This window comes from Salvelinus alpinus, chromosome 13 (assembly GCF_045679555.1).
Source record: "Salvelinus alpinus chromosome 13, SLU_Salpinus.1, whole genome shotgun sequence".
NCBI lineage: Eukaryota > Metazoa > Chordata > Actinopteri > Salmoniformes > Salmonidae > Salvelinus > Salvelinus alpinus.
Window position 1 is genome coordinate 9,531,506 of NC_092098.1, and position 65,881 is coordinate 9,597,386.

Here is a 65,881-nt window from a genome sequence, read left to right on the forward strand (position 1 = left end):
GGGGCAGCTCTAGCAGTGCAGAAATTTGACAAACTGACTTGTTGGAAAGGTGGCATCCTATGACGGTGCCACGTTGAAAACCACTGAGCACTTCAGTAAGGCCATTCAGTAAGGCCATTATTTTGTATATATAGTGTATATTGAGAACATAGTGTACTACTTCCTCTTGTACAATAAGAGGACGTTTTGCTGGGGAGAGAAGAGAAGAATGTGACCATTTGAAAGCTAAAAAAAGATTGTGAAATGTTTAATGCTAGAAAAGGTTGGAGACCCCTGGTCTAGGGTGTCTGGGATGATGGTGTTGATGTGTGTCATGACCAGCCTGTCAAAGCACTTCATAATTACAGATGTCATTTAGGCAAGTTACCTTGGGGCTCTTGGGAACAGGGACAATGATGGTCAGCTTGGGATTACAGACTGAGACAAGGAGAGATTGAAAATGTCTGAAGACACTTGCCAGCTGGTCTTCGCATGCTTTGAGAATGAGCCCTGGATTTCTGTCCGGTGGCCTTGTTGACTGTTAACCTTTTTTAAATGTTTTGCTCATATCGGCCACGGAGAGCGAGATCACACAGTCATCCGGTAAAACAGGGGCTTTCACGCAAGGCACAGTGTTATATTCCTCGAAGCAAGCATAAAAGCCATTTAGCTCGTTTGGGAGTTCTGCATCACTGGGCAACTCATGGCTGGGTTTCCCTTTGTAATCCGTTAACGTCTGCAAGCCCTGCCACATTCGACGAGCGTCTGAGCTTGTGTAATAGGATTCCACCTTACTCCTATACTGACCTTTTGCATTTTTCGATGTCTCGTCTGATGTCGTTGCGGGATTTCTTGTATGCGCCCATGTCCGTGTCCCGTTCCTTGTAAGGGGTAGCTCTAGCCTTTAGTCCAGCGCGGATATTGCCTGTAATCCATGTTTTTTGGTTTGGATACGTTCGTATCACTGGTACTTCCTGTTTGAACAGGAGAGTAGTCATGGTCAGATTGAGGTAGGATGGCATTTTGCCCACTCTCCCCTATGCACTCACAGCGAATTGCGGAGTGGTAACGTGCTTAACCATGACGCTGCTAAAAAAAACTCTGGGTTTAAAATGGTACAGTTCACGCATATTTAGGAGTTGAGAAATAAATAAAGTAAGAACGGAAAGCTAGGAACTTCCTCTTGAAACTGTTGTTTCCTGTGCAACTGCAAGAATTGTTGGGCATTGACTGCTTGTCAGAATGCAGGTTTCCCTCTGACTCGTACCTTGAATGCGACTCGAGATGAATATTTATCTCATATAGAACACACAAGCAGACAATGTAAATAAACTATTCTACTATGGGGTTGTCCAATTTTTCAAGTCATTATTTGTTACTTTGTTTCCAGAGGAAAAGTAAAAGTGGACAGTTCTGGAGTGGACTGACCAAATTTGAACAACTTTTCTGACGAAGGCCGTGAGGCTGATACGTAAGCTTATTAAAGATCAGTGATACTATCAAGAGCAGTGTGCGGTTTGCTTTTTCCTTCAACGTCCATGGACGTCCCTTGTTAGCCGGTCACTCAGGGGGGGAGGATGCTTGTTACAGTAAATTGAGGGTAGGTGGTAGGTGTCAGTAAGAGCCATGAGATGTGACATTAACTGGGCGAGTGAGAAGAGCGGCAGCGAGAGGGAGAATGAGGGGTCGTCCAGACTTTTGACAGTCTTGCTTTGTCCACCAAATGACAGAAAGAGAGGAAAAACTGTCATGAGCTGAACATAACAGTCAGTGGAAGGTAGGACAGTAGCAGGTGACCCAACTGTGGTTTGTGACTACAATGATTTCCCATTGTAGCCAATTCAATTGCAGTAATTAACAATTTGGTAACAGAATGAGTTTTAATCACGTAATAATTCATAAACAACCTTGATATCAGTAAAAACACAAACTAATTGGTAGGTCTACCTTAATTGTTACTTCTGGGAGCTTTCTTAAGCTTACAGAAGGCAAATAATTTCTCCAAAACTAAATATTAGTGTTGCTATTAGTTGGCAGGAGTTCTTACTTCAACATTATTTAGGGTGTCCAAAAGCAAAAACGCCTATTTTGACCAATGGGTAAAATAATATGTTCATTGTGTAGATAATCCCCTAAAATACTCTCTATGATAATCCTTAAAAAAATTGGAGTTTTTTTCCCTTGTTGGATGGTCAGAATTAGGGTGACTAAATCAATGGAGGCCACAAAAAAAAGTGGTCAAAAATAAGAAAAATTGCACAGCATCGAATTAGCTTGGCTGGATGCTGTGCAAGAACGAAGGCTAGCTGACAGGATTCCCTTTCGAGTTGAACTCGTCATAATTATTCTAAATTTTATTTGTATTTACCTAGGCAAGTCAGTTAAGAACAAATTCTTATTTACAATGACGGCCTACCCCAGACGACGCTGGGCCAATTGTGCGCCGCCCTATGGGACTCCCAATCATGGCTGGATGTGATACAGCCTGGATTCAAACCAGGGACTCTAGTGATGCCTCTTGCACTGAGATGCAGTGCCTTAAACCGCTGCGCCACTCGGGAGCCACAGGACATAATTTTGAGATTGAGACATGACATGTAGTATTTTCATATTTAGTATCCGCTTTTAATATCTATTTCTCACAAAAACAAGCTTATCTCTGAAATGTCAAAGCCTTTCACACTTCATTCTGCTCGTCATGCTAATTTTTCCTTTTGCCACCTGCGGAAATGACCACCACCACATGTACAAGTTGCTACGAGAAAGCTGCACCCCTCTGTCAACAGAGCTCGGTGCTTATTATTGGATGTATTTGATTACGAGTTTTTGGATATAGTGTTAATTAAATATTTTGAGAAAAACCCCACTGAACGATTCAGAAGAATCAAATGTGTCTTGGTGAAACGTATTTAAAAATATATATTTTATAACATAGGGAGGTGAAATTCATCACCAAAGCGCATATTCACCCACTCTGGGCAGAGTGATGAATTTCTAATCCATCTGTTTGCCCAGAAATCAAAGCCTTTGCTTATTCTTAATTTTAAGGTTTGAAACTTTCAGAAATGTATATATATATATATTTTTAATGTTGACTCTTAGCTTTCATTTGACACCCAATTTGACATGCTCAGAACTAGAGATGAAACGGTATGAAAATGTAATTTCACAATTATAGTGACCAAAATTATCACGGTTATCAGTATTATCGCGGTATTGTTAATGTTGTTAACGGTATTGTATATATGCATCTTTGTTCACTAGAGATTGAAATGTAAAAATGTCAGCATATTTACTGTCCGGTTTAAGTAGTGATCTGCGAGGGGAGACAATGTGCCCGCTGGCACTGAACACTCTCTCTGATGGCATGCTGGTTGCTGGGATGCACAAAAGCTTCTTGGCAACCCTGGCAAGATGAGGCAGCTCTGATGCATGGCCCCTCCACCACACCAGGGGATCCTCTTCTGCTGGAATGGTTGGCAGAGACAGGTAGACCTTGATCCCTTGATCCCATGCTTCTACACCTGCATTGCTTGCTGTTTTGGGTTTTAGGCTGGGTTTCTGTACAGCACTTTGAGATATCAGCTGATGTAAGAAGGGCTATATAAATACATTTGATTTGATTTGATTCTTTCACTCTGTCTTCTGGGGTGGTCGGAATCTGACCCTCTTCACCTCTCCGCTGCCTCTTTCTCAGTAACCCAGCCAGGCCTTTCCCCTCCGATGCCGCTGCGGGGGTGTTGGTGGTGCTGCTGGTGCTTTGTGGTTCTTCCCTTTTCTTGTTCAGCTGCCAGCTTCAAGGCCTCCTGGACACAGCTGTCAGTGTCAACTTTTGCAGCCTCAGGCTCATCTAAAAGGCTCCTTTTGAAGCGGGGGTCAATGAAACAAGCCATGTGCATGACTCTCTTTGCCTTCTCTGTGTATCTGTTGTTAAGGTCTTCTCTCATTACCCTTTTCATCTCCTTGGTCAGGGATGGCTCCGTATCGTTTTCCACCAGAACATCACGGGTGATGTGGTCCAGGACAGGCTTGATGGCTGACAGTGTCACTCGTGTCTCTGAGGCAAGTGCATCTGTAAACTTACTCCCTTATGACACTTATGTCGGCATCCTTGGGCATCAGATGCCATGTTCCTCTTTCTCCAGCCAGTGTGTTGCACAGACTGGCTGCTGTTGGCTGAGGAAACGCTCAAGCATCTTGTGTGTAGATCCCCATCGGGTCACCACATCATGGATCAGAGCCTTTTGTGGCATGTTGAGGCCAGCTTACTTTTCTCTCAGTTCTCTCCTCTTCCAGCTCCGTCAGAAGCCTTGGACCAGATGACAGCAGGCCTTAACTGCTGTGTCAACTCTGAATTTTCAGAGCCTTTGAGATGGCCAGGTTCAAATTATGGCCAAAGCACCCAAGCCACAGATCTGGGAACTCTTCAAAAGCCTTGATCATGTTTGTTGCGTTGTCTGTGGTTATGCAGACCAGGTCTTTCTTGTTGATCCCCCACTCTTCCAGCATATTCTCAAAAAATCCTCTGATGATGTGAGCCGAGTGATCTTCTGGAAAGAACTGTAATTCCAGGAAGTTTGATTCCAGTTGCCAGTCTGGGGTGAGGTAATGGATAGTGAAGCTGATGTAGGGTTGACCACCCCCGCTTTTACTGGTCCAGAGATCAGTAGTTGCAGCAAACCATGTGCCTTGAGACAAACTTTTTCCAACATCAGCTTTAACCTGGTTGTTCAGGTCTGGGATTTCAGTCTTGGAAAGTAATGTTTGTGATGGCACTTTGTAGTGAGTCACGGCAACCTTCATCAGCCTCAGAAAGCCAGGCTTCTCAACAATTTGAAACGGCATCATGTCCTTTGCAATGTAATATGAAAGGGCTGCAGTGAGGCCTTGAGCATTTTTTGATGTTGGTGCATAAGCAGCCTGCCTTTTAAATGCTTGCTGGAGTGTCTGTATCCCAGCTGTAGATGAGGAGGGAACAGTAGCATCACTGGGTTTGCCTGCTGCACGCCCACTCTGTAAACAAGGAAATAGCAAATGTATTATTATGATTAACTCACTCACACACACACACACACACACACACACACACACACACACACACACACACACACACACACACACACACACACACACACACACACACACACACACACACACACACACACACACACACACACACACACAATCTTCTGTGTTACATTTGAGTATATGCAATGATCCCATGCACAATTTACATAAATACAAATGAGTCTTAAGAAGACAGTGATAGTAATTGCAATGAGCCCAACAGTTGACATAAATATTGGAGTCTATAGTGTTTCTCCTGTTGGAACACTTTTACAACCAAGTCGACGACTGCCGGATTTTGAATAAACAAAATATGTTGGTTGGGTGACTAAACTACATAACGTGTTATCGTGTGCAATGGGCGAATAGAGTCTGCAGACACACGACGCATACAGCAGCAGAACAACGGGTAGTGTTTTTACAAGAGTAGGTAACACTGAAAGCTTCAGTTTACATGATTGACAAGGTATCAGCAAGTTAGACAGACAAACAATGACATTTTCCCCCATTCCGAAGTCCCCACATCATGCATTGAGCTAAAAGTTAACTTACCTTGCATTCCCTATAAAGTGGTGGGTGTTGGTCATGAAGATGACTCAAGAGATTTGAAGTGTTGTCCCCTTTCGCAGTGATTTTGTTGTTGTTGCATGTTCTGCAGACAGGGTGACCATCTTCAATTAAGTTTCCCTCAGCACTCTTGTAAAACCCAAAATACGACCACACTTCAGATTTGGTCCTCTTAGAAGGCTGAAAAATCTCCAGAGCGCTGTCACTGCCTTCCGCCATGTTTTCACACAAAACAAAACCCACGTTGCAGGCTGCGCCTGCGTCAGGCTGTTGCTAACTTTGGTTGATGCTGGACAGTATTTACAGTGAGTTTTTCAAGCCACGGTAATCAAACACAGTTTTATTGATAATTAATGTTTGAAACGGTAATGCTAACCGTTGGGAATTTTACTGTGGTTTATCGTGATACCGGTAACCGTTTCATCCCTACTCAGAACTTTACATATTGATGCTTATGGGTCCTTTCAGATGGAAATGCCCATATGCTACTGTTTTATTTTCTCAAGATAATAACTGCAGTGGTGTGTGCATCCCACCTCATCCTCACTGGCACTAATTATGTAATCTGCTAGTGCTTGATGAAGTTCCTCTTCATCCATCCCCTGGACCATCGCTGCACTGGAGTGAGGGGTGTAAGCGCTGCGTTAATCGAATCCGGTATCAGGATAAATAAAAAGCAAGGTCTGCTAACTTTCTTTCATTATTTTTAATTAACGCAAGCAATAAATGGCAAATGCAATTTTCGTATATACGGGTTCACTATATCACTGCGCAGGGTAAAACAGAGAACTCTGGAATGTGCGCAAACAAGTTATTATACTATGACAGCCATAGTTCCAACCCGTCCGTTGGCCTATCACAGTAGAGGCTGAGCGTGGTTTAAACTTTGCTCAGCCTATCGCTGGCACTCAGACTGGTCCCAGTCTCTTGGTGCTCTCAGGTGTCCGCATCTGGTCTATGGGTAGATTAGATCTGTCTTGTTCCGCTCCCCAGATGCTACACTCAAACAGTTCCTTTTATGGTATTGTCCAGTGTCCTACCCTCCCTGGTTGGCCTAGAGATATGCACCCCTCCCCTCTCCAGATTGACCACAGCTTTTATAGCATGTCACTCTATATTGCTCAGTCTTTACACACATACACTCACACACAAACAATGCAGATATAACAAAACAATATTCCTCTTCCTACAAGATGGTAACGGGCATAAACATAAATCCTAACAGGGGCAACAATCATTACTTATGTTGCCCCTCGCTTGTTGTTATTGTATCATCAATATCTGATTTAGCTAACAAAGATCGTCATCATTGGCCCTGGACATTTGTGTAACGTTACAGGGTGTAGCTTGTTAGTTAGCCAACGGTCTTCCATATGGACAAGGAAAAATTGTCACGCTTACTTTGGTCAGCCAGGTAGCTACAACGCTAATATGAGCTAGCTAGCGAACGTAATTTAGATGTCTCTGGCACCATCAGTGCCTCTCGACCTTTCATTTCAACTAACCAGTAGCACAACAAAAAATATCAGTAACAACCCGAGTTATTGAAAAGCCTGGAGTTCGTTGCGCAAACCTTGTAATCTTCATAGTTTATGCACCATTTAGTGCAGTTTTTGACTTAGCCATTTTGACTAGCTAGACTCACATGTGCAATGTACAGTGTAGGAATCAAATCTGTTGTGCATTGTCGTAAAAACGCGTGCTCCACAGCTGGCATGTTCGAGGACATCAATGCTGCGCACTGCAGTCAGTGCACATGGCCCAGATCAAAGATGATCTATATTGACAATTTGGTTGGCTGACTTCTCTAACGATGGAAATACATGTACGCAAAGGCGAAAGCCAGGAGGGAGGAAGCGAAATCAGGTGGGAACATTCTAGCCCAAGGCTCTCAAACCCTGTTCCTGGAGAGCTAGGTTTTTGCTCCAACCCTAATTGTAACTAACCTGATTCAGTTTGGACTATAACTTAAGCATTATGAAACTTCTATTTGATCAAATAAGCCTCAGCTATCAAAATAGCAATTCACTTCTATCTTGACCAAATTAGACACTCGCATTGCACCCCCATACAAAAACTTATAATTTCATCTGCTTAAAACTTCTTAGGGCTAGGTGTTGAGCGGGACACCTGCTGATAACATCCAGTGAAATTGGAGAATGCGCAATCCAAATAAATATTCATAATAATATTAAACATTCATGAACATACAAGTTTCTTTAATCATTTAAAAGCTTAACTTCTTGTTAATCTAACTGCGTTGTCAGATTTCAAAATGCGCTGAGGACAGCGCCCCACATTAGCATATTTTTCAACCAGCACAGGCTTCACAAAATCCCAAATCGCGATGAAATAAATCACTTACATTTGAAGATCTTCCTCTGCAATCCCAAGGGTCCCAGTTACAACATGAATGGTCGTTTTGTTCGATAAAATCCTTCTTTATATCCCAAAAAGTCTGTTTAGTTGGCGCCATTGATTTCAGTAATCCACTCGTTCAACATGCAGACAAAGGAGTCCAAAAAGCTACCGCTACACTTCGTCCAAACAAGTCAAAAGATATTCTATTTAATCCTCAGGTACTCTAAAATGTAAATAAACTATAATATTTTACACGGAAAGTAGTATGTTCAATAGGAAAGGAAAATGCGTAAGCGCGCGCCTGAAAGACTGATTTGCTTCAGGTGGTCCCCTAACAAAAACTCCAAATACTTGTTCGTTTTTCAAAAAAGAAGCCTGAAACCTTGAATAAATACTGTTGACATCTAGTGGAAGCCATAGGAATTGCAATCTGGGTGACGCAGTTACAAAGAAACAATAGGTTTCCATAATAAGAGCCTGGGAGCTAAAAAAAAAGATTTCTGGTCGGATTTTCTTCCGATTTTCGCCTGCCATATCAATTCTGTTATAGTCTCAGACATTATTTTAACAGTTTTAGAAACTCAAAGTGTTTTCTATCTAATGCTACCAATTATATGCATATCCTGGCTTCTGGGCCTGAGTAACAGGCAGTTTACTTTGGGCACGTCAGTCAGGCGGAAATTCAATAAACTAGACCCTAGCCCGAAGAAGTTTTAATCTGCACTGACATATTTTTCCAGAATAGACCCTTTCGCTTCTTCTCTTCCTCTCTGCCGAGATCTGATGTAATTGACCCCTTGCCCTGCTCTAACATTCACTTTAGAAAAACTCCTGGCTCTCTAATCATGACCATCCAGTCCATAATGAATGAGTGAGTCTTATCTTCTTGTGATATCTATCTATCTATCTATCTATCTATCTATCTATCTATCTATCTATCTACAGTTGAAGTCGAAGTTTACATACACCTTAGCCAAATACATTTAAACTCAGTTTTTTCACAATTCCTGACTTTTAATCCCAGTAAAAATTCCCTGTTTTAGGTCAGTTAGGATCACCACTTTATTTTAAGAATGTGAAATGTCAGAATAATAGTAGAGAGAATGATTTGTTTCATCTTTTATTTCTTTCATCACATTCCCAGTGGGTCAGAAGTTCACATACACTCAATTAGTATTTGGGAGCATTGCCTTTAAATTAACTTGGGTCAAACGTTTCTACAAGCTTCCCACAATAAGTTGGGTGAATTTTGGCCCATTCCTCCTGACAGAGCTGGTGTAACTGAGTCAGGTTTGCAGGCCTCCTTGCTCGCACACGCTTTTTCAGTTCTGCCCACACAATTTCTATGGGATTGAGGTCAGGGCTTTGTGATGGCAACTCCAATACCTTGACTTTGTTGTCCTTAAGCCATTTTGCCACAACTTTGGAAGTATGCTTGGGGTCATTGTCCACTTGGAAGACCCATTTGTGACCAAGCTTTAACTTCCTGACTTATGTCTTGAGATGTTGTTTCAATATATCCACAACATTTTCCTCCTCATGATGCCATCTATTTCGTGAAGTGCACCAGTCCCTCCTGCAGCAAAGCACCCCCACAACATGATGCTGCCACCACCGTGCTTCACGGTTGGGATGGTGTTCTTCGGCTTGCAAGCATCCCCCTTTTTCCTCCAAACATAACGATTGTCATTATGGCCAAACAGTTCTATTTTTGTTTCATCAGACCAGAGGATATTTCTCCAAAAAGTAAGATCTTTCTCCCCATGTGCAGTTGCAGACCGTAGCAGTGGCTTCTTCCTTGCTGAGCAGCCTTTCAGGTTATGTCAATATAGGACTCGTTTTACTGTGGATATAGATGCCACAGTATAGATATAGATACCTGTGTCCTCCAGCATCTTCACAAGATCCTTTGCTGTTGTTCTGGGATTGATTTGCACTTTTCACACCAAATTACGTTCATCTCTAGGAGACAGCGTCTCCTTCCTGAGCGGTATGACAGCTGCGTGGTCCCATGGTGTTCATGCTTGCGTATTATTGTTTGTACAGATGAACATGGCACCTTCAGGCGTTTGGAAATTGCTCCCAAGGATGAACCAGACTTGTGGAGTTCTACAATTTTTTTCTGGGGTTGTCACGATCGCCATAATAACATTAGGACCAAAGCGCAGCGTGAAATCGGTTCGTCATTTTATTTAAAGTGAACCGCACAAAAAACAATAAAGAATACACGAAACGTGACATTCTGGAGTGCTCACAGGTAACAACACAAAAACAAGATCCCACAAAACATAGTGGGGAAATGGCTGCTTAAATATGATCCCCAATCAGAGACAACGATAAACAGCTGCCTCTGATTGGGAACCATACCAGGCCAACATAGAGAATAAAAAGGCTATCTATGGTCAGGGCGTGACAGAGGTCTTGGCTGATTTCTTTTGATTTTCCTATGATGTCAAGCAAAGAGGCACTGAGTTTGAAGGTAGGCCTTGAAATACATCCACGGGTACACCTCCAATTGACTCAAATGATGTCAATAAGCCTATCAGAAGCTTCTAAAGCCATGACATAATTTTCTGTAATTTTCCAAGCTGTTTAAAGGCACAGTCAACTTAGGGTATGTAAACTTCTGACCCACTGGAATTGTGATACACTGAATTATAAGTGAAATAATCTGTCTGTAAACAATTGTTGGAAAAATTACTTGTGTCATGCACAAATTAGATGTCCTAACCGACTTGCCAAAACTATAGTTTGTTAACAAGAAATTTGTGGAGTGGTTGAAAAACGAGTTTTAATGACTCCGACCTAAGTGTAGGTAAACTTCCGACTTCAACTGTAAGTATTCAGACCTTTTGCTATGAGACTCCAAATTGAGCTCAGGTGCATCCTGTTTCCATCCTTAAAATGTTTCTCAGTCCACCTGTGGTAAATTCAATTGATTTGACATGATTTGGAAAGGCATACACTTGTCTGTATAAAGTCCCACAGTTGACAGTGCATTTCAGAGCAAAAACCAAACCATGAGGTCAAAGGAATTGCTACAGCATTGATGGTCCCCAAGAACACAGTGGCCTCCACAATTCTTAAATGGAAGAAGTTTTGGAACCACCAAGACTCTTCCGAGAGCTGGTCGCCCAGCCAAACTGAGCAATCGGGGTTGAAGGGTCTTGGTCAGGGTGGTTACCAAGAACCCGATGGTCAATCTGACAGAGCTCCAGAGTTCCTCTGTGGAGATGGAAGAACCTTCCAGAAGGACAGCCATCTCTGCAGCACTTCACCAATCAGTCCTTTATGGTAGAGCAGCCAGATAGCCTGCTTGGAGTTTGGCAAAAGGCACCTAAAGGACTCAGACCATGAGAAGCAAGATTCTCTGGTCTGATGAAACCAAGATTGAAAACTTTGGCCTGAATGCCAAGCGTTACATCTGGAGGAAACCTGGCACCATCCCTACGATGAAGCATGGTGGTGGCAGCATCATGCTGTGGGGATGTTTTTCAGACTGGGAGACTAGTCAGGATCGAGTGAAAGATGAACGGACAAGTCTCTAAATGTCGTTGAGTGGCCCAGCCAGAGCCTGGACTTGAACCCAATCTAACATCTCTTTAGAGACCTAAAAATAGCTGTCCAGCGACACTCCCCATCCAACCTGACAAAGCTTGAGAGGATCTGCTTGGGAGAATGGGCATGTGAAAATGTGAATGTCTCAACCTAATGTCAACCTAATGTCTCAATTTCTCAACCTATTTTTGCTTTGTCATTATGGGGTATTGTTTGTAGATTGAGGGGGAAAAAATAAGGCCGTAACGTAACAAAATGTGGAAAAAGTGGGGTCTGAATACTTTCCGAATGCACCGTATGTCTGATCTACTAGGCAAATCCTTTAATGAAATAAAAACACACAACATTACTTTCTGTGAAGTACAGGAAAGTACTAGTTTTTTTATTCCTTCATAATCAAACTTCACAAACAGCGTGAACTTGTACAATACCTCAGAGAGTGAAAATTACAAAAAAAGTGCTGGTAACATTTACAAAAAATCATCCTTACTTAGCAACAATCAGTTTATTCTTCCACACTTTTTTTAGTATTTTGTATTAAGGCTTAATACTTCTGTATAAAGTATATGCAAGATAAGTCTTCACAGTTTTTCGAAAAAAGTCACAATATTATGTAACATAATGAAGCTTTACGGCAATTTTTCTTTATAATAACAAATACACATCACTGGTAAATATACGTGAAATACAGGGCTTACTGTAAAATGGCAGGTAATGATACTGTTTGCTGAAATAACTTGCTTTCACACATTGATAGGAAAAGTTTGACATAACATTGTGATAACTGAAGGAGGAAGAAAGAAAAAAATTATAAGCTTAAACACTCGGGAGATCGCCTCCTAACTTTGGCACATCCCTTTAAACATTTTCACAAAATATATAAGGTTTATTTTGGAAATCATATGCACGGAAGAATAGCAAAACTGGCATATAGTGAAAACATGCTGTGTAGTAAGGTGCTAAATCAGAGATATTACATAACCAGCCTTTTCCACTCAGACTGACATGAATAAGGTGCATTTGTAAGACTCAAAGCATGTAGGTATTTATTTCTCTTAGATTTCAACTGTCTAAAATAACTTAGAAACACAAACTTTAAAAAACAATCAAAATAAAGTTGACCAAGTCTCGAAGTAGCCTCTTGTACTCATGCATCCCCATGGATTGAGAGAAATGGTTGAATATCTCTTACTACACTAATGCAGCTCTTCAGCTATGGCATATGAAAATAAAAAGGAGAGCTGTATTTGATTTGTTATGTCATTTGCTTGTCTTTTAGAGTATGGATATTCCACAGGGGTTATTTCATGTGGAACATGCGTCTGAGAAATTAGAAGAGTAATGAATGAGATGGAATCAAAAAGTGAACGCAGTACAAAGCTGATATATATTCGGGGTATTCACTAAGCTGCACTAGTTAACAGATGGGAGCACTAGCCCTAGAACTTACCAATTTCACCCTCATGCATACTGTACGGTTAAAGTGATGCAACAAGCTTGCTTAAATAGCCTACATCACAAAAGCAATTTGGTTTTAGTGCAAACACTATTGGCTGGCTTCAGCTTCTCAATAATAACAAGCTCACCAAGGAGATTACAAGAAGGCACATACTTATGCTTCATATTTAGACAAACTGCAACACCTTTCAATAACACCACAAAGCAGTTATAACAGGAAAGCTACTATTCCCAGATACCAAAAATTATAATTATCATGATTGCTATCATAAATGATTGATGGTTCATAATTATCAATAGAGAACATTTCGATTTCAACAATGTTCCACCCCACTACTCTTGATGTCTATTTCCTTATGGATAATTATGAATTATAATATATTTGGGTGGACTTTGATTCTTTGGATGACTAAACTGATGTTAAAATTGACGAGGAAAGATGCATTTCCCATCCATCAGTGTTTTTCTACAGAAATGTTGTAGTCTTTTTTTCCATTTTCAAAAATGTTTTCAATAATGTCCCAGAAAAATGTACTCCGACCTGACCTCAGATCTTTACATATGAGTGTTTTAAAACAGAAAAATGAGTAAATCAGTGAAGAAATTGAATGTTTTAACATGGAGGAAGTTTAATGTGTTATGTTGGCATCATTTGAAAGAAAATATTGTCTACATAACATAAACCTTTATTACCCTTTGTTTCTGTTACCACCATCTTTTTCTGATGAGGACATTTTACAATGAGTGCATGTTTATGGGACATCTTGTGACTCTCAACTCCTTCCTGTCCCTCACTTAGGGCTTGTAAGAGCAATTTCATTTAGTCCAAAACAATTACAAGAGGAAACAGAACGTCTGATTGGTCAAACATGTCAACTCTAAACAACAATATGTGCGTGTCCAAGTTCATAATGTGTCTCAAAGACAACAGGTTTCCATTCTGTACCTTTAAACAAAAATCATGAAAAAAAACAAAAACTTTTCAAATATAACCTTTTACACAGCATTACACCTGTACACAGACGGCGTTTTTATTTCAAATACTGTGGCTTGAAGTATGTGTCAAATGTTCTGTGTTGTATTGCTTTCCATCAACAAAGACCAAAATATGTTTAGTGCAAATCTCTTTTCTGGTTTGATAAGTGGTAGTTGACTCTGCAAAAGACTTTAACATTAAGACAACATATACTGAGTGGTTTAGTTTGATTATTGAATTGCTATTAAGTGGTATCCCTTTTGATATTTTAGCATATACTTATTAGAACAGTCTTTCGTTAGAACAGCGAATTTTGAAATTGTTATTGTATAATAATGACGGACAGATTTTATAAGCCTGACAAAATGCAACAATTTAGCAGATATATTCAGCACCTTATTGAACTAAATGAAAATGGTGCAAATATAATTAGCAATTTCCATTAAAAAATGTTGTCACTATTCCTTCTCCAGCAGTGTGGACATGCGCCATCTGTCAGGTAATGGGTGAGATAAGGCTTTATTCTGTGCAGTCGGTTCATGTCTCTCATATAACAGCTCTCAACTTGGAAATGTTGGAAAACTCAGTCCAGTGTTTGACAAGTCAAAGTATAAAACTTCCTTGTACATATATAAAAATTTAAAATAAAACGTTATCACCTATTTCAAAACAGCAGTCATACAATTCAAACAAGGTTGTTTCATAACAGTAATAAAAATAAAAACCAACTTGGAGCACACATAAAAGAAAAGAAAACTGACAAAACAACATTACTGCAGCATATAAGTCAGGGTTGCTTACTTGTGATGTTAACTACCTGTACTACAACAGCTCCACTTCTGCCAAGTTCATTATTTTAATATATATAAGGAGTATTTGATCAGGAAGATAATGAAATCGCAAGCCAAAGCAGGCAACAAAACCTAAACAAAATATTCTTAACTAAATACATGTGTATATATAAATGCACCTCATATTTCACTGCAGGTGCATTTTTTTCTCTCAAAAAGCTTAACTGATTAAAAACCTAAGCTTTCTGTAACATACAGCTAGCTACACTTCGAGAGCACACTGAATTTCTGATTTATCACTGAGGGGATCTTACAATGTCCAAGGGAGACACTGACTTTATGACACTACTACACTAAAGAAGCATGACACAAATTACTAATCATATTTCAAACATCCAGCTTGAAAAAAGCTTCAAAAGGCCATACCTCATCAATAAGTGAAATATTAACAACAACAAAATCCAAGGGGTTACATTCTTCTTTGATATGAACAATTAATATTACAGAAAATATATCATGTAGTAATCGACATCATGTATGCCACCAACTGATAAGAAATTTGGTCCACATCTACAAGATGTTAATACAACTCAATTAATGTGAATATTATTACACTGTTTTGTTGTTTTGCAGTAATTATTCATCAAATGTCTGCTGGCTATTGGGTTTAATGCTCTCTGGGAAGAATGTATCTGTAGCAGGCTCTAGGGTAGCCATCAAAATGTAATAATATCGTATTGTGGGATAAAAGAAAAAGGCCCTTAAATCTGATTTAGGCCTCTTTGCGTTACTTGAATTGGTTGTTATGGGCAGCGGCAAGTTTAATCTTCCTAATCTTTTACTCAATGGCATCAACACATTGCAAAACCAATAAACAAATATGTGCAAAAGCAACTAGCATCTTGGTCCATCTCAAAGTATGAAAAAACAGTATAAATTCGGTATGGATCTTCCACTATATGTTTGAAAAAACATTTTGAGACATGTGTCTTTTGAATATTAGTCAGGCAAATAGATAAATTGTGCATGGCACTTCAGTTTAGTATCAGTTTTCCACCAATCCAGTGCATTTTGTTTATCAGAGAATAAAAGCTTTGAAATCAACAATACGGCAGGAAGAAATCAACTACTGAAAACTGGAATAGCAGACGAACGAATCAAACAAAGACAAACAGATGAATCAAACCAAATGCGCGTATTGGAAAGGCCTAAATCAATTAGCTGAGAGTATGTAGAAAAAATAACTAATAGATATTGAGTATTACTTTTAAGCAGAGGAACAATGCAACATTTAAAATCTTATTCATGTAATAACATGCTATAGTTTTACACCCCAGCTACTACGTGTCAGATTTATTTTTTCTGTTTTGCTGAATTTCTTTAGAAAAGCTATTTTGGTCTACAGTAGGCACATCAACACAACTATTCAACTAGTCTACCGATCGTGATCAGAGTATAAAAAGCAGTAACGCATTTTCACAAGCACCCTGTCTTTAGTATCAAAATAAAATAGAACAGTAGCCATCTAGCCAGATTTGAACACGTACAAATGTACAGGAACGTACATCTTGGTAGTCTTTGTTATCGCTTACACAACAGATTATGTTATTTCTGCTTGAAACTCAAGACACTGTGATATTCTTATGATTCTTTGGTGTTTACGGCAACAACAACAAAAACATGTCATCCAACATGTTCGATAACCCCCTAATGGTTTTCTTGGATCCATATCACAGCAGACAAAAATAATGACAACTACCGCCACCTTCAACAACAACACAAAGCAACGTATTGTCATGGAAGTTCTGCATGTTCAAACTAATTATATATGATTGCATGCTGATTGAGACCAAAAGTATGGGGGGGGGGGAGGGGAACACAGCCGAAAGTGGACAGAAAAGTGTTAACCGAACCTATTAGGTGAAAGAGGGACCAACTTAGAAAAACATATGGGTAATACAGTGCAGTGCATGTTACTTAATCTTACCATAGACATAAACTATCTTTTGGACATGTTAGAAGTTCAAGAGACCTGCCGAAAGCCCCAAGACATCCAAGGGTGCTAAGCAAGCTACTGTTGAGGCTCTTTCATTCAGCACCTTTCAAACGCCACAGCTTCTGGATGACTCAGTATTCTCTATAACTAAAAGACAACATTTACCGGGGGGGGGGGTTGAGATATTGCATATGAAACCCAATCAGATAGGCACCAGAGCACGCCATGGTCCAGGAGAGCACGCCATGGTAGCAAGCAGACCATTGTCGTGTACGCAGGGGCATATTCTGCCCTAGGTTTAGAAGCTATAGCAAATACAATGATGGAATCATCAATGCAAGAGGTGCTAAGCAGTGCTTTTCTGAGACTGACCTGTAATCATCTACATTTGAGCTAGCCAGTGACATTTAAATGAACAGCAATACGAGTGGGATTTATTGCAGATACTCAACATAAACCAACTTAGAGGGGAAAATGTCCCAGGACAGAATAACCAGCAGACCAGCAAATAGTGAAAACAAAGTCAATGATCTGGTGTCCTAGTAAGGCTGTTGGGGGTCACGTCATCTGTTACAACATAGTCACGTAAAGTGATGCCAGACTAGTTAGGAATGTTCTGGACAATACAGGAATGTCAATATTTCAAATATGCGGCGGGGTATTGGGTTTGGATAATACATAACATGAACTTTTCCCTATCAATTCAAGTCAGAGATACACAAACAAAAAAAAGATGACGATTGATCTCCAAATCATATTCTAGGGAGTAACACTCTCATACAACGATAGTAAAGAGAAGAACGCTGAAGAGAGGCTAATAATGGGACAGCTGTCTGATTCTGGTTTATAAGGACACTTTGAATTACAGTCAACACTCGGACAAAGGCTTGCTACTCTTCGCGTAAAACTTGTTTGCACTTCTAACCTGGTATTGCTGTGGTGTTGTAGACTGGAGTAGCTGAATCAAATGTAGTACTGCATCTGTGTCACTGATCATGCACAGAAATGCAGGTGCACGTGTAGCTATGTGCAGGGACAGAGAAGCATAATTGATTGCGAGGTCAGAAACAGATTTCGGACTGCCTATCATCGCCCGAACCAGCACAAAGACACAAGTATACACGCAATCCATCAATATGAACTACAGGCAGGGAACAAACACACGGTATGTGCTCAACTGACTGGGATGTCTGAAGTGAGATCGTAATCACTGAATTCTGAGAGAACAGCTAGGCTATGTCGAAGGACAACATTTGATTGTGGTTGGCATTTTGCATCAAAACAAAATGTGAAAAGGGTTTTAGTGACTACTATTTTGTTTTTTAGAAGAGCAAAACAAAAAACAAACAAATGTATTTATGGACGTTCAGTATGGCGGAAGAATGATAGCTAAAGCTGATAAGCCAAAAGTCATGACAATTTAGGTGTGCTTACAGACCTGGGCAAACTCTTTGAGATTACATCGTTTTAGACAAACAGAACAATTCTGTGTGTGTGTAATGGCAAATATGAAGATAGGGACCAGCTACTATATGATATTATTGTACATGCTTACTCATTGTTTTAATGAAGAGTTGGGTGGGCTATGACCCTTACTGTATTACAGTAACTCCAGTTGTTTATCAGAGCGGTTTTCTCTTCTTGTATTAGTTACAAAACTATGTATGACAGCAGGAAATAAAAACACAAATCTATCTTTATATAAATAGAAGATTTGAGGCGGATAAAGATCTTTTAAAAAGGCTTTCTTAGGACGCACTGTGTTAAGACTATGACCAACATTGTTGTTATAGTAGTATAAATATTGTTATCATTTGTGTATAGATTATCATGTGTATATACTGTATATATTTGGAAAATGTACTGTAGGAGAGCAAAACTACTTTATGAAGATTTCGTATAGCACTGTACAAATAGGCACTTGATAGATAGGCACACTCCTTATATCCCTCAAAGCACATTCATTTAGCTGCAGTTCTGTCTGTATCTCAAAAAGTCTATATTATACGTGTTGTTGATGAAGAGGTGTATGTACTGTATATCCATTAGATTCAACTGATACCATGTAGTTGGAATCGATCTATATAATGTGTGCCAGCAGGTTTACTGTCAGGGTAACTGTTCGTTACTGTCTGAGTTACTATGCAAGATACTATGGAAGCGCATGAAATGAATGTGAGGACACTGATGTAAGCTGTTCGACAAATAGCATGAGTATTTCTAAGCCTTCTAGAATTAGAACTACACTCAGGAAAAAAGGGCTCCAAAAGGGTTCTTCGGCTGTCCCCATAGGAGAACGCTTTGAAGAACCCTTTTTGGTTCCAGGCAGAACCCTTTTGGGTTCCATATAGAACCCTCAGTAGAAAGGGCTCTACCTGCAACCCAATAGGGTTCTACCTGGAACCAAAAAGGGTTCTTCAAATGGTTCTTCTATGTGGACAGCTGACAAACTCTTTTTGGTTCTACATAGCACCTTTTTTCCTAAGCGTGTATATCGATTACATCACTACTTTTGTTCTTATATTTTCCCCAAAGATCTCTCATTTGAAAAGAGGTTTGTGTCCACCCAGAAGATACGCGCTTCTGCCAAGCTGTGACGTCTTCAATGGCTGTCTATCCTTGGCCCACTATCTAAAAACGAATGACAAATACACCGGTACACAATGGTTGCAAGAAAAAAGGGCAAAGTAAAGCCCTGAAACACACAAGCACACAGATGATTCAAACACTGCAAAACTGATCCTGTGTGTCCACACTTAAGTGAAAACGTGAAATATAAGAAAATGACCGTTAAAACTCCAAACGAAAAGCTATAGGCTTAATTCTACGTAACTCTATACCTGTGAATATATTGTATAGTTGAAAAATACATTGTTATAGCAATCTTACAAACATAAATTGGACAATTATGACAGGGGTGTATTTCAGGGTTGCATTGCATGTTTTCACAACTTTCTGACTATTCATTGAACACAATAATGGGACATCAGCCACTGGTACAATAAGTGAATGAAACAAAAAGAGAGCTGTTATAAGTAAGGCCAGGGAGAGGGAAAAATGGCGCTGTTGGAAAAAAATCCTAGGTAGTTCTTAAGCCATGTCAATGTATAGTATCATAAGATGATACTAATGCTAAACTTCTGCTTGTAAGTCAAGTTTGCCTTAAAACACACGTATGAGTGAGGTCAACCGTCTATGGGTAACCAACAGGCCTATACCTCAGTACTGTCAATGTCATGTCATTTTTCCATTGAACCTCTCATAAGCCGTGTGATAATATGGATGATTTATAACCCAAATCCACTCTCGAAACGCTGTCTCTCAGAAACCAACATCTACATCGCTATTGTCTTTTTAAACAACCTGTGACCACGAGAAAATGACACACTTTAGACAAACATCGACAGTCAACAGTGCATTTGATTCATGTATTACATAAACATCATTTAGGCTGACTGTAAGAGACTGCAAAGTGGTCAAAATAATCACTTGATAATCTTGATAATCACAAAATAGTGCTAGATTATCTCGCTGATAATGCATTTGGAAGCAGCTATTGTCTGGTCTTGGTTTCATTATAAATACGTGATGGCTCCATGGCTATCAGAGTGCATTCATTATTCTGTTTTGTGAAACTGAAGGATGGACTTGCTTTCACGGTGCATGGTACACACTGTGTTTACTGGGGCTAATTTGGTGACTGGACTGCTCTGCCTAGCTGGTTGACCATTTCTATATTATTCCATAGAGCAGACAATCACCAGGGCTGTAACTACATAGAAGAAGGGAAAAAATTAAAAGGTGGAACTCCGTCGGGGTCTCAATTGACTGTTGAGAGTTAGAATAGTAGAATATACAAGGTGCAATTTCAAAACTTAGTTGTGCATCAGTAGTTTTCCTGTTGTTATATGTCACTCACTGACAGTCACTCAATTAGCACATGGCAGTAACACATTTTTAGATTGGTAAATTAGTCTAGTTAGTCTAGCCAGCTATCTAAACTTGTAGTGATCGTGGCTGAATTACCGACTGGGCAAGCAGGCCACTCCAGGGGGATTCCAATTGATTTTGTTAGTCACTCTCACTCAGATATCATTCACGTGGAATAAGTCATGGCAAAATGTGGAGAATGGCAGGAAATTAGCTGTAAAACTGCAAAAACAATTTTTCTGTAAAACAAACTAATTTGTTTACTTTTCGTTAATGAAATACTTTTTTCTGCCAACATATCCCACTGTACGTATTCAATTATAGTTTTTAATCCCAGTTCTGAATTCATGTGTAGCGGCTAATTGTATCGCTAGTAGGCTATGTGTTTGGAGATGGACTGAGGTGAATGAAGCTACAGCAACCAGTGTGATAATGGCTGGGGTCACGTTTGCTGTTCTCCAAATAGCATTTTAGAGTTTTTAAACTGTATCGAAATGCAGTAAATGAGCTTCAACTTTCTTAAAACAGTCCGGACCTCACTAAAACTAAGACCCTGGTTTACGGGCCCTGAACACTACCACCAACACCAACACCAACAACAACTGTATGCCAGAGCAATAACATGTGATCAAAATAGATCTTAGCAGTCCCTTACATACTATAGCCATCTGTTAAGGACTTTGCCTCATCAAACCTATGACTACAGAGAGTCCTCCAAGAATAGAGACACATGAACATCGCATGCAGCCATTCAGTGTTCCTTGTCTTAGTGTAGCAATTGAAGCTATAGAGTAGAAGCATGTTTAGGCTTATGATCCCCCTAGAGACCTCTGCAGCAGAGGATAACAAACTGCCGGCCAATCACAAGTCACATACACTCACCTACGTATTTATATGGACAGTGAAGCTAAAACGTTTAATATTGTCTTATGAAGCGCCAGTACAGAATATCACCTTTTATTTGAAGGTATTTTCATACAGTACATATCTGTTTTACTGTTTAGAAACTAAAGCACTTTATGTATCTAGTCCCCCCATTTGAAGTATTGGACAAATTCACTTAAAGTGAATACTTATTGTGCCATTTTGGAGTCACTTTTATTGTAAATGAGAAAATAATATGTTTCTGAACACTTTTACATTAATGTACCAAGTTACAGATGCACAAAGATCCCCCGAAACATGCTATCCTCTCACCATTACCAATAACAGGGAGGTTACCATTTGGGGGGGGGGGGCATGATATTTATGTCTCTGTAACTTTATCACACATCATTATTGACGATTCATTCATAATTATCCATAATCACGGTAGCATCCACCTTAATGTATAATCGTTCAGAAATATGATATTCTAATTTACAATGAAAGTGACTCCAAAATACACTACACATTATTTACCATTCATTTCTAGTGGGCATAGCATAATAGCACGACCAATATAAACTGCAAATGCATCCAACAAGTTGTTAGTCACAAGCTTGATGAACTCATTGCGTGCTAGGAATATGGGACCAAATACAAAACTTTTGACTAAATGTAATACACTATAAGGGAATTTGTCCAAATACTTCTAATACCTTCAAATGGGGGGACTACATACATAACGTGCTTTCATTTCTAAACGGTAAAACAGATATGTATGAAAATACGCTGGGGTATAGACACATTAAACACGTAGATTCACTGTTCCACAAAACACGTAGGAGAGTGTATATTGTTTCCTTCGCTTGACAACCACATGCTATTCAGTGACCAGATGGAAACTCTACGACATAATATGAAGACCCCTCTCTGATGCATGCAGTAGGTCCGTTGTTTCTGATATGAGGATATCCTAACGTTGTGATCTATGTTAATAACAGTCCTCATCACTTCCTTGTTTTTCCCATTTGAAAGAGACAAAGATAGAACACAGTGAAGCTGGCAGGAGAGTTTTCTCAGGTTGCCTTTTCAAATAGCAACCAGCTGAAGGAAGGTAACTAAAGCACTAGGCATAAAATGCCATATACTTCTTCCAATAGGGGCAATGTATTTACCAGTATCAATATTTGATCAATAGATGTTGTTGTAAATGTGCATCACAAATGTGTTTGTTAGCCCATGAGGGTTAGCAAAAGCTGCTTCTCATAGTACCTGCACTGCATATTGCAAAGGAAGCCCTACAGTTCAGGTATTACACATCCACTTGGGACAACAACAGTTTGATTATACAACACACACAAACACTCACACAGACATACAAAACACAAGAGACACACAGTTGTGAAACAATTTACAAATAGCAAATAAGCTTCGTACAATCTCCCACCCACCCTCTTATTCCCAAAGAAATGTCTAAAACACGCCTATGATTTATGTGTATCATTTATGTCCACGCACACTATATAAAAAAAAGTTTGTTTTTGGGGGGGATATCATTTGGCATGAATGCTTTTGTATGACAATTCAGCATCTGTTCTAATGTATGCAGTGCAATAACTGCTGTTCGAAGGGTTTAACTCCTGAAAAGAATACATTAAAAGGGTAAAAACAGAGAGAAGCTCACGCGATGGTTCGGATTTGAATAAAAAATAAATGCTTGCGCAAACACAGCACAAGTAAGTACATATAATAGCAAGCAATAACAAAAGCCAAGAAACGTTGAATTACCTTATCGAAAAATAGAACAAAGCTATTCTAACACGTGAATTCTACAACCAAACATTCGATAAAAAATGATTATTATTCTCTAAAACTAAAATATCTCTGGTAACAGTAGTGCACTTATCGGTTTAAGCAGTGCAACATATATGCAAGAAAATAATGCAGTCCTCTTATCAAGCTTTTAAGAAATCTTTTTTTCCTTTAGAAAATGAAAATCATAGAATTTAATTTCTTAAGTATAACAATTCAATATTAAGCACAGGCATTTGAAGAAAATTTGCAATGCAGCACTTTGTTTTTATCTACAACATATTGTTTTCAGACTGTACTGTAATTGTGGTTAGTTACGATCTCATCATTGTAACTAAAAAAAGTGTCTACTCAAAGAAATGAGCAAAAACGTTAGATTGCAGTTGCAGGCAGACGTGTCTGTCTTATTTTGGATAAAATGCAAGGACAACAAGACAAATATCAGAGCAGAGCCTTTGAGTGACGTGACACTTGAACGGCATCCCCGCTCCCTACTCCCAAATCTATTCTGTACACACTTGTGTCTAGGTATCCGGTGAAAACAGGAATGTATCTTATTGTCTGGAAAGTCCATCTGCAAATTGTGGTATATTATGAAGTAGGCTAATTATTGGCCCGGGTATATGTTATCATGCTTTATTTTGCCTCGTGTCTCTCTTGTCTGCATGTCATGTCCGAACATGACATGCCATTTGGGCCACCAGGTGGAGCTAAGATTTCAGGTATAGTGCATTTTATTTTCTCCACCTGCTCAAATAGCTGGGTCATGTCCTTAGGAACAGGGTAGACAAGAGTTTTAGGTCATAGGATGATATTTCTGTCCAATGCAAGTTCACAGAATCATTCTCAATTCACCGGTAATCCATTTGACGGCTGTCTTAAACTTCCTTGGTAAATCATTCCATTATCAAATAATATATATATATTTTTTGAATCATTTGAACGATAATAGTAATAATGAAGAATCATGTTGTAATCTACAGCTGATAACAATCTGGTGCAAGTTGTGGGAGCAGCAATCATGATAAGTCTGGTGGCATACTCAAGCCTGCCACAACTGCACATGTCAAATCCTCTTCATAGAACTAAACAATAATTTAGAAACGGATTAAGTCAAGAAGAACTTTCTTCTGTCTTCTGTTAATAAGTTATAGCCTTAACAGTCTTCTAAGATATTAGTGGCAGTGTATGCAAACGAAATAAACTCCTAACAATATTACTTATTTTTTGTTGCTCAAATACTGTCTTATCAACAACCCTAATTTCGTCAACTTAACCTGAACCATCAAAATGCATGGACAATAAAACATTAACCAAATAACCATTCCTATACCCACTCACAGGAAGTTCAGTACAATTAGTCAAATCAACTTGTACCTCCACAACAGCTGCATGTTAATCCCTCGATACCATAATAATAAATAAAAACCCAGTGTCAAATGAATTACTCAACTTTTCTTATCCGACATAAGAAGGCAAACTTGTGACCGACAATATTTTTTAAGAGGGAATCTTTAGCCCAAGCCAGATATTTTTTTTTGTTTATTTGAAAATTATACCACAGTAAGCTTGGACGCCTATAGTGCCCAAAACGGTCAATATGGGATCACATTTACCATGTTAGAAATTCCATGGCAATGTTTGCACACGCGCACACACACACAAGCAGTCACGCACACATACAAATACACAAGCACAAGCACACACATACACACATGAACACATACACTCATACAAACATATATCTATACTGTATATAGGTGTGTAAGTTTGAATATGTGTATGTGTGTGTTTCTTTCGTAGGCCTTTCGGTAGTGTTCAACACATAAATCAGTATTTTAGGAAAGCATACATTTAGAGGCCTGTAGTAAGGATCCATCCAGTGGATCAATATCAAACTACAAAGCCTTAAGGCCACCATCTTGTTTTTCTTTTAGAATAACAACAAAAAAAACTCCTTTCTGGGAAACTTAATGTGCCAGTGTCTATACTCATTACTCTTCATGCCCCAAAATAAAAAAATCTAGTGCCATTTTTATTTTTCATTCTTTTTTTAAAGAAGTGCATCTATTTGTACTTATCCATCAGAGACGTGCATTCGCATGTGGTCATTGAAGTGCTCAATTTGGTCGAACTTGGCAGGGCAGACGGAGCACACATAGGTGGTCCCTTCTTGGCAGCTTGCCTCCGCAGCCACACCCACTCCTGTTCCGACCCCACCCCCTATTCCGGCGCCTCCGCTGACGGGCATGGCGAGGGCCACCACTCCGGCGCCGGGTTCGGGCACGGCCATGGGAATGGAGACGGGGCCACCGGCGCCTGCTGCCCCGGACAGCCCTGTGATGGCGCCCCCTGTGCTGTGCAGAGCCATGTGTCTCTCCAGCAGGGTCTTGTGAGAGAACTTCTTCTTGCAGATGTAGCACTCATAGGACTTCTCTCCACGGTGCAGCCGCATGTGGACGTTGAGGGAGCTCTTTTGGGTGAAGCGTTTGTTGCAGATGCTGCACTGGTAGGCACGCACCCCTGTGTGTGTGACCATGTGTTTGATTAGGTAATCCTTCAGGGAGAACGAGCGCCAGCAGATGCTGCACTGATGTGGTTTCTCACCTGAATATACACAGAAGTCACAGTCATTAGGAGGAGAAATGGGAGACAGGAAAACACAAAACCGTGCTAAACAACGAAGGACACCGACAGCGCAACTCAATTCTTCCAATGTAGCCTTGAAAATGTAATTTTGCAAATGAACGAGGACTGTGCCCGTCACAAAACAAGTTAAACCCAATGCCCTAACAAAGTTTGACCTCACTGCCAAGCAGCCATTGTTGATCGGCACACTCGTCCTCCATCTGTTTATGAATAAGTATCTCGGCTTGAATATATTTTTGAAACTATTTAAAATAACATCATTCTGCTCTTAACTGGAATATAAAGAGCCCGATTATGAATTCTGGTAGAATTAGAACCCATTCCAACGTCCTGCTCAGTGGTAGTTGCCATCCCTCTTTTTGACCTTTTTAATATTTATGCACCAACCCCCACCCAGTGATAAAACTCTAAATTACAAATAGTAATCAATGTGTCATATTTTACAGGACTAGCTTCATTGGCAACCATACAAGACCTGAAATATCACTCACTGTATTAATCAAATACAGAATATCAGTTATGATGCAGGCTGCCAAAGTTCATTTTTCAATGTGACAGAGCCTTAGAACTAATTTGTACCGCTCAGCTGAATCAAAATCAGGGATTGACATTAAGGTAGCCTAAAACTGATATTTCTGGTTCCTCCCCATTGTTTAAGTGAAGACAATTGATGGCATTTCTGTGTGTAAACAACTAGGGCCATAAAATGCCAGAAATGTTCTGTCTTTCACTTAAACAATGGGCAGGAACCAAAAAGATAATATTTAAGCTACTGGAATTATTTGCAGTTTGGTTGTTTTCAGTTGTTTTAAATCTACCTGACCAATGGGGAAACCACAGAGCAGGCTCAACTTGCCCGACTGCCATGAATTCAATAAGGGGAGAAACCAGAAAGTTAACTTGCCCGACTGCCATGAATTCAATGAGGGGAGAAACCAGAAAGTTAACCTGCCCGGCCAGTAGGGGAACCCTTGATGTCAATCCCTAAAATTAATACTTCTTTCATGCACAGAAAACCTATGTAATTTTCCTTATGCCAGTAAAATATTTGTTTGCTATTAGCCATCCATCAAGAAATAGCCTATATATTTCAAGCCACTAAACAAAATAAACATTTATCCATGGCTACATTTTAACTTAAAGAACCATTCATTGTGTTTGTGTATTTTATTTGCAAATGTACAGGGAAATTATTTGAACCACAAACCACTCATGGCAATATACTAGTGTTACATGCAAAATGGTAAGAGGAGCCAGTGTACTCACCAGTGTGCACAAACATGTGTTTGACATAGTTCTGTTTAGCAGTAAAGGTTTTAGTGCATAGAGTGCACTCATAGGGCTTCTTCTCCCCCTGTCCCATCTGGGCCGCCTGTTGCTGTTCCCGCGCTGCCTGCTGCTGTACCATCAACTGCTGAGAGAATGGGGGCATACTAGGGGGCGGCACGGCCACAAACTGGGGCTGTTGGCCTCCCATGGACTGTGGCAGGCTGAAGAGGAAGGGTTTGTTGTTGCTGGCCGACTGTGTGGCAAAGAGGTTGGGCAGGTAGGAGTTGCTGGCCGTGCCCATTACCTGGGTGTTGCTGGTCATGGTGAGCGGCATCCTCAGGTTGCTGGTAAGGGATTCGGCCTGACGCATATAGAGTGGGGCACTTGGCAGGGACTGGGCCATGATTGGGTTGGGCAGGGGCTGCAACATATTACTGTCGCTAGTGCCGTGGGATGTGCCCCTGTCCTCCATCTCATGCATCTGCTCTGGGGAGGAGTCATTGACATCGATCTGCACTGGGGTCCCCTCGCACTGTTGCCCCTCTCCAACCCCTTCCCTCCCAAAGCCAAGCAGGTACTGCTGCTGATCCACGGAGTCTGGCTCAGTACCAATGGAGGAGCTTACCCCTGAGTCAAAGCTTTCACCCTTCGGCTCACTCTCCACACCCTCAACGTGGTCTGTATCTCCTGTGCACTCATCCATACCATAGCTGCTGTACTCGTCCTCTGCCTCCTGCTTTATGTGAACGCCTCCTGTCTGTATGCGTACCGGTCGGGGCTGCTTGCGGCAGTGGGTGGTCTCAGGAGTGGATAGAAAGCGTTCCATCTGCTGTGATCTCTCATGGATGCGGGTGATCCACGGCGGGTCCTGGTCATGCTGGTCCTTCTGCGTGCCCAGGGCTGGGTCGTAGCTTGTTGTCATACTGGTTACGTAGTGGGAGCGCTCACGGGTTCCATTCTGCAGTGAAAGGCCGGAGTAGGAGTAATGCGATGTGTACGCTCGCTCTAGGCTCTGCTGGGACGTGGCCTGCATGTACACTGACTCTGCATCGCTGCTGGGCCCAGAGGTGCCTGACTCCGGTGTGCCCCGGGGAGTCTCCTGCCCAGAGTCCCCTGGGTTGACAGGGAACCCCCCTGGCCCGGCCAGGCCCACATTCTGGGACACGATGCGGGTGCACTCATCGATGACCGTTTTGATCTGCAGGATGCTGGCAGCAGTGAGGATCTGGAGAGCTTCCGATTGGGAAACCCGCAGGACCCCGCTGTACATGAAGTCTATCAGCTTCTGGATGGACTGCACCGAGACCACCGAGGGGACCTCAATGTCACTGTAGCCCAGGAGCAGCTTGTCCTGAAAGAAGGGGCTCCCAGCGGCCAGCACGCAGCGGTGGGCTCGCAGCATGCTTCCATGGATCCGAACAGTCACGTCACAGAAGTGCCCGCGGTTGCGCTGCTCATTGAGGGTCCCAAGTACAGAATTGCTGAAGTTGTGGAGATTGATGTTATGAATGCGCTCGGTCATCCCCTTGCAACTGATGTCACCTGGAACAAGAAGAAGAAAACACCAAACGTTTTAAATGATGACTCAATTTTTAGGAATGTGGGCCACATGATGAGCAACAATCTAATAAAAAAAAAATGTGAAATTGATTATCAAATACATTTTGAGAAGCAACACAGCTGCACTGTTGTAGGGACATAATCACGATATTTAGCACAGATATGCCCAATTTAATCCACTTCAACATATGACCTTTCCCATCCACCCCATGTGCTTTCCTCACATTTCGGTGATCATCTTCTTTTATGTTATTTCATGGTATGTTGGCATTTGATATTGAAACAATCATATCATTCGAGGTAAACTAGCTGGTTAGTAGTTGGATGAATGTCTGCACAAAACAGCACGACAAAGGATCTGTAGGGCAATAGCGAGAACGAAACAACCAAGATGGTTCCCATCCAATTAGTTTTGTTCCTATCTTACAAGTCTGGTGATATATTTTCTATGAGACTCCAAACGCCCAGTAGGTGGTGGTGTGGGTTTAGACTATAAAGCCTCGTTTATCAGCCTTCAGCGTGCACTGTGAAGTGGTTCCTAACTACCCTACTCTCCGAATTTCAGGACGTTACACAGCTAGGCTTAAGCAGTGTTTAAGTTTGTATTTGCGCCCATCTCCTTGGCTAAAATGTAGAAGTCAAACTCACGAATGGAGTAGTGACTGCCCTTAACAGAAATTGTACATAATAAACTACAAATCTACAAAATGGCTCAGCTATAGGCTTCCTAATATTTCACGCGTTACAGTATTGCTCTCAATTCATGCATTGTTAAAGCTCTTCTTAGATATCTACATGTTGAATTAACAAATTGCTACAAAACAATATACGACTTACTTGTTGAATGTTTTACTTTTATCACGGACATTTGTAGATCAGTTTAACAAGACTGGATATGACAATGACAATCAATGGCATCCAATAGCTTTGTCACTCCACACATGGACGCTAGATTCATTGAATGGTTTAAACAGGGTGTTCTACTATTTTACCATTACATCTCATCTCAATATAACATCATCGATTTTCTGAACCTCATCTGTATCAAATCACTAAATATTATTTAGCATTAGTCCTCCAGCAAACAGCCTCATTATACTATCCTCAACAACAACAAAAATGAATGGCTTCTCTGTAAGACTGAACACCTGTTAATACAATCTGTATACGTTTTACATATTTTCATTCATCCACATAACCCACACCCGGAGCGCAAGGGTTTTTAAAACCACTGCTATAATACAGCGCCTCTCCCTTTACTCACTGGGTACATACTGTACATCACACACACACACACGTTTATTCATATAGCACCTGACCCCTCTTCACTACCATCACCCTTGTAATTATCATATGCTTCGCAGTAAAACTACAATGAAATTAGGCTACTTTACTATGCAACCATGGTGACAGAAAAAAAACCACCTCCCCTTGATGTTAAACACGATCATCAAGATCTATCTAGATAATGTATATTCATGGCCACGCCTTGCTTTTAGGTCAACAAAAAGGAGAGCTCTCAAGTGATTACCTTTGACCACCTGTCAGTGAATGATGAAAGCCTTGTATCTAGGTGACTATTTACTATAAGGTATTATCGAAGACATTCTATCAAAACCAAGGGAAGGACTAATGAATACCATTTATTGTTATTAATTCCTGGGGAACCAAATTATCGTAAATATATATAAATAAATGAAACAGAAAAAAAACGAATTCAAAGAATGAGAACAAACCAAATCACATCCAATAGGATTACTATAATCAGAAACAGAAAATGTTAATGATTGCAACATGCAGGACAGATTTGGTATGTATGAATAAAACCATATTCAATGTCTGTTTAATAAATGCGAAACACACCCATACTGCTAGTGTAGCCTAACTATGAGGGGCACTGACCGACTGACCACAGAAATATACTCACACAGTCAGATGACGCTTGGTTGGGAAGATGTGTGTGAGGCTGGTGATGAGGCACGGGACACACTGCTACAGGTTCCTGGTGGAGGTGGCTGAGAGAAGACCAGTGCTAGGCAATACCTTCCGTCCTCTCTGCTGCCTCTATCATAGGTCGCTCTGCCACAGTGGTCTCTTCAATACCACCCTATAGGGGGAACAAGAAACAATTCAGAAATCAACATGCTCAATCTGAGAAAGAAGTGTCTGACCTTGATACGTAGAGACCGACTCAAGCGACTGTACTCGTAACTTACAAAAGGCAACTGGGAAACTTTGAAGTGGTGACGTGGATGCAAGGCAATGTATATGTTCTAATTCCCAACGTAAAGAGTGAGTGGACCTTCTAGACTAATACTCTAGTGGACAGTTAACCGCCAACTATACGTCAAGGTTGGAAATCACGTGGCCAAATCTCTTTTCAGTCGTTATCCAAACCACTGGTCAGTGAACCACACACAGCCAAAGGAGACCCATCCACCTTTCGGTCTGATGTACCCACAATTATATTATATCTCCTCATATCATATTTGTCAGTTCTGAATAAAATGTCAAAGGCTATAGACATGCCGTTATGCTCACAGTCTGATCGTTATCAGAAAAGCATTTAGAGACCAGAAATGTCTACAACCTGCCTCGAGCGGACCTACAGAGGACACGGGAGCTTGAATCAATTTAATAAAAGGTTGCAACAATCGCAAAAGGATTGCTCGCCAATATAAAAGTCTCCAACTGGATTGTGTGTGTGTGTGTGTGTGTGTGTGTGTGTGTGTGTGTGTGTGTGTGTGTGTGTGTGTGTGTGTGTGTGTGTGTGTGTGTGTGTGTGTGTGTGTGCGTGTGCGTATACCAAGGCCGTACTGAACGTGATTTCAAATCCCTGTTTTTCCCAGTCCCTATGTCTTGAGCGTAAAAATCGTCTCTCTAGGTTTCAATACTCATTACCAAGTTCCAAACTGCCTCTGGAAGCAATGTCAGAACAAGAATTGTTCATCGGGAGCTTCATGAAATGGGTTTCCATGCGCAATGCCAAGCGTCGGCTGGAGTGGTGTAAAGCTCGCCGCTATTGGACTCAGTGGAAACGCGTTCTCTGGAGTGATGAATCATGCTTCACCATCTGGCAGTCCGACGGACGAATCTGGGTTTGGCGGTTGCCAGGAGAAAGCTACCTGCCCCAATGCATAGTGCCAACTGTAACGAGGAATAATTTGGGCTAGTAAAGGGAAATCTTAATGCTACAGCATACAATGACATTCTAGATGATTCTGTGCTTTCAACTTTGTGGCAACAGTTTGGGGAAGGCCCTTTCCTGTTTCAGCATGACAATGCCCCCTGTGGCACAAAGCGAGGTCCATACAGAAATGGTTTGTCGAGATCGGCGTGGAAGAACTTGACTGGCCTGCACAGAGCCCTGACCTCAACCTCATCGAACACCTTTGGGATGAATTGGAACACTGACTGCGAGCCAGGCCTAATCACCCAACATCAATGCTCAACCTCACTAATGCTCGTGGCTGAATCGAAGCAAGTCACCTTAGCAAAGTTCCAACATCTAATGGAAAGCCTTCCCAGAAAGGTGGAGGCTGTTATAGCAGCAAAGGGGGGAACCAAATCCATATGAATGCCCATGATTTTGGAATAAGATGTTCGACAAGCAGGTGTCTACATACTTTTGGTGATGCAGTATATATATATATATATAGTTGAAGTCGGAAGTTTACATACACTTAGGTTGGAGTCATTAAAACTCGTTTTTTAACCACTCCACAAATTTCTTGTTAACAAACTATAGTTTTGGCAAGTCGGTTAGGATATCTACTTTGTGCATGACACAAGTCATTTTTCCAACAATTGTTTACAGACAGATTATTTAACTTAACTTATTTAATTGTATCACAATTCCAGTGGGTCAGAAGTTTACATACACTAAGTTGACTGTGCCTTTAAACACCTTGGAAAATTCCAGAAAATTATGTCATGGCTTTAGAAGCTTCTGATAGGCTAAATGACATAATTTGAGTCAATTGGAGGTGTACGTATGGATGTATTTCAAGGCCTACCTTCGAACTCAGTGCTTCTTTGCTTGACATCATGGGAAAATCAAAACAAATCGGCCAAGACCTCAGAAAACAAATTGTAGACCTCCACAAGTCTGGTTCATCCTTGGGAGCAATTTCCAAACGCCCGAAGGTACCACATTCATCTGTACAAACAATAGTACGCAAGTATAAACACCATGGGAGCACGCAGCCGTCCTACCGCTCAGGAAGGAGACACGCTATGTCTCATAGAAATGAACGTACTTTGGTGCGAAAAGTGCAAATCAATCCCAGAACAACAGTAAAAGACCTTGTGAAGATGCTGGAGGAAACCGGTTAAAAAGTATCTATATCCACAGTATAACGAGTCCTATATCGACATTACCTGAAAGGCCGCTCAGCAAGGAAGAAGCCACTGCTCCAAAACCGCCATAAAAAAGCCAGACTACAGTTTGCAACTGCACATTGGGACAAAGATCGTACTTTTTGGAGAAATGTCCTCTGGTCTGATGAAACAAAAATAGAACTGTTTAGCCATAATGACCATCGTTATGCTTGGAGGAAAAGGGGGGAGGCTTGCAAGCCGAAGAACACCATCCCAACCCTGAAGCACGTTGGTGGCAGCATCATGTTGTGGGGGTGCTTTGCTGCAGGAGGGACTGGTGCACTTCACAAAATAGATGGCTTCATGAGGAAGAAAAATGTTGTGGTTATATTGAAGCAACATCTCAAGATATCAGTCAGGAAGTTAAAGTTTGGTCGCAAATGGGTCTTCCAAATGGACAATGACCCCAAGCATACTTCCAAAGTTGTGGCAAAATGGCTTAAGGACAACAAAGTCGAAGTACTGGAGTGGCCATCACAAAGCCCTGACCTCAATCCTATAGAAAATATGTGGGCAGAACTGAAAAAACATGTGCGAGCAAGGAGGCCTACAAACCTGACTCAGTTACACCAGCTCTGTTAGGATGAATGGGCCAAAATTCACCCAACTTATTGTGGGAAGCTTGTGGTAGGCTATCCGAAACGTTTGACCCAAGTTAAACAATTTAAAGGCAATGCTACCAAATACTAATTGAGTATATGTAAACTTCTGACCCACTGGGAATGTGATGAAAGAAATAAAAGCTGAAATAAAACACTCTCAACTATTTTTCTGACATTTCACATTCTTAAAATAAAGTGGTGATCCTAACTGACCTAAAACAGGGAATTTTTACTAGGATTAAATGTCAGGAATTATGAAAAAGCGAGTTTAAATGTATTTGGCTAAGGTGTATGTAAACTTCCGACTTCAACTGTAAATATAAAAAATGGTGTTACTATGGCGTACCATATTAGGAGCTTATGATCAGTAGCACATGACAAAACTTTAGGACGGTAAGGGTGCTCACGAACGGCTAGATGTTCTTTACCATTCCGCCATCAGATTTGCCACCAAATGCTCCTTATAGGACACATCACTGCACTCTATACTCCTCTGTAACCTGGTCATCTCTGTATACTCGTCGCAAGACTCACTGGTTGATGCTTATTTATAAAACCCTCTTAGGCTTCACTCCCCCATATCTGAGATATTTACTGCAGCCCTCATCATCCACCCGTTCTGCCAGTCACATTCTGTTAAAGGTCCCCAAAGCACACACATCCCTGGGTCACTCCTCTTTTCAGTTCGCTGCAGCTAGCGACTGGAACAAGCTGCAACAAACACTCAAACTGGACACTTTTATCTCAATCTCTTCATTCAAAGACTCAATCATGGACACTCTTACTGACAGTTGTGGCTGCTTTGTGCGATGTATTGTTGTCTCTACCTTCTTGCCCTCTGTGCTGTTGTCTGTGCCCAATAATGTTTGTACCATGTTTTGTGCTGCTACCATGTTGTTGTCACATTGTGTTGCTACCATGCTGTGTTTTCATGTGTTACTGCCATGCTATGATGTTGTCTTAGGTCTCTCTTCATGTAGTGTTGTGTTGTCTCTCTTGTCGTGATGTGTGTTTAGTTCTATATTTTCTTTTATTGTTATTTTATTTTTAATCCCAGCCCCCGTCCCCGCAGGAGGCCTTTTGCCTTCTGGTAGGGCATCATTGTAAATAATAATTTGTTCTCAACTGACTTGCCTAGTTAAATAAAGGTTAAATAAAAATAAACAGTCAAATCATATATACCCTAACACATAAGGCATTCATGGAGAAACACAAAAAGGCATTCAGCTACACCCTGCATGTGATTCTCAGGTTTACAGAGACGCTAAGCTATACAAGTATACAGTGGGGTACGGAATTATTGACACCCTTGATAAAGATGAGCAAAAATGACTGTATGAAATAAATAATTGAAATACTGTTTGCAACGCAAAACATTTTGGGAAATTATATTATTTTATACTAATACAATTGCTCAGAAATACATTTTGTTTAACCCTTTACACTCGTCTCTGTATAGGAGTTGAAAATGGCATGGGCACTGATAAATGCCTAGATTGGTACAGTAACATGCTATACATAACGTCCGAGCTCAGGCTCTGTGCTTCACAGCTCCGTATGGGTTTTGACTGACAGACGCTCTAAACTTGAGCATTGCGCGCGACGAGAAATTCCCCCCATCCCTCCCTCTAATTGGGCAACTGTCGCAAATTTTTTGGGCTGACCGAGTGAGGGAAATTCTGTTAATCAAGAGGACTCGATGTATGTTTGAAAGATTAGACGTTGAGGATTAAAAAGGAAATACTGCTTTGATGTCAGACAAGGAAGTCCAAATGTGCACTTCACATTTCCATATCATAAACTCATGTCATATACAGTGTCCATGTTTATGATCACTATGTTTGATGTACCGTTACAAGACGACATGTTATTATACCCTGGGTTATTCTGAACAGAATTAGCCTATGTTTGTCTATTGTGATGAACATTTGCAGCGACACACGCACTTGAATGGACTCGTAACTCCTTTCTATGCGCACCTATATCTGTTCCCCTGAATTGCCTTGTGAAAGCTTAAGACCGCAATATTGTGTTTTATAATGGACCGTTTTTTGGGATTGTGTAAACAACAACAGTAAATAGTGTGAACGCGGAGATGCAGGGTTGTGTTCCAAACAGCTGCAAGCGTGCTTGCTCTAGTTCCTCAACGGCACAGCTAGGAGAGCTCAAAAAAAGCACCTTATAGTTGAAGACTCTTTTTTGAGATTACTTAGGAAATCTGCACACTTTGGAGAGGTGTGTGGCCACTTGGAGACGCCAGTTAGTCCTCTCACTCAAACTCTTGTAATTATTTTGTCTTGTGTTGCACCTACACCACATGTTTCAGGAATGTTCTTACCATGTTACTGAATGTATCCAGAGTATTTTCAGATTTCGTTATCAACAAATCTGGCGAAAAGTACAGGAAATGTCAAATGCACATAAAATCAACAGTGTAATGTTTGGATTCAGTCTTGTGTCAGGTGACCTGTTGTGTCCTCATCTTTGGTCTAATCATTTCCATAATCTCCAAACTGTTCCCTTTCAATTGCTACCATGGTTATACCTTTTATATTTATTATGTAAGAAACATTTAAATTTAGCCCTATCCATATAGGCCAATTCCCATAAGTTAACCAGAAATGACACCTTTTTAAAGGGAAAAAAGGTAAGTGTCAAAATTATTGACACCTCTGTTTTCCATACCTTTCAATAGCTCACCGTGCGAGGATAACGACACTGAGCCTTTTTCTAAAAGAGGACACATTGGTCACATGGAGTGGGATCGTAGACAATTCCTCCATACAGAATTTTTCTAGATCCTTGATATCCTTCGTCTGCGTTTATGGATTGCCCTCTTCAATTCAAACCAAAGGCTTTTAATGGGTTTCAAGTCTGGAGACTAAAATGGCAATTGCGAAATGCCGATTTTGTGGCCAATTAAGCATTTCTTTGTGGATCCACTTGTAGCCAAGTTTCAGCCTCCTGGCAGAGGCAACCAGGTTTTTGGCTAAAATGTCCTGGTACTGGGTAAAGTTCATGATGCCATTGACCTGAAAAAGGGCGCCAGGACCAGTGGAAACAAAATAGCCCTGTAACATCAAAGATCCACCACCATATTTTACAGTAGGTATGGGGTTCTTTTCTGCTCATACATTCTCATTTGGACGCCAAACCCACCACTGGTGTTAGCGGCCAAAGAGCTTTATTTTCATGTCATCTGACCAAAGCACTGGTTCCAATCCAAGTGCCAACTCCAGGGATGTACATTTGTTGGGTGACATGAAGAAGAAAAAATATGACCCCTACCGTTTAGAGACATTGTTACTTGTTAAACAAAATATTTATCTGAGCAATTGTATTAGTAGAAAAACATTTGAGCATACAATATAGCTCAGTATTTTATTTATTTATTTTATAACAGTCATTTCTGCTCATCTTTACCAAGGGTGTCAATCATTTTGGATCATACTCTATGTGTACGACCACAAACTGTAAGGGTCCAACTACGGCCAGTTTATGCATCCTCAGGTTTTTACTGTTCACAGAATGGAGGAAATGTCCATATGTCAAACTCAAAATAAACCTAATCATATCATGAAGTTTTCTGAAGGATACATAAATACTCATATTTAGTTTGAACACGTTCTGTTGTGATTTTCTTGTTTAGATGCTGTGACTGATATACGTATAGTACAACACAAACAAATGTATTCTCATCAACTCAGCCAAATGTGTCCATGTCTTCCCATTCAAAAAATGTAATACAATTTCTGTCCATATGTGTCCTTCATCTATTACAATCTATTTTGCTGAATGGTCTTCATGAATAGGATCATACAGTATATAGTAGGAATATTATGTTAAGCACTGAGGCTTGATTAAACCCTTACATTTCAGTAGAGGGGTATCTGGGTAACCAACAACAGTTTTAATATTCTAAGGAGCCAACAATCCTTACATTTATTTGACTGGGAAAATGTACTGGCATCAAGTTACACAACTTGTATTAACTTCCGTTCATGACTGCAACAGACAAAGAAGACATAACATGTGACGGCAATGAATACAGAATTGTCTCCATAAATACTTTATGTAATTTATCTTTTCATCAGATTTTATTTTCTGCTTTTGGTTATCTTACCCAGTCTGCTCTGAGCTGAGATATTTATTTTTCTAAAAAGGGCTTTATTTATCCTTGCATACTTTCCATTGTATTAGTAGGCCTATGCCCCTGGCAGACCAGCCAGATGAACATAATTAAACACTGATTTGTAGATGCACAGCAGCAGTCAAAGACAACCTTCGGAAAAACAATCAAATTGACATAAACCAAGAGAACACAATGTAATGCCCGACTAGTTAAACGAAAAAAGGGTTCAAAAAGGCTTCTTCGCGTGTCCCCATAGGAGAACCCATTTTGGTTACAGATAGAACTCTTTTGCGTTCCATGTAGAACCTTCTGTGTAAAGGGTTCTACAAGGAAACCAAAAGGGTTGTACCTGGAACCAAATAGGGTTCTCCAAAAGGTTATCCTGTTATCCTATGGGGACAGCCGAAGAACCCTTTTAGATCCTAGATAACACTTTTTTTTTTTTACAGAAGAGAGTCATTGTTTATAATTTCTATTGTAGAAGGCATGGTTTGGAGTAGGAATGTCAGTGTGATGTTTGAAAGAAATAGAGAGATAATAAGCTTCATTAATCTTAATTTCCTTGAAAATATGACATGATACATGTGGACCTCATTAACCTGTTTCCTAACAACCAAATACCTGTGGTGGTGACACTACAGAAGATTGACATACAGCATCACCCCTCTAAGACAATAGCTGTGTGCCACGACATGAATAATGTTTATCTCCATTGTCTTACTGAATTATAGTTTGCGGCACAGTAAATAAAGCTGTGAGTATGTGTTGTTTGTTTTCTATGTTGGACAAAATGGCACCATGGTTCCATAACAAGCCATTGCTTTGTACTAAATCACAGGGTTTTAGGTCAAACAGCTCAAAGGAAACAAGCTTGGATAGCCTCGCCAACTAAGCCATCAAGAAATTACATCATAATTCAATTGCTCACAGACACATTATGGCCATTTTTTTGTGTTAAAATCACAGCTAAGATGTTGATGATTCTCTCATGGTAGCCATATTATTTTGATATAGGGACTTTGCAAAATACCTTCCAATGAAGCCATGAACCAAGTCTGTAGCCATGAACCAAGTCTGAAGCCATGAACCAAGTCTGAAGCCATGAACCAAGTCTGAAGCCATGAACCAAGTCTGAAGCCATGAACCAAGTCTGAAGCCATGAACCAAGTCTGTAGCCATGAACCAAGTCTGAAGCCATGAACCAAGTCTGAAGCCATGAACCAAGTCTGAAGCCATGAACCAAGTCTGAAGCCATGAACCAAGTCTGAAGCCATGAACCAAGTCTGTAGCCATGAACCAAGTCTGAAGCCATGAACCAAGTCTGAAGCCATGAACCAAGTCTGAAGCCATGAACCAAGTCTGAAGCCATGAACCAAGTCTGAAGCCATGAACCAAGTCTGAAGCCATGAACCAAGCCTGAAGCCATGAACCAAGTCTGAAGCCATGAACCAAGCCTGAAGCCATGAACCAAGCCTGAAGCCATAAACCAAGCCTGAAGCCATGAACCAAGTCTGAAGCCATGAACCAAGCCTGAAGCCATAAACCAAGCCTGAAGCCATGAACCAAGTCTGAAGCCATGAACCAAGCCTGAAGCCATGAACCAAGTCTGTAGCCATGAACCAAGTCTGAAGCCATGAACCAAGTCTGAAGCCATGAACCAAGTCTGAAGCCATGAACCAAGCCTGAAGCCATAAACCAAGTCTGAAGCCATGAACCAAGCCTGAAGCCATGAACCAAGCCTGAAGCCATGAACCAAGTCTGAAGCCATGAACCAAGTCTGAAGCCATGAACCAAGTCTGAAGCCATGAACCAAGTCTGAAGCCATGAACCAAGTCTGAAGCCATGAACCAAGCCTGAAGCCATGAACCAAGCCTGAAGCCATGAACCAAACCTGAAGCCATGAACCTAGCCTGAAGCCATTAGCCAAGTCTGAAGCCATTGCTATGCAGCTGAAAAGATGTTGAGTGATGCATGGCAACAGCTGAAACACACCAATACCAATAGGACATCCTCAATTGTCTAGTGACCCCTAATAATCCATACAATCACAATAAGGTCCCAGCAGCTACACTTGCGGACCCCTGATGAAGCACACTTGCCAGGACAGTAGTCACTCTTTGACTTCTCTATTGCCTATCCAGTATGCCCATTGCCCAACACTGACTAAACGTCAGACCTTCCTATTCCTACTATCAGGTAATTTGTGGTAAATATCTCCATATGAATTTGAATTCAAGTACAATAGTACATTCTATATTAAGGAGTGTCATAAAATGTACATATCATCATGCACGCATGCAAGCGCACACACGGTATGCACTCACTCTCTCACTCACTCACATTTGAAAGCACATAAAGGGGCCTTTTTCTATTCTTACCATAGTGCTTTGGAAAAGTGACAAAGTGCTGAAATCATGAGGGAAATTACACTAGTTTACAATAAGCCAGCCAATGCAGGTGTAATAGTGTGGTCAGGGTCATTCTATGATGACCTGATGACAAAGGCCCCTGCATGGCTAGATTTAGACAACACGAGCATATACATTTCCTCCCTGGCTTCAGTTGCAATCTAGACATGTAAAGCCACCTGCCTGAGGGGTGAAGTGAGGTGAATACGGGCAACAAAGGCTTCAGCTGCTCAGACTGTCACTCACAACAGTGATTCCATTTTAGCTGTGACACAGTGGGTGAGCAGCAGCCAGCTCCTACCTGCAGTGAATGCTAATCAGTCCAGGGGTCTGTATCTCTGCCTCCTTCCCTCCTCCCTCCCCTGTCTTGGACGAAAGGGGCTGATGATCCTTCAAAATTAATTAGATCCTTTTTGGAGGCAGCCATTTTCTTTCACTCATTATGCCTCTGCCAAAATCTGTAGCTTTTTTATTTTCATCCCCGTTCAGGGGGAATCCAACTATACTTGCGAAATATTATGTTCTTAAAAACAAAAGTGCATTTATTTGTCTGATATCGATCTTCCCCACAGCTCTCCCTTTCTCTCTCTATCTCTCTCCCTGCACTGCACTGTGTTTCCCTCTGTAGTTAGCTGTCAATAAGTCCCCAGAGGTCAGTTCGTCTGCTAGAAATCAGACACAATGCTATAGACTGCCAGTGCCATGCCCTGCTGCCACAACAAAGACCACAGGAAGAAAAAAAAAGGTGGAGAAATGGGAAGAGAGCAGCATCACCAGTCTGACTTCAGGATAATCAGAGCTGCTTTAATTAGTTGGCAACCTCATGACGAATACTGTGCTGAATTTGGAAATCAGTTTCATCTAGGGGGGAAATGAAAAGGTGGGGGTGGGGGATGGGGTTGAGGACAGAGATGAGAGGCGGGTTTGTGAAAGGAGACGATGTCAGCCATGTGAATAATATACATCTTGAATATGCAAATGTGACTTCAATACACACAACAAGCGTATATTTTCTCCTTGATACATGTGAGCCTACAGGGGGGCGGGGCGAGGGATTTTCATGGAAATGAACCAACCCATTTGCTTCCTTGGGCGTTGAATAATCTGGGATGTGTATTGTGTTGTGCATACTGTGCCATTCAGAAGAATATTCCCACCTATTCTGATTTTATTTACTGCTAATAGCTATTATCCATTAATGCAGCACGTAGTGTTTTAATTATTTTTGTTGTTGCACCTGAGTACTATCAATCTGGTTCAACCATTTCATCACCATGTAATTCATACTGCCGTGCCGAAAATAAAGCCTAAGAAAATGGGTCCGCTTTCAACAATTGTATGGTATTTGCACACTGACGAAATTGCTAAAAAAAATTATGTTTTACACCAGATGAAATAATTATAAACACAAATGTCACGAGTGGAAAACTTCATTCAAACCTCATTTGTTTCCTGTAACGGTATTGTTGATGTTAACTAAGGTATGGTCTGACAGACATCAAACCCATTAGCAGCTGCCCTACTGTTTCATCAAGGCATTTCTATAATTTCACACAATTTTCTAAATTGTTTGACTAACGTGAATAACCAAATACACATAGGTCACATCTATTCATTCACAGCAAGGAGCTACATTGCACATAAATTCACCAAAATGTATACTAAATCTGGATACGGCATAAATAAACAGAAGGTAAATGGAACAATAGTGCAAATGACACTCTGATCTGAATACATTATTGGCCAATTGATTGTTCAGTTCTCTCCCAACAACATTCTGTTGGGTAATTAAATTAATGAGCAATATACAGTACTACATCTCATATTACAGTTGAGTGGTTTAAAATCAAACCCTTGTGCTATTAAGTATAAACATAAAAATTACCTGATAACATGTTTAATGCGCCCAAAATGCACAAACACTCTTTAGTAGAATGACTGGAAGCTCAATCTCAGGTTTTAATAGATTTATCCTTTGTTCTGCTTATGAACTTTGTTGGCAGAAAATCCATCACGTTTGAAAATCAACATGAACAAAACACCTACACACTGCTACAAATATCTAAAAATCCCCCTCCCAAAAAAAGGTCACATTGTCATGACGAGATGTGCTGAGTTGTCTACAATCCTTACTAGCTTTTTCTCATTTTCAAAACATGTGTCGGACTTAACGAAGCCAAAACATACATGTTTCCAAAAAGGTACAGTAATTGGTATGTGCCAATAGCACAGGTCATTTAAGTCAAAGCAATGCCACCACTCAACACATCAGAATGAGTTCATCAATGATAAATAACATGATAAACATTGCCCTGTTCTAATCTAAGTTCTCTCCATTCTTAATGTTTTGGGGTCATTTGAGTTTTTGCCAACAATGTATAAGCTTCAAAAATGGTTTCAAATGATCAAATGATCAGTCCTTGTATCCATATCTATGAATTTGACAGTGGTTACATTTCAGGGTAATTACTAATTGCGGTTCCAGTAAAATTACAGCAAAATGTTAGGTTAGGAACACTGTTGCCATACCATCTCAGAATTGTTATGAAAGCACTACTACTGAAAGTTATGCAACAATCTATAACAAATACATTAGAGGGGATGTTGCGTTAAAAGCTCCCATTTGGTTGTGACATAACTGTAGCCTGCATTGCTTTAAAAAAAATCTCCAGAATGAGCTGGAAATATAATGGGAACATTTTAGGTAGAATGATCGGGGCGGCAGGTAGCCTAGTGGTTAGAGCGTTGGGCCAGTAATTGCAAAGGTTGCTAGATCGAATCCCTCGAGCTGACAAGGTAAAAATCTGTCGTTCTGCCCCTCAAGAAGGCAGTTAAGCCGCTGTTCCTAGGCCGTCATTGAAAATAAGAAGTTGTTCTTAACTGACTTGCCTAGTTAAATAAAGGTGAAATAAAAAATGATTGAATGGACTACAGCTTACATTGTGTGACCAAGTGCTTATTTGCAAGTAGCCTACACACAGCGTGCTGTAGTCTGTTCAACCATTGTACAGTTTTTATTTTTATTTGAAACATGACAAAATAAGGTTCTGTATATTTGCATTCTTCTGTAAACATTTTGTGAATCTTCTACTGAGACTTGATGAGTTATGCAAGTATGCAAGGTAGCCAAATAGGGTGTAAACCAATAGAGTCCACTCATTAGCATTAGCCGTAATGGGAAAAACGGTTGCATTGTGGTATACCAGGAGATCAGTAGCTGGGCAGGGGTTGGTGGGTGAGCTCATAGAGCTAGTCCTTCAATCAAACATTGCCAAAGATGTAGATTGGCACCCATATGCTTTGCTAAGGCATTTTTTCCTTGTTCTTTTTCTTTCGATGGCACTATTGCATCTATCAGGACATATTTTCCTATGGGAAATGCTAACAGTCCTGCGTCTTAGTAACTCTTAGTAACTCTACACACACAAGACTTTTCTTGAGATTACGAGAAATTTATTACGTGACCAGAACATGACAGTTTCCCGTGATCTTGAGATAACAAAAGTAAAGACTAGGGCTACTTGAAAACATGCAATGACATAACAATTCATCAAAGTTTGAGGCAATTATTCCATAATGAGTGACGCAAGCATAAGCCTGTCTAACTACAAAAAAAATTGGCTGAACAACTTGTTCACTTAATTCATTGCATGTCAAGAACTCCCAGCCAACACCCCTTCTACTTAATATTCCTAGCATGATTTACTTTGCATTCATGAGGTTTATCATAAATACTTGCAGATGTAGGATTTAAATTTGATCACCCTGTTGCGGGAGAACAATTCAAAACTTGGATTTGAGGTTTAAAAAGGCTTCTAAAGAAATTTCAGACTGGATTTTCCCTCATGAAAAATGTATCAACGCCTACAAAAATGTCCATTAATTATAACATAATAATAATAATAATAATTCACATTTCCTGTTGCTGCAGGATTATTTTAAACTGGCTCAAAATCCTACATCTGTACAAATGACCCAAGTATCTTGAATATCTCAACATTAATCAAGACAGGAACTCAAAACAAAGTTGAGGCTTAACCATAAATTATTCTCAAACCATTGATCAATTCCATCTTGAGGTAGCCTACAAACAGTACTTGTAAAAGCAGTCAATATCAGGATGCTGTTTGAATCTCAGGCTTGGTTGCCTTTTGATATGCATTTCAGTGGGTTTCGTGTTTCACAAAGCCATTCAGAAAACAAACCATTTGACCACTCATGTGACCGTCTTTAAAATGCTTTAACCCTGAAGCAGATATTTGCACAATTGCAGTCTCATTATTTTGGCACAGCAGGTGTCCATGGCAACTGCCAAATTTGGAAGAAGAAAAAAAGGAAGAAAAATATTTAATTCAAGAGAAACAGTATAAACACTTGACCTATAGGATGTAATAAGGAATCTCTGAATAAAACAGTCATAGATTTTACATACAAAGCGTTCTGTCATTGCTTTACACCATACCACACTCCAAAGCCAAACCCAACACAGACTTCTGAAGAAGGGTATGTTGTTTAAAAGATACAGTCATATTGTATCTTGTTAGCTCTTATAACCTTTGACCTCTCTATAATAGTTATGCTGGCAGACTCATCTTACTTCGGTGCCAATGGCCTGCTGGCCAGCTTCTCATCCAGCTACTGTAACTAGCTACAAAAGCTTACACATTGCATCAGAGATAGAGAACATTTCAAACACACTCTCACACACACACAAACACTTACACAAAGTATTTATAAAGGATGTGTCATTCAGGAAACAAGGGATTGTTTGTTGTTAATCCAGAAGGGGTAGACGCAAACTGCCAACCTGAAAATATAAGGTCTTTATAAACTTGACCCATAGATTAATAACGGTGTTGCAAGGTGAACTAGTTAAGAAAGCCAGCCATTTCACAAGAATGAAGCAACGAGCCAGAAGCTCGCTGTTGTTTTTTCTGTTTGAGAAAATAATAGCAACGTGATTTAGGCTAATAGCAAGAGTGAACTGCGATGACTACGGTGGTGTATTAAAAGTTTAGTAATCATTAAACCATAAACCATTTGGCATTGTCTCAATATTTCCAATTTATAATGACAGAGGGACTCTTAAAAAATGAAATAAGAGCCATGTCAGCTAATCGTGATAACAAATATTTTGTTGTTGCTCAACAGAGACTTTGTCAAGAAAAGTGCGACAACCAAATCATGAAATAGGTAAACGCCTGCTATTGTCTTCACAAGATGGCATAAAATATATTTCTAAAATCAATACATTTCATGACAATACGTTTGAGCGAACTACATCCTCTTTGACTTCATAATTTAGGCTAGGACAAAACAATCATTTGCACAACTACTGGCTAATGTGTAAGGCTGTTGCAGACACAGATAATCAGAGGACAAATAAAAAAACCTTGACCAGCAATGTTGCTCAAATGTACAAGTCATTCTACCAAATATTTAATTTGCCAAAAATGTAATTGCGATACCTTGATAATTGTCCTTTAGAATGTAAAGTGGCCTGCAGTAGACCACCAAAGCTTGCATGAACATAGGTTACAGTCATGTATTATCTCACACAGTATAACAATTGAACAGAGCTTAAACAACACATGAGACAACTAGTTTTACTATGCTTGACATGCAAGCTGCTGCAACATGTAAAAGCAAGTAGAGAGCAGAAATTCTTACAAATTCTTGAAAGAAGAATAACAATGTGTCTGGATCACTAGGTCATATCCCCATTGTGACCTGTTTTCTCTTACCCCTACAAGAAAGCACACTTGTCATAATCTCTCTAAAAAGGTTCGCTACCTAGATGTTAAATACTCTGAATCAGTCAGCACACTTTCTAAAAATAATACTGAGAAGCTAGCTTATATAAAGAGTATATTATGAGTATCATTTCACAATCCTGATCCATTTCATGCAAGCGTTCGGCTAGAGAAAGAATGCAAAAGCAAGAGTGTCTGTTTCTTCAGTGGATATTCATAAAGCAAAAATAGATTTGTTTGTGCATAAACCAAAATAATTTCATAAAAGAAGTAGGGCCGAACTGTTTTCATCGGTAAAGCAAAACATCTAAAGATATGACTGCCAGCTATTTCCTAAAATATAATTGCTACCCTATTAATAAAAAGTAACAAGGTGTGGAAAGTCCAAATAGCATTTACTTTGTGGGTCAACTCTGGTTTTATAACACAAATGCTGTTGTGCAGATTATACGTCTCAGGTTTTTCCATTGCACACCAATGTCCCTGTGCGTTTTTTAATGGGATATAGTCCGTCTTACAGTTTTGTCTACAAGTGTTGTTCACTAGCATGGGGTCTAAAAGGCTTTTCAGGAGGTCTAGGTGTAAACAAGCAGAATATAGGTCTAAACTTACTATGGAATAATCCACACATTTTCCTGAAGAAACCATTTTATTTATTTCCTAAAACCATCTTCAGAAACGTTCCCTTTTGAATACACAGTGATCTCACCATGACTTGTAGAAAACCATATGGCTGGCGGGGTTAGCTGAGGACACACATGCACCTTGGCAAACATACAACTTCCCTATTAGAATCCAAGATACATTTCTCACATCAGTGAAATGCCCGAGCCCTCGTGGATGTGTTTAAAGAGTAAGACGGAGAAAAAAGGCATTACATGACCCTGTCTTTTGCCTAAATCAAATCATTTTTTAAGGAATTCAAGAACAGCACAGCAAGAACGTACAGACACTACCGTAAAGGCTAAAAGAGATTCTAAAACAATAAACTACTGTAGGTTACAAAGTCCTTAGATCAATGGCAATCTACCATAAAGTTCACTAAATATGTGTTAACGCTACATGTTCTACTCCATCATAACCCCACGAAGGTATTTTCTTTTGAGTGTGCTGAGAAAATGCATGGTTTGAATAATAATGGCTTTGTTTCCCTTTATTTAACTCAAACATTGTCTAATAAATCCCAATACATAAACATGGTAACAATATTCTTTTCCAGTGTGCCCCTTGGCTGCGGTGTGGGTTTGAATGTAATTCAGCCTTATTATCTGACGATCAAGCTGATTCACTATACATTGTAAGAAGTAGTCATGTCAGATCTGGCACAGAAAACTGACTTACATTGTACTGTCAAAGACATAAGCCGAGGCAAGAGAGATAATATAGGCCTACTGCTTGACACCATATAGAAAATCCTTTCAACAAAGTCTCCTGTTGGACTTTTGGTTCTTTTTTTTATAACTGCAATCTAAACATTGGAAAGGGAGTGGCAATCTATTCACACAGTTCATGACTATTAGAGGTAGGCATATAAGCATACACTGTGTACCTTTGTGCTAAAACATAGCCCTGGTGAACCAGTTGGGTTTGCCATCTCAAGCATTATTTGAGTTATATGCATATTTCACAAGTCAGAAGTGACTGTCACTGGGCAAGAATGTTAACACTATCCAGTGATCTGCTCAGATAGCGTGCTCTCCAACTTGCGAGTCAGCTGCCAGAGTTTGGTAGTTTTCAAGCTTATCACTATTGTGAAGTTTGATAGTTTATCAAATAAAACAATATAGCCTAGTGATCAATATCATTGTGGTTTGACCCTGTACATTTTTTGGGTAATAAAATGTGTTAACAACTCTTCTTCATCTGATAATAGGGTAACTTAAGGTTACTTGCGTAACCCTAGTTCTCTGTAGTACAATCCCTGTTAAGTGGGTTCTCTTAATTATTTGTTTTCGACATCTCATTCGTGAGATTCTCCTACGTAGCTTGAAGAACCAATGGAATACAGTGCATTAGGGGAAATATTCAGACCCCTTGACTTTTTCCACATTTTGTTATGTTACAGCCTTATTCTAAAATGGATGAAATTGTTTTCCCCCCTCGTCAATCTACACACAATACCCCATAATGACAAAGGAAAAACAGGTTTTTATACATTTTTACAAATGTATAAACAATTATAAACAGAAATATCACATTTAGTAAGTATTCGTACCCTTTAATCAGTACTTTGTTGAAGCACCTTAGGCAGCGATAACAGCCTCAAGTCTTCTTGGGTATGACGCAACGAGCTTGGCACAACTGTATTTGTGGAGTTTCTCCCATTCTTCTCTGCTGATCCTCCCAAGCTCTATCAGGTTGGATGGGGAGCGTCGATGCACAGCTATTTTCAGGTCTCTCCAGAGATGTTCGATTGGGTTCAAGTCCGGGCTCTGGCTGGGCCACTCAAGGATATTCAGAGACTTGTCCCGAAGGCAAGTTGTCTTGGCTGTGTGCTTGCGGTCGTTGTCATGTTGGAAGGTTAACATTCTCCCCCAGTCTGAGGTCCTGAGCGCTCTGGAGCAGGTTTTCATCAAGGATCTCTCTGTACTTTGCTCCGTTCATCTTTCCCTCGATCCTGACTAGTCTCCCAGTCCCTGCCTCTGAGAAGTGGTTTCTGTCTGGCCACTCTACCATAAAGGCCTGATTGGTGGAGTGCTGCAGAGATGGGAGAACCTTCCAGAAGGACAACCATCTCCACAGAGGAACTCTTAAGCTCTGTCAGAGTGACCATATGGTTCTTGGTCACCTCCCTGACCAAAGCCCTTCTCTACCGATTGCTCAGTTTGGACGGGCGGCCAGCTCTAGGAAGAGTCTTAGTGGTTCCAAACTGCTTCCATTTAAGAATGATAGAGACCACTGTGTTCTTGGGGACCTTCAACGCTGCAGAACTCTTTTGGTACCCTTCCCCAGATCTGTGCCTCGACAGAATCCTGTCTCGGAGCTCTACGGAAAATTCCCTCTACCTCATGGCTTGGTTTTTGCTCTAACATTCACTGTCAACTGTGGGACCTTATATAGACAAGTGTGTACCTTTCCAAATCATGTCCAATCAATTGAATGTACCACAGGTGGACTCCAGTCAACTTGCAGAAACATCTCAAGGATGATCAATGGAAACAGGATGCAGCTGAGATCAATTTTGAGTGTCATAGCAAAGAGTCTGAATACTTATGTACAGTGGGGAGAACAAGTATTTGATACACTGCCGATTTTGCAGGTTTTCCTACTTACAAAGCATATAGAGGTCTGTAATTTTTATCATAGGTACACTTCAACTGTGAGAGACGGAATCTAAAACAAAAATCCAGAAAATCACATTGTATGATTTTTAAGTAATTAATTAGCATTTTATTGCATGACATAAGTATTTGATACATCAGAAAAGCAGAACTTAATATTTGGTACAGAAACCTTTGTTTGCAATTACAGAGATCATACGTTTCCTGTAGTTCTTGACCAGGTTTGTACACACTGCAGCAGGGATTTTGGCCCACTCCTCCATACAGACCTTCTCCAGATCCTTCAGGTTTCGGGGCTGTCGCTGGGCAATACGGACTTTCAGCTCCCTCCAAAGATTTTCTATTGGGTTCAGGTCTGGAGACTGGCTAGGCCACTCCGGGACCTTGAGATGCTTCTTACGGAGCCACTCCTTAGTTGCCCTGGCTGTGTGTTTCGGGTCGTTGTCATGCTGGAAGACCCAGCCATGACCCATCTTCAATGCTCTTACTTAGGGAAGGAGGTTGTTGGCCAAGATCTCGCGATACATGGCCCCATCCATCCTCCCCTCAATACGGTGCAGTCGTCCTGTCCCCTTTGCAGAAAAGCATCCCCAAAGAATGATGTTTCCACCTCCATGCTTCACGGTTGGGATGGTGTTCTTGGGGTTGTACTCATCCTTCTTCTTCCTCCAAACACGGCGAGTGGAGTTTAGACCAAAAAACTCAATTTTTGTCTCATCAGACCACATGACCTTCTCCCATTCCTCCTCTGGATAATCCAGATGGTCATTGGCAAACTTCAGACGGTCCTGGACATGCGCTGGCTTGAGCAGAGGGACCTTGCGTGCACTGCAGGATTTTAATCCATGACGGCGTAGTGTGTTACTATTGGTTTTCTTTGAGACTGTGGTCCCAGCTCTCTTCAGGTCATTGACCAGGTCCTGCCGTGTAGTTCTGGGCTGATCCCTCACCTTCCTCATGATCATTGATGCCCCACGAGGTGAGATCTTGCATGGAGCCCCAGACCGAGGGTGATTGACCGTCATCTTGAACTTCTTCCATTTTCTAATAATTGCGCCAACAGTTGTTGCCTTCTCACCAAGCTGCTTGCCTATTGTCCTGTAGCCCATCCCAGCCTTGTGCAGGTCTACAATTTGATCCCTGATGTCCTTACACAGCTCTCTGGTCTTGGCCATTGTGGAGAGGTTGGAGTCTGTTTGATTGAGTGTGTGGACAGGTGTCTTTTATACAGGTAACGAGTTCAAACAGGTGCAGTTAATACAGGTAATGAGTGGAGAACAGGAGGGCTTCTTAAAGAAAAACGAACAGGTCTGTGAGAGCCGGAATTCTTACTGGTTGGTAGGTGATCAAATACTTATGTCATGCAATAAAATGCAAATTAATTACTTAAAAATCATACAATGTGATTTTCTGGATTTTTGTTTTAGATTCCGTCTCTCACAGTTGAAGTGTACCTATGATAAAAATTACAGACCTCTACATGCTTTGTAAGTAGGAAAACCTGCAAAATCGGCAGTGTATCAAATACTTGTTCTCCCCACTGTAAATAAGGTATTTCTGTATTTGATTTTTATAAATTTGCAAACATTTATAAAAGCCTGGTTTCACTTTGTAATTATGGGGTATTGTGTGCAGATTGATGAGGGAGAGAAAAAGTGTATCCATTTTAGAATAAGGCTGTAATATAACAAAATGTGGAAAAGTCAAGGGGTCTGAATACTTTCCGAATGCACTGTTTGTCTGTGAGAGAGTGGCGAATGAGTGAGACCCTCCCCTCATACTAAAGAGCCTGCCCTCTGATCATTCTCAAGCATGCCGAACTTCCTCACAGTCTTGCGAGTATGGGGAATGTGGTAAGATTAGGGTTGCAAAGGGTCAGAAACTTTCCAGAATTTTTTTCCATGGGAGGTTAAGCCCGGGAGTTTTTCTTAAATTTGTCAAAAAAGTTAGCTTATAACAGTGAATCCTTTTTGGGGATACACATAAGGCAATTCTAGGTCTTGTGGCATATTTTGGTTAAACTTTCCCCAATTCAATGGAATTGCAACCCTCTGCATGCACAGTCCATTCTTCCATCACATGTACAGCTGATTCTCAAGATATTGCACACTAATGAGATGCTATTGAGCCCACACTACTACACTGTCTGAGCCAAGGACTGCATGTTTTCTGGTAAGTTTTGATTACAATACTGGGTGGGGTGAATATATTTTATATGACATACATGATTTTTTGTTAACTAGTAAATAGTAGCCTACAGCAAAGTGTGTTAAAATTATTTCAAACTTGTTAGCAATTTCTGCTAGTTAGTTTTGGCTACCATGTGGGTTTTTAGCCTGCTAACTGAGGAGTGTTAATTCACCTGTTTCCATACATGTTTCATTTTAAAACATTTATCTTACAAAGGAGTTGTTTAATCTAACTGCTTAACTATTTATCTGTATATACATGGAATTGTACTTGTAGGTTTCTTACTCTTTACAGGAAAATGTGTGGAGACATTTCACTGCAGCTAATGTAGATGGAAAAGCTGTGTACATTTGCAAATACTGTGCCAAATGTGACGAATGGAACAAAGATGCAGAATCATCTGGCCAAGTGCATAAAGTTCCCTCAGCGCTCACAACCTCTGATAAAAGTCCCTCTACTTCTATTCGAGGGGAAAATTATGAATCAGACACCTTATCAATAGCAACAGCTCATGGTCCTCCTGGAATCATACGTTTTTGTTGATTCAATGGAGGAACGTAGTCAGAGAAATGCTGAGGAATGTCTTGCTCGAGCTGTGTATGCAACTGGTTCACCTCTGATGCTCACACGCAATGTGTATTGGAAGAGATTTCTGAATGTTCTTCACCCAGCATACATCCCTCCAACCAGACATGCTTTATCTACTCATTTGCTGGATGCAGAGTTCAACAGAGTTCAAGTGAAGGTCAAGCAAATCATAGAGAAAGCAGACTGTATTGCAATCATCTCTGATGGGTGGTTGAATGTTCGTGGGCAAGAATAATTAACTAAATCTCCACCTTTCAACTAGTATTCTACAAGCACAGACACAAGGGACAACAGACACACCGGTCTCTACATTGCAGATGAGCTGAAGGCAGTCATCAATGACCTTGGACCACAGAAGGTATTTGCACTGGTGACAGACAATGCTGTGAACATGAAGGCTGCTTGGTCTAAAGTTGAGGAGTCCTACCCTCACATCACACCCATTGGTTGTGCTGCTCATGCATTGAATCTGCTCCTCAAGGACATCATGGCACTGAAAACAATGGATACACTCTACAAGAGAGCCAAGGAAATGGTTAGGTATGTGAAGAGTCATCAAGTTATAGCAGCAATCTACCTCACCAAGCAAAGTGAGAAGAATAAGAGCACCACATTGACGCTGCCAACAACACCCATTGGGGTGGTGTTGTCATCATGTGTGACAGTCTCCTGGAGGGGAAGGAGTCTCTCCCAAGAAATGGCCATTTCACAGTCTGCCGATATGGACAGCCCCATCAAGAGGATCCTCCTGGATGATATATTTTGGGAGAGAGTGGTAAGCAGCCTGAAACTCCTGAAACCTATAGCAGTATCCATTGCACGGATTGAGGGAGACAATGCCATCCTGTCTGATGTTCAGAGTCTGCTTGTAGATGGTGGCCATCCGGGCAAATTTGAGGCTTTTTGAGCCTGACAACGAGCTATCCTCAACAAGGTTGAAAAGTGACAGTGAGATGAGGCCTCAGAGTCTGATGTTCAAGAGGTGGATATTGAGGAGGTCCAGAGAGAAGACATGGAAGCCTGAGAGGGAGACAGCCAAAGCTTTAGTTTCTTGACTATCATTTTACAGATGTATGTTGAAAATGTTTTTGGGAAATGCGATGGATCATTGGGGATCATTCAATATTCCCTTTCTTCTGTTGTTCAGTGAAATCATCCCACGGGAAGAGTCAACTAATTTAATTAAAGTTCAATTCGTAACTAAATTGTTTTTTTTATTTCTATTGGAAGGATTTAACCATTTGCAATTATGTCTACTTATGATAAGGTAAAAGGTTTATATTTCTGTCTCCATATGATATGGTAAACATATCCAATGCAAAAAACATCTACATTTAAATTGTATTAATTTGCATATATTTCCATTAATTCCCATGTATTCCCGTTAATTCCCACGGAAAGTTTCCACCTCTGAATATTCCCCAAAATGTGCAATCCTAGGTGAGATAATATCAAAGAACCGGGAATACGGTGCATTTTGTTACGTTACAGTCTTCTGATTTCTTTTTTAAACGCATTAATGTACACACAATTCCACCATAATGACAAAGTGAAAACAGGTTTTTAGACATTTTTGCAAATGTATAAAAATAAAAAAAATCCCTGCAGGTAGCCTAGTGGTTAGAGCGTTGGACTAGTAACCGAAAGATTGCAAGATTGAATCCCCGAGCTGACAAGGTAAAAATCTGTTGTGCTGCCCCTGAACAAGGCAGTTAGCCCACTGTTCTGTCTCCACAGGAGGCCTTTTGCCTTCTGGTAGGCCTTCATTGAAAATAAGAATTTGTTCTTAACTGACATGCCTAGTTAAATAAAGGTTAAATAAAGGTAAAATAAAATCTACATAAGTATTCAGACCCTTTGCTATAAGACTCGAAATTGAGCTCAGGTGCATCCTGTTTCCATTGATCATCCTTGAGATGTTTATACAACTTGATTGGAGTCCACCTGTGGTAAATTCAATTGATTGGACATGATTTGGAAAGGCACAAACCTATCTATATACTGTAAGGTCCCACAGTTGACAGTACATGTCAGAGCAGAAACCAAGCAATGAGGTCAAAGGAATTGTCCGTAGAGCACCGAGACAGGATTGTGTCAAGGCACAGACCTGGGGAAGGGTACCAAAATGGAATAAGTGGAATAAGTTTGGAACCACCAAGCCTCTTCCTATAGCTGGCCGCCTGGCCAAACTGAGCAATCGGGGGAAAAGAGCCTTGGTCAAGGAGGTGAACAAGAACCCGATGGTACAGAAAAGTACGAAGTACAGAGAGATCCTTGATGAAAACCTGCTCCAGAGTGCTCAGGACCTTAGACTGGGACAAAGGTTCACCATCCAACAGGACAACGACCCTAAGCACACAGCCAAGACAACGCAGGAGTGGCGTTCGTGACATGTCTCAGACTGTCCTTGAGTGGCCCAGCCAGAGCCGGACTTGAACCCGATCCAACATCTCTGGAGAGACCTTAAAATAGCTGTGCAGCGATGCTTCCCATCCAACCTGACAGAGCTTGTAAGGATCAGCAGAAAATAATGGGAGAAACTCCCCAAATACAGGTGTGGGCTAGTAGCCTAGCTAGTTAACACAGTGCTGGTCGGAGAAGCTAATTATAAAACAACGTGAACATAGCTAGTGTTCACCAAGTGGGCTAGTAGCCTAGCTAATTAGCACAAAGTTAGCCAAAGGAAGCTAGCGCTATGTTCATCTTGCGACGAACAAAAGCATGGCTCTCGACTGATAAGCAGGACGGTCGATCTAGTCACAGCCGGTAGTGGGTTAAACTAAACAAGAGACCGAACTAGTAATTCTACCATTGCAGGTATAAAACCTAGTCGGTAGGATAGCTAGCCTTGTGGTGCGATAGTCAGGTTAGCTATGCCTTGCAGCTAAGCTAGTCAAGACTCCGTAGCTAGCCGTGTGACACTAGCTAGAACAGGAGATGAAGGAAGAAAAGCGGTGAAGCTAATTCTTACCCAAAGTAGAAAGTATCCTTCCAGGAAAGTCACCCAGGACAAAATATGAGATCTGATAACCCTGTGCTTGTTGGTGCAACCTTGACTCCACACCGGTGAACAGTTAAGCAGGAAAACAGATCAAGTTGTGCTGAAGAAAACTAAGTAGAAGTCTTCTGTGAGGAAGATAGGTGAGAATGATCAGAGGTCAGGCGAGTGGCTCTTTAATATCAGGGGAGGGGCTCCTTCATTCGCCACTCGACCTGTCTGTCTCCGACAGACATGTATGATTGGTTCTTTGATTTACTTAGGAAATTCTGGTGAATCCCACGAATGAGATGTCAAAACGAATAATTAAAAGAGAACCCACCTCTTAGCAGTGATTGTAGTACACTTAGCAATGGAAGGCGCACTGCACTCTACCCCTCCTCAACTTTCTTTCCATGGCCTCAATACTTCCTTGGCCTACTAGGCATATGTCCTTGGCAGTAGTCGATGAATGGTTTCTAATGCCTAGGTCGCTACAATACGCAAAGTAAGGTTGAAGTATGTTAAACAGCAAATACTAAACTATGAATTTCCAAATAATTACAACTCATATAAATAATCCACAAACTCATACGTAGCAGTGTGGCCACATTTCTGCATGTAGGCTCGGCCTTAAATGGACACTTTGAGATTTTGGCAATGATGAACTCGTGGATACCATTTTTATGTCTCTGTGTCCAGTATGAAGGAAGCTAGAGTTGTTTAGCGAACCAATGCTAACTAGCGTTAGCACAATGACTGGACGTCTATGGGTATCTGCTAGCTCTAACTTCCTTAATACTGGACACAGAGCCATACAAATTGTATCAATGAGTTCATCTGACTCCGGGGAAGTAGATAAAGAGCCTCATTGACAAAATCCCGAAGTATCCCTTTCAAAGCTGTAAGAGAAATCTGTCACACAATTTGGGCACAATAGCACTATTAAGCTTAAAACATGTTACATATATGCTCAGACAATTACTACTGAATATCTTATGCTTGCCCCCCCCCCCCCCCCCCCCGTTCATATACAAAAAGGCTTTAAAACGGAAATAAGTATAAAGTAGACTAGAAGACATGACATGGTAATGTGAACTCTTCATCACATTTTCAGGATATGTTTCAGGGCTAAAAGGAGCTATTAGCAGCAGGACATCTTACAGCATGCTCCTGAAAAGCCTATAATGGGCTTTCAAAAAATGCACAATATTGTAATCTGTGCCCTAGATACCACACCAATATATGTTTCTGAGTATAGCCTAATACTAAAATATCATTACATAATGTGCCGGGGAGCATTAGTTTGCCACTTACTGATTTATTCAGCAAATGAGAACAACACAGCTGTTGCTTAGCTAATTTACAGTTTTCTACGTCTTCAGTTTAAAAGCTTGCTGTGTTGAAGAGAACGGGAGGCCCCAGCATTCTGTGGAGAGGATGCATTTACAAATGTCTCAATATGTCAATATTTTAGTGACCATTTGCCAGAGAGCTGACAGCTGGGCTTGCTAACACTGTAGAACATACTACAGTATTTGCACAGGGGGCAGCTTTGATTGAACAGCAGGCCTAAGTTGGTTGGAAGCTGGAACTACAAAAACTGAGAGGCTGAAACCATTCTACTATGTGCTTGAGCAAAAGAGGACAGGAAGCAATATTAAAACGGCAAATACAACTTCTTCCTCTGGCTTTGTAATAGTTACAATTCTTTAAAAAATGTATATCTAATCAAGATGTGGTACCCATTGCATGATTATGGAATTAGCCACACAAAGCAATCCCTTGAGAGCCGAAGGGTATACCATTACATTTTCATCAAACTTTTGTTCTGTGAGCATAAATAGGCACATGGCTTACCTTTCAATTTAAACTGGACACCTCCAAAAACCTCCCCACCTTGCAATGACATCACAGATCACATTTGATGTCCTGGCAGTGTCTTCGTGAGCCAATCCAGACGTATCGCTATGGACAAAGTACTGAATCAATTATCATGAATCGAAACTTGACATTTTGCATTTAAAATATTTGTTTTGTGATTGCTCATATGAAGAGTTATTGTAAGACATAGTTAACAAACAAACTCCTTCAACTCTGCTAGCACCTCTGAATTGTAGCCTGAATAACCAGTGAGGTTTTTCTTCACAACCTGAAAATGTGTTGTAATAGTTGTAAGTTCTATGTAACGATGTGCATGTAGTTACACTGTTATTGGGATTACAATGAAAATGTGACAATTATGGACAACTGGGCCTGTTTACTATGTGGTGTGGTTGAATTAATGAACTCTGTAAGAAAATTGAATTGAACTGAAACCGAAGAGCAGTAAAGGCTGTTGGATGCCAAAATCTCTCTAAAGAGTAGGCCTAAATGTCCAACCAACAGGCTTGAATTGCAATACTTCATGTGTGATACTGCACTCATTACAATAATTATAATTTCATCCATCATAGCATAGGCCCACTCTGCATACAGCCTCAATCACTACAATGGTGGATGTGTTAAATAAAAACTCTCCATATCAAACCAGAATACTTAACATAAAACTGCATATCTCAATCTCATCACCAAAAGGGAAATGGATATCAAAAATTGGAGGGAACATACTTGTAGGCTGTAAACTTTATAATGTACATTTCAGTTATGAGTTTGATCTTAGCTCAAGATGTGTACTGATCAGTAAACGTAGGCTACTTGTCAACAGGCAAGTATGGATTCTTCAATGCGTGTTTGCTGTCCTACAGTTCAACACTATTCTTCATTATGTCTACAGCCTATGATTCACATGATCATTTAGGATATAAGACGCACAACTCCACACACTCATGTCAGCAGCAGCCAGTGCACGCACATGTGTTTAAAAACGTGTGGCTGGTTATCCATTACAAGTCAGAGTGCCAAGCAAAGTTTCTGTTGTGGAGTTACCGGTATATGCCAGCTATATATAGTAAGCCTATTCTATATAGGGCAGATAAGCCTCAACAGTAGTCTATGACCATTAGAAGACTGTTATAAGGGGGTGAATGGGAAACAAGCCACACCGAAACAGTTATATTTAAAAATGTCATTATCCGAAAAGGACATTGTGAACCATCTCTGACTGATTTCACCCATAAATCTATTCAACCTGCAACATTTGTAACAATGTTTCATTCTAATAGACTATATAGGCTGTGGCTACTCCTAACCTTGTTGACCAAGTCTGGTGCTGACATCCAACATGCGGTGCAGAGGCAATAGTCTCAGCAACTTTGAGAGATGGATAGGACGTTTTGCCCCACTGATCAACTGTCAAATCAACCGTCAATAAAATTGTTAAAACTAATGAAACTGTTTGAAGTTGGAGAAACCAACATCTTGGTGAGCCAATTCACTGCTTCAAGCACCCCTGTGCCGTCATTTATCAAACGAACCGGACTGTCTCCCATAGGACTATAGGCCTATGCCTAATGATATCATATTTCTATATTACAATATTTTTTTAAACGGTCTCTCTTCTAATTTCCTATACGGTCATGTACGTTAATATAGATGGAATTGCGCAACAAAGATCGTGACAATAAAAGAGGGCATTCATTTTGTAAAACATGGCACCAAAATCCAGAGCAGATGGACAGTTTTTATTCTATCCGTGAAACTAAATCCGCAGTGTCTTTCATACTTTTCGCCTGGGATATTGACTGAATATGTAGGCTACCTTTCTGTGTCAGGCAGATGTTAATGTATAATTTAATTTGACAAACGTCTGACACCTTGCATCCTAATTTAAATGTAGGTACAGCATGTGCCAAACTAAAATATTTGAGGGCTTTATTGCAATTTTACTTATATTTCGCCCATTGTTCGTTCCAACAAGTGTTGACTTGGTAGGGGGTTGGACACATTTGGACTAGTCCGAGAAAACCGCCAACAGACGGAGATACAACATAGTGGTTTTAAATTGTATGCCTGCTCCTTCTCATTCCCAAATTATTGACCCTTATATATCTGTTTATTCCGCTTTACGCACCACACCGCATGCACTAAACTCCAGATGTTTCATGTAAATTATTCTTATGTTGTCTAATTTGTGTTATACATGGAGCCCCATTCATAATAACGTGACAGTCCGAAGTAGAACAGTCAACACAATTAATTTCTCTGTCCAGAATAGGAAGGAGTAAAACTAAGGAAATAAGCATTGATGTTGAGAATAATGACAGATGGGCAACCTAGGACGTCATGAAAGTGAGCAGAGCGTCTTTTTTGTCGGGTGTAACGTAAACTGACTATTGTAAATCCATACTATCTGTAATCAATAGACCCCACAATATCATATATCATTCTGCATTTACGTTCTAATTCAATTAGGCTCTGGAATGCTGTAAGGAAAAAAAGTTTACTGATTCTGCGTTAATCTGGTTGGGAAATCCAGAAATGGAGGCAATGGAACTAAGCGTACAATTGTCTGTATGTTTTAAGCTTCACTTACTATTAAGTTTAGTATATATCATATATAGGGAATAACTGTAATATATTCTTATAAATAGCCTAACAGAGACAGTTTTAACACCAGACCCTTCCCTCACTTTTCCTATTTCTTACCTGCTGTCCTAAGCTTGTTCTCCAATGGCGACAGCGATTCACAGCTTCCCCGGTTTTTCCCCGGCAAGGCTTCGAATTGTTTAATATTTTCCCTTACTTTATTTCATTTCTCACTTCCATCTTCTTTCATCTCATCAATAAACACACGCTGCAGCCTACCTTCATAAAGGACTTCAACGAGTTCAAGTGTGCCCTCCCATTTTTTAACTATACGTTGAATATTTTGGACAGGCACGCCTTTTCACTTACGATTGGAACAGAGCCTCTCTTGAGCGATGTAGGTTGGAACATAAATCGGTCAGCGTGGTTTAGCCCCAATCATTGAGCCGTACACCCTCTCTACGGAGTGCAGTGGGCCGGTGAAACTGTCTCCATGGCATTGTGGCTCCGAAATAGTAAATGTTCCTCTTACCCAGACAGGGTTGTTTGATCCAATATGAACAACCGAAGGCCGTAGTTTTAATGAAATTCCACTCTCTGTGTCTTGAAATGTTCATCCATGCAAGAATGTACGTCTTCGCAGAATGTTATTTAAGGAAATAATTTTAATTCAGGTCACCGAGGGTTAATTTCGTCTTACACGCTTTTAATTTTAAAAATATATATATATAATTATATAGGCCTATATTGGAATCATGACGCTTGGTTTATAATGTAAAGAGAATAACTCTAGTTTCAATATTCCATTGATCAAAAGGGCAGTCAATTGAAGAATTATGTCTATCATGTGTCTGTACTTTGCATTGGACAAAGTCGTTGTCAGTAACTGCTACCGATTGGTTTGCAGCTTCATATTGGATGACGTAGCTGCCTATCATTTTTAGTACCAACAAGCTAGATTGGCTGCCGTGTCTTTGACTTTCTACGCATTTCTATTTTCTCATTTATTTATTTTTTAATGTCCCTAGCTGACCTCAAGCCAAGATTTTAAAAAAAAAATGCTGACGGTTTAGCTGGCCAATCAGATTGAGTAATGCAATATTAAATTGTTTTGTTCTCCAATGCGTTCACATATATGTTCTGACTGGCATGAAATAAAGCAATAGTGGATCGTGCAAGTCCCCACACCCCCCTCCGGCCTTCATTCCCCCTCCCTGTCTAGACAGTGACAGGTGTGTGTGTTTGTGTGCGCGAGCGCGCTTGTCTGATGTCTAGACTTAAATAATCAGCCTTAATTAAAGCTGAAGTTAATGTTTATTGTATATTCTAAACATCATGGGCTATTCGTTGCCGGCAACACCATGAGATGTCGAACATATCTGCAGAACCCGAAGTAGGCTATCACGTTCTCACTTGGAATGATGCTTATCAGGAGGTTCTGTTTCATGCATAATGCTCTGTTGTAGGATAATTAGGTGTGACTCATAGCCTAAATAATAAATAATACGCGTGCTTCAACCTACTATGAAATTAGACTAAGAAAGACAACATGACGATAACCATTGAGCAAACGTAGTTCATTAACATTAAATACGCGTATTTCCTATGTTGCTTAGTCCAGCAAGACACATCTCATAACTACAACGTACTCAAACAATCGCCATTTCTCATGGTAAACTTTCATCCCGAATTGTAGATTTCCGGATTTTGTGAGACATCTGCTTTTTGTTGATTATGAGCGCCATCTGGCGGATATTGTTTTATGTAATTTTATTGCGGGTTAAGGGGAGGACACCCGCGGCGTGAGAAGGGGTAGCCACAGATAGAACAATGAGCCAGAAATTTCAGGAGATGTATACGTGTGAAGCATCGGGTTGGGCTTTTCCGCTCACCAACAAATATGGTGATGAGAGGAAGCTCTGTGGCCGGCAGTGGGAGAAGATGGAGCGAAATGGATTTTGGCCGACTTAATGCACATTTTCTCATCGAGTAAACGTTTGATCTCAATACAGTTTTCTGTTCCCAAAACTACAATCTTATACGAACACTAGTGGACTAAGTTTTGTAGATTTTACCCTTTGCCAAAGTTTTAAGAAATTGCGTTGTTCAGGAGTGCAATGGTGAATTGAGTTAATGCACACGCGCACTTCACAGAGTAGGCGTTCCCTAACGGAAATACGCAAATCAATGAAATAACTAGCCAATAGGATCTCGCTAGCTCGTGCTTGCCCCCCCCCCCCTCTCTCTATTCTTGCTTGTTCTGCCCACTATGACTCATTTGTTCCCGTTGGAAACGACAGGCTGTGTTGTATCTTGGGTTAGTTATACAAATCTTTGGATGCTGCATCCCAATATTGCAACTGGATTATGGGCGAGTGGGTGTGTCGAAAGGAAATTATTGGGCGTGTGGAAAAGTGTGTGAAGTCAAAAGTGCTCTGCTATAGGTTTGATGGTTTTGATTGATCAGTGTTTTTTTTCTTCAGTTTCTTACCATGCAACTACCATACATTGAGCTACCTTACCGTGAGAGTTTGGACTTCTTTTTTTAAGCCAGAGGATGAGTCTGAGTCGTATTTCACTGTTTGGTTTACACAAATAATTGTTCATTTTAAGTTATAAAACTGGCAATTGTTTATTTTTGATTAAAAGTATTGATGGCGGTTGTACTTAATGCGTTCTATGCGTGTGCAGCTGTCACCCTGATATTGGCTACTAGCTAGCTACTTCCCAAGGGCCGAACAGTAGTGCTTGTCAAGCAGAGCGAAGGGCACTGGGTCCCAATCTTGTTGCCGTTCATGCCCTCCCAATTGAGTAATAGACTATATATACAGTACCAGTCAAAAGTTTGGACACACCTACTCATTCAAGGTTTTTTATTTATTTTTACATTGTAGAATAATAGTGAGGACATCAAAACTATGAAATAACACATGGAATCATGTAGTAACCAGAAAAGTGTTAAACAAATCAAAATATATTTTACATTTTAGATTCTTCAAAGTAGCCACCCTTTGCCTTGATGACAGCTGTGCACACTCTTGGCATTCTCTCAACCAGCTTCATGAGGTAGTCACCTGGAATGCATTTCAATTAACAGGTGTGCCTTGTTAAAAAAGAACAGCTCAAATAAGCAAAGAGAAATGACAGTTCATCATTATTTTAAGACATGAAGGTCAGTCAGTCCGTAACAACTTTGAAAGTTTCTTCAAGTGCAGTCGCAAAAACCATCAAGCTCTATGATGAAACTGGTTCTCATGAGGACCGCCACAGGAAAGGAAGATCCAGAGTTACCTCTGCTGCAGAGGATAAGTTCATTAGAGTTAACTGCACCTCAGATTGCAGCCCAAATAAATGCTTCACAGAGTTCAAGTAACAGACACATCTCAACATCAACTGTTCAGAGGAGACTGCGTGAATCAGGCCTTCATGGTCTAATTGCTGCAAAGAAACCACTAATAAAAGGACACCAATAAGAAGAAGAGACTTGCCTGGGCCAAAGGACACAAACAATGGACATTAGACCGGTGGAAATCTGTCCTATGGTCTGATGAGTCCAAATGTGAGATTTTTGGTTACAACCGCCGTGTCTTTGTGAGAGTAGGTGAACGGATGATCTCCGCATGTATGGTTCCCACCATGAAGCATGGAGGAGGAGGTGTGATGGTGCTTTGCTGGTGACACTGTCTGTGATTTATTTAGAACTCAAGGCACACTTAACCAGCATGGCTACCACAGCATTCAGCAGCGATACGCCATCTCATCTGGTTTTTGCTTAGTGGGACTATCATATGTTTTTCAACAAGACAATGACCCAAAACCCACCTCTAGGCTGTGTAAGAGGTATTTGACCAAGGAGTGATGGAGTGTTGCATCAGATGACCTGGCTTCCACAATCACCCGACCTCAACCCAATTGAGATGGTTTGGGATGAGTTGGACCGCAGAGTGAAGGAAAAGCAGCCAACAAGTGCTCAGCATATGTGGGAAAGCATTCCTCATGAAGTGGGTTGAGAGAATGCCAAGAGTGTGCAAAGCTGTCATCAAGGCAAAGGGTGGCTACTTTGAAGAATCTAAAATATTAAATATACTGTATTTTGATTTGTTTAACACCTTTTTGGTAGTTTTGATGTCTTCACTATTATTCTGCAGAAAAACCCTGGAATGTGTAGGTGTGTCCAAACATTTGACTGGTACTGTATGCATCAAGGTGACATCTAGATGGTTATCAATATTAGTTATTTCTTGTGTAGGCTGCTGTCCTACACAATAAAATCATGTGCGAGAAAAATCGCCACGTTAGTTACCGCCGGTGACAGGACCGTGATAGAGAGTAGGAAGCACTTCATGTCGACTTGTGCAGTCCAATCCGCCACGCAAAATAGTCTGGAGTGCCAACAAATTTGCCCAATTAGCTGATTCGCTTTCCATAAACCCACTCCTTTCGATACACCCGCTCACTCTTACTCTGGTCGCCATGTTGGGCTGCAGCTACCCATACTTGCTCGGTGTCGCGAAGAGTGCAATTCGGGGAGTTCCTGCATGTGGACATTCCTGCATTTGGGAGCCGCTCTTTATACTATTATTTGTAACTTTTTAAGTTAGGACAGGCGGGAGGCGGTGGCGCACCAGTACAGTAGGTGGGGTTAATGCACAATAGCAAGCTAGCACACGCTCCCCCCTCCTTCCACCTGCTGTGCTAGCGGTAGGATAGGCTAACTAGCAAGCTAGCACATGACACGGTGTCGCAAACAAGCTAGTTAGCTAGCACATGGTGTCACCCCAACCTTCCGCCTACTGTGCTAGTGGTAGGCGGGAGTGACCAGTAGACAGTGTCCTTCACCCCCGCCTGTCGGGCACTGTTTTCCTGCAGTTCTGTTAACGAAGGTGAGGGCAGGTGTTCGGCAGGTAGGAGCGAAGGTCACGGTCTACCAGTGTCACTCCTGATAGCTAGCAAGGAGGACTCTGGTAGGAGGCGGAAAAAACTCAGATAATATTTTAATTCCCTTTTGACCCACATTCAAAAGCGTCACAAGCATGAAGATGTCACAAGCATGAAGATGTCGTGCTCGATTGGGGTGGGTGGGGTGCTCGAGGGGGGTGTTCATGCAAGAACCAATGGGACGCTCGAGGGGGGGGGGTTCCTGCAGATGCAGGAATGACCACATGCAGGAACGCCCGAATTGTGGGCTGCAGTTGCACACTATTGTCGGTGTCTCTGAGACTATTACTGTTAACCTACATTAGGGGAGGTTCATTTCTTTGGCGTGAGTTAACGTTCAGCTACCACTGTGCCAAAAGATCAGTCAGTGGCATAGAAAAACGACCACTCGTGTGTCAATTTCAGGTATTTGGTTTTACTGTGCATAAAGCTGTGTGCTGATATACCGGTAGGCTAATGAGAGAAGACACAATTATATACCCATTATTTCTTTCTTCCCAGAACCTGTCACTTTCAAATGCATATCGACCACCAGAGGAAAAATAGGTTATGGACAATTTGCCAGACCATTTTACTCTTTCATTCCCCAGAGGTCATTGTTCGTGCCAATTGCATCACTGTAACTCCTAGACCTATACACTTTTTGGAGTGTCATATGCAGTATTGCAAAATGGAAATTTAATAACTTCTCTGCTCAGATGGCAGGAACAACAAAGTGCTTATAATCGATACTGCTGATCTGTCTTTCCGTTCTGTGCCATCCTACATGAACCCATCTGAGCGCTCTGTAAAATACATGGAAAGCCATAACTTTCTTCAGATCTTTCAGGTGAGAAAAACAAGCACCTTCTGAGGTGAAACAAAAGTTGGTGATCATGAAACATGGGCATGCAGTGTTTGCAGTCTTTTTTTGTGATCTCTCTACAGGAGATGATTAAAAACCTGTTTTTTGACAGGCCAGAGGAGCCGCTTCAGTTCATGTTAGAACAGGTTAGACTCCTTTATGTTTTTAGATAAAGGCCTAGAGACCATACAGGTACAATAACTAGGCCTATTGCATGTTTCGCCTAGCTTTTGGGCAACAAGGCCGCAATACTGTCACGGTAATCTGAACCTTCTTGAGTCCTTTCATCACTCTTTTTTTATCCTGTGTGTATTAACACCTACAGTGCATATGGAAAGAATTCAGACCCCTTGACTTATTTACATTTACATTTTTTTTACATTTAAGTCATTTAGCAGACGCTCTTATCCAGAGCGACTTACAAGTTGGTGCATTCACCTTATGATGTCCAGTGGAACAACCACTTTACAATAGTGCATCTAAC

The 65,881-nt window shown here is 40.7% G+C and overlaps 1 protein-coding gene across 1 annotated transcript; it reads right to left on the minus strand.

The window, feature by feature from the left end:
• Positions 1-24,588: 24,588 nt before the first annotated feature.
• On the minus strand, positions 24,589-59,913 carry LOC139536970 (zinc finger and BTB domain-containing protein 20-like). Its single transcript, XM_071337738.1, has 5 exons — positions 59,736-59,913; positions 57,009-57,116; positions 30,765-30,944; positions 27,275-28,819; positions 24,589-25,966 (listed from the first exon to the last, which is right to left on the minus strand). The coding sequence occupies exons 4-5, from the start codon at positions 28,797-28,799 to the stop codon at positions 25,437-25,439; spliced, it is 2,055 nt and encodes a 684-aa protein (XP_071193839.1). The 5' UTR covers positions 28,800-28,819; positions 30,765-30,944; positions 57,009-57,116; positions 59,736-59,913; the 3' UTR covers positions 24,589-25,436.
• Between the last annotated feature and the right edge of the window lie 5,968 nt (positions 59,914-65,881).

Coding starts and splice junctions, on each gene's coding strand:
- LOC139536970 (XM_071337738.1), bottom strand. CDS start 28,799: ATGACCGAGCGCATTCATAACATCAATCTCCACAACTTCAGCAATTCT. Junction 25,967..27,274: donor ACACATGTTTGTGCACACTG/GTGAGTACACTG, acceptor GTGTATATTCAG/GTGAGAAACCACATCAGTGC.